This window comes from Tenrec ecaudatus, chromosome 6 (assembly GCF_050624435.1).
Source record: "Tenrec ecaudatus isolate mTenEca1 chromosome 6, mTenEca1.hap1, whole genome shotgun sequence".
NCBI lineage: Eukaryota > Metazoa > Chordata > Mammalia > Afrosoricida > Tenrecidae > Tenrec > Tenrec ecaudatus.
In genome coordinates, this window is record NC_134535.1 from 124,606,413 (window position 1) to 124,678,501 (window position 72,089).

The following is a 72,089-nucleotide window of genomic DNA, read 5'->3' on the forward strand; positions in this document are numbered from 1 at the left end:
ATTATGACCCAGTCAAATTGACACAACTTTAATCATCACAACCAGCCTCACTCTTACTGCACATTCTGGCACTTCTTACTGTCTAAAGCATACCAGTATTCCACAAGAGAGTCAGACGGTATATTTTTCACTGTGCCAAAAATGTGAATTTTGAATGAGATATTTAATAGGTGAGAAGTCAATGCATACCACAGTCCTAAATAGTAGTTCTTCAGTATAAAATTCCATTGACAACAATTTTAACTTTTTGTAGAGCAGTTAATGGTAATAGCATTAATTAAACCTTTATACTAAGCATTTAGTTCAACAATTAAAATGATGTCACATTGTTTTATCTGGCCTTGTGTGGTTGAGTTCACCTTTGACATGTTGTGCACCATTGATAGCGGATTCCTTGTTCCCCATGCTAACAGAAAGATTGACTGTTAAGACCCACCACACGTACTCCATGGGTAAAAGATGTATCAATTTTCAGCCAATAATATTTATAGCCTTATAAACCATAAAAGCAATTCTGCATCACATAGACCTGGTAGGAGTCGAAGCAACCCCCAAGAAATGGGCATGTTTGAGGGGGTTTGTGCATGTATGTGTGTGTGTTTTGCACCACGGATGATTGATATTTCAGGAGACTGAAGTATATTAATCCGTGTTTCTGTATTAAAATCACTTAACAAAATTAACATTACAAGAGTCCTGGAGGGTTGTCAGGTAGTAATAGAGTCTCAATATCAGAGAAATCAGCAAGGTGGTCAGTCTATTCCCGGTGAACAATAGTATTTTACTCAATTCTGGACATTCCACAAAGTTGTCTACCTCCTCCTCTATTTATTAAATGATTGATCAAAAGAGTCTGGAGTGTTAGTTGATTTTTTTGTATGCATAGTTATTATCAATTTGGGTTTTCTTTCATTTTGTTGTGGTAACATATCATTTTAATTGGCAAATAATCATTTTAAGTGTACAATTTGGTGAAATTAATTAGCATGTGTACCGCCATAATTATTATTGATTTACAAATTTTTTCATCACTCTACTCAGAAATTCACCCAATTTTCTCCTGCTCTCATCCTCTGTCAAACACTAATAAACAATGGCCTCAATGCATTTTCCTATTCTAGATAATTCATGAAAACGGGATAGTATATTATTTGAACATTTTTGACCTGTGTGGTAAGCATGATGTTCTCATATTGCTCCTACATGTACCACAATGTCAGTTCATCCCATAACTGAATGATATTCCATTGCATGGATATGCCACATCCTTTTATCTATTGATGGTGGGTGTTTTCACTTGTTGCTATTATGAATAATTATGCAATGTATAGATATCTTTTTAATTCCTTGCTTTGGGTTCTTTTGGGTGCACACATCGGAATGGAACTCCTGGGTCACATGGTAACTCTCTTTGTCGCTTTTTGAAGAACCATCAAACATTTCCACAGAGAACGTGTTCTGTTACATACTCACCAGCAGTGAGCGAAGGTTCCCATCTTTCTTATCCTCACAAAGACCTACTACTTTCCATTATCTAATAATAACCATTCCAGTGGGGGTTGTTTGTTTGCAAGAGGATTAGAAACTCTCAGGATTAATATTAAAAAACACATATATGCTAAGAAAAGTTTCATTCATAGGGCCCAATTTTATGCTGAATAAAGCAATATGTGAGCATACTTTCTTTAAATAATTATAAAAGTAACCTTTTATTTTGTTTTACTGTAGCGGGACCATTGACTTATACTTTAATGATGCATTTTAAGATGCACCTTCTGGATTCTTATCTAGTTGGTTTTAGCCCACTGTGACCCCATGCGTTGTAGCACAGAACTGCTCCACGGCGTCTTCTTGGCTGTATTCCTTTACAGAGCAGATTGTCAGGCCTTTAATCCTTGGCACACTGAGCAGACTTGACCTGTCAAACTTAGGTCGAGTGCAAACCATTTGCACCACCCGAGAACTTTCTTCTAAAATAATGATTTCACAATGTAACAGTAATAAATACTATTATATACGCACACCTGATGCTGAGCATTTATTTTTTGACAATTACATACATAGGAGTTCATGTAATACACCCACATTAATTATACAGATTAAATTATGTTACAAAATAAATACTGAAATAGTCTGTCATTTTCCCCACTGATGGTGAAATTCATTTACTCTCACTTTAAAAATTGTTATTAATGTTTTTAAAAGCAGTAAAATAATTGAATGTGCTTTTCATTATTTTGAAAAGTATTGGTTCAAAGGATGCTCCAGTTATATATTGTTAATCAAAAATGCACACTCTTGTGAGTTGCATTGTGCTCCCTCCAAAAGGTAGGCTTAATTCCTGACTGCCCATACCTGTGAATACGATCATATTAGGAAATAAAGTCCTTGCAGGTTTCATTAATTAAAATGTATTCATGCTGCTTTCAGGTGAGTCTTCAATCCAGTTTGATAGGTGCTCTTGTAAGAAGAGAAGACAACACAAGACAGGTTCACAGGGAAGAAGGTTATGTGTAGACAGAGGCTGAGACTAGGGTGATGCGCCTACAATCTAAGAATACCATGGATTTCCTGAAATCACCGGAAGCAGGAAGAGGCCAGGAAGGATTCTTCCCCAAGACCTCGGAGAACATGGTCACACCAGCATCTGGATGTCAGGCTCTGGACTCCAAAGTCACGAGCGAATAAACCTGTGCTGGTTTAAAGCACCCAGCTATTGGTACTTAGTTATTGCAGCCCTGGGGGGTGGGGGGGGATGGCCGGGGATACTGTTCTTGCCCCTGCATCATTGAGTGCATGCCAACTCCCAGCGACCTGGCAGAACTGCCCTAGAGGGTTTGCAGAGCTGCAGATATTCCACAGAGGCAGACTTCACATCCGTCTCTGACAGAGCAGCTGGGGAGCTCAAACGCCCCACTCGGGGGTTAGCAGCTGAGCTCTTCACCATTGCACACCCGGGGCTTCCTTAGGGAATGATGCATTCATTCCCCCAAACCTAATGACGTTAAAAGTACCGTATTGTTTCTCACAACGCTTTCAACTGACTAGTGCTGTTTGTGATGGTTCATCACATTCATTTCAGAATTTAAATATAAATCCTACATGAATTCTATTACATGCAACTTTGACTTACTGGTGCTGTGAGGAATTTAAAGGAAAGAGGCTCTGAACCACATTCATAAAATGCACTGCAGAGGGAAGGAAGAGGTCCCGCAGTGATTCACCAGTCTCCGTTTCACCCCAGTCCCAGCACAGGCAGTTCTGTGAATCAAAGCCCTTTAAGAAGGTGGTTCTTTCTGCCTGTCTTTCATATCCATCCCCATATTATTGAAATAGCAGTGAGAAATTTTCATTAAACATGAAGTGAAACTCCTCTGACTATTGGTTAAGTTGCTCTCTGAGAGTTAAACTGGTAAATTCTACTTATACTGGGTAAGATTAGAACTCTATAAAAACAATTCATCTTAAAGTACACTTAGGAAAAAGTGGGTGGCAATGGAATGGCTCAGCTGCACCAAGATCAGACATGATCTCAGGGGTCACATAAGGAGCGGCACACGTTATCCGAGGATAGCCATGGAGGGGACCCATTAAAAGTCCTATGACAAGACAATGAATGACAGGCTATCTTGTCAGCATACTTTATATTGTGTTAGAACAAAATGATGGGAAAGAACTTCAGTAAAAGTTCTTTGGTTTACCAAAGCACATCAAGGCCCATTGTGAGAAGGAATCCATGCACCGAAGTGTAAAATTGAACCAAAGAAAATAATTATCAGAATACCGATGAATAAAACTCTATGTATCAAGGCATTAGTCATGACCTCAGTTCATCCTCTAAGTATAAATTTCTCATGTTCAATCTCCAATTCTTTGTCTGCACCCGATGGTAAATGCTAATACTGAATAAAGAATGTTAAGGAGCCCAAATTGTCTACTGGAGCGAAGCTGGAATGTACCTTAAATTGATGGACATAGTATGCCTATTATTTCGTAATATGCTTTCTGGGAGAAACAGAAAGCAATCATTGGGATTCTTTTTCTTTAAACTAGTCCACAAAAATAAATCTAGACATGAAAAAGCATCACATCAACTTATGTTGTCTCTAATTATATCAGTACCTAGTCCCTTAAGAATCACACAGAAATTAGCAAAGAAATCTCATGCTTCCCCCATGTACCCACAAGGGAGAGTCCCTAAAACACAGAAAATGTTTAAAATTGTATAATTAAGAATGAGTGCATGTATGAACTGATCCCATAATACGTGCACTAGGTGACAGCCAACTGACAAATTCCACAGCCATCCCTTACAAAAGGGATGTACAAACATAAACAACAAACCAAATGACCTGCACCATTCACAGTGGGTATCCGTCTAGCCACATGTCCCCGAGAACGTTCCCTTCAGAAGGAGATCTTCTTCATTTCACAAATTGATCTTTGAGGGCTATCACATCGAGCATCATTCCAGCCCCAGCTTCCTCCACGAGAATTTATCATAACACACTGCTCATCTTGGTTACTGGGTTCACCAGGATGCCAGAATCTGGAAGGGAGGAAAGAGATGGTACTACTTGTTCACACTGCATTTGAAAAGGGTTAGAGACTTAGGTAGCTGAGGCTGAACATGTGGAATCCAGGCTGAGTAGATCCAATAATCTGCCCCATTCTCTTTCTGCCCCCTTCTGCAAGGCCCCCCAATTGTAAGCAGCTTCTCCTCCGTCTCTGGAATTCCCCTTAAAAACTTACACCACGCAGAATTCCACTGTGTTAAGAAATCCAGAACACATTAAACACCTTCCCATCAGTCACCCAGAGATTCCCATTTGCTTCTTCATCCTTGATCTGCCCTCAGGGCACAGCCAACCCTGCAGCATTTCCTCAAGTGATGGAAGGGCTTCCTCCAGGTCCCAAGTATCCATAGCGTTTGCTCTTCATACACTGCTTTTGAAGTCTGGAGAACTAGTTAAGAACTCTAGACCTGATACTTACTCCCTGTTATCTTGGCCAAATAATTTAATGTACTTGAGTCTCAAGTCTCCTACGTTTTAAAGAAGATTAGGTAATATCCACATTTACTTGACACATTTGCATGAGGATCAAAGGTGCCAAAGTTATCTATTTAAATGGGAGTTATATTAAGATGATCAGAACTTTGTATTTTGTTGGATGATAAAACTATTAATTATAATCTTAATTTTTGTTTAATTTAGAGATATAAATGTGGTTAAAAGCACAGACTTAAGTGATAAATAAACACGAGGTTTTGTTTTTTTAAGGCTTTTTTTGTTTTGTTTTTGTCGCTGCTGTGTTTTTGTAGCAGAGCTGGAGTGGCCCAGTATGGGGCAGCCTTCAGGATTCTTTATGGAGTGCTGTACTCACGTGGCGCTCTTATTGTACGGTGAGCCATCTACCCATTGCCACTGCTGCTTCCCTTCTGGGTCTGACAGCCCCACATAGTAAGCAGATGATCTTTGCAGGTTTGGGATGATGAAATTCTGAGAGAAGAAAAGAAAGAACCCACAGACTTTAGAGTACTTAGGTTGTACAGAGTATCTTAGGTGTGTAAAGAAAATAAGAGGAACCAGCAAAAGCCAAAGGCCCATCATAATGACTACAGGACTTCTGTGGCTGAGCACGGCAGAACCAAATACATCACTTAAAAAGATCTGACTGTGAGAGAGAGGTCTATCTACGATCATACTGAGTCCTCATCTCCTATCTACTTTCCATGTGTTCTTCTCAAAGAAAGAGTATTCTTCAAAGTTGTGCGTGACAATATTCTAACCGACTCATTCATTTTCCTTTCATAATATCAAAAATCATTTAAGTTCATTTCTCTTCATTGATTGTGATGTTCAAGATTCAACATTATTTCTCCATTCCACTTAATGCCTCCTCATTATTATGCAGTTATTATGATATATTATGCAGTTATTATGCTATACAAAACAATTGCATGGTAAAAGAAAAAAGAAATATCAGGCTGAAATTTTCTCTTCCTTATACTAAGCTCCACTCACTCACTGCCATCGAGTCGATGCTGACTTATACTGATCCGCATGTGGGTTTCCAAGACGGTATCTGTTTACAGGAGTAGAAAGCCCAGTCTTCTCCCGCCAAGCGCCTAGTGGTTTTGAACTGCTAACCAATGTGTAATCATGACACCACCAGGACTCCCCACACTAAGCTCCAGTATAATTTTAATGCTCCAATATTTGGGGAGGAGGCTCTATTAAACCAGAACAGACCTGTCAAATGTAAACATTTAGGAGCCTCTCTTATTTACTTTTCCTAACAGCCTTCTGTCACAGCACCAACATCCTTGAATGATGGAAACCTCTCAGTCAAGAAGTGAACAAGCCCCAGGTAGGGCTCCTGCTTCAGTGTGTATTAGCAAGTACCTGCTCCTCCTTGGTGTTGACCACCAGCAGGTGAGCTCCCATCTCTGAGCAGGTCTTCTGGCTCTTAGTCCAAGTGTTCGATCCAGAAGAGACCCAATAGCAGCTGGTATTAGATGCAAACCAGTTCTCTGGGCAGCAGACCCAGCCTTTCCCTGTAATGGGAAGAGAGATATAGACACTCAAACAAAGTCATTTTTAAAGTGTTAATATTATTAAGTTTGAGCACCAACAGTTTTTTGCACTTGCAAAGATGGAATAGACATACTTTGCCCTATTCTTTTCACAAAGCACAACTACACACCATTGACATGATAGTTAAAATCAGCATAAGAAGACTAAATTATGGTAGGTTTTGGGGGGGTGGGGGACTTTGGACCTCAACGGTTACTTGGTGCTGAGTTCTTGTTTCTTTTCTTTGTCCCTTTATCGACACTTGGAAATGAAGATGTGGTGGCTCAAAAACATCACTGGGGGGGAGTAAAAAATGGAGGAGGAGGCAACAAGAGCATTCTGACTGGAGCCTACGATCCAGGAAAGAGACCGTCGAGCAAGACAGGAAACTCTTAAACAATAACCACTCTACTACCACCAGAACCATAAGAAAAACTGAAAGCTCCATCCCAGCAAAAGATAAATGGTTAGCCTGCGCGTCCACCCTCTGTGCTGCAATGAGGTGTAGTAAGGTGCTGAAATAAGTGGTTCCAACACTCCCATCAGGTGATATTAGAGAAGGTCCAGTATGGAATGGGACTTTTCCCTCACAGTCAGAAAAGAGACCTCCTCAGCCTGCAGGGTCAGAGCTGACCATGTGGACCTCAACAACCACCTTGCAGTAATGAGGCATTTATCCAGCTTCTCGTTGTGTGATGTTGATGAAAGGCTAGTGCAGATAATCAGTTTTATCCTCCGTGATTCATATACATTATGTCTCGTCTCATTCATTGTAACCCCTGTTGTACCATCAGCCAGCCCACTTTCTCCCTTCATTTCCTCTTTTCATTCATCCTATTTGACTCACCCTCTTGACCTTTGGTCTTGAGCAAATACAACCATTTTGATCGCAAGTTATTGACTATTTTAAAGTGGCTCACATCACTACCATTATTATTTCCCTTATAGACTTATTATTTGTCTGAAAACTGCGTCCATTTGAACCCAGGGAGTGAATTCAATTCCAGACCTGAAGGGTGACTAAGGGATTCATTGAATCTCTATCCAGACAGAAAGCTTCATTTGGAGTTCCAACTCTTCCACTTTCTCCAGGAACCTTTAATATGATCCTTTTCAGAGCAGTTGGCAGTGGCAACAACCCCATCTAGTTGTTTTGTTCTTAGGGTCATCAAAACTGATGTATATATGTTCCATTCATCCAATTGACTATTTCCATGTTCCTTCAACTTTTATTCTTCTTCTTTGTCATGCTAGAAAGAGGCCAGTAAAACCCCAATCCCTACTCACCAAATCTGAATGAAGAATATTGTCTCTGTGGACCATGTTATGTCAGTTGACCTTGGTGTCCCCTCAGACGATGGTCCTGAAACCCTCAGAAATCCCACCTCTCTGGGTGCTTTGTCTAAGAAGTGTTCATAACTTCATGCTCCACCACATTCATGGATATATTGGCAACATAGCTAAATAACCAAGTACAAATATCCTTTGCAGACCTGTGTGTGTGTGTGTGTGTGTGTGTGTGTGTGTCCTCACTCTCCCTCCCATACCTATTCAGTCTGCAATAATGCACTCTTTAAGATATAATTTTTAACTTCCGGCAAGATGGCGACAGAGTAACACATACCAGAGGGATTCCACAGAATTCAGCCCAGGAGAGTTGCTCAGAGGGAAATTCACCACTGCTGGAATGCAGGAGGAGCACCATAAAAGTAATAAGGCACAGACTCAAGGGGTTTTGAGGCGCTGGGGGCTTTGGGCTAACCTCAGTGGAGGCCGGTTGGGGCTTGACCTTGGCCCCACCATGGTCTCTGCCAGAGCCCCGGATCATTTGGGGCCTGTAGGGTGGCTTGGTCTCAACCCAGCCACAGTTTGCCGCCACCCACCTCAGGGCAGTGACTGGACTCTTGCAGCTCCTCTCTGTCACCCACCTCGGTCTTAGAGGGCTGCCCAGGGCCTTTTCTCAACACAGCCACAGCTTGCAGCTGCCACCTCAGAGCAGGGACAAAACTCTTGCAGCTCCACTGGTGGGAATCTCAACTCCGCTATATTGTTGCTTTGTTTCCATCTGTTTACTATATCCCCCCTCCCCCGCTCTTACAGGCTAAACAGCTTGCTTTTAAACTTCCCCCCCCCCCAATCTTACTCTCTTTTTTTGGTCTCTCACACACTACTGTGAACCTCCAGACCACTTCCCTTAGCCAAGGGCATTTACACCTGCGCCACACCCAGCTAGGTGAGCTTCACCCTGTGTAGCTAGGCTGAGGCTAGGTAAGGCCCTGGCCTCCACCAAGGGATACTCTGCTCAACATATTACAGATAGAAATTCCTGCCTATGTGCCTTTGGTCCTAAGGTAGCTCGGCCAACACTCCTCAATGTTCCAAGCTGCTGCGGGAACCTCTACTCAACCTTCGCAACACCAAAGCAGACAACCCACCAGCCTTCTGGTGACTCCCCTGAGAGGGAAGCCACAGGAGGATAAAGTGGTAGGTTAATTTTGTAGTGAAATAAGCTATAGACAGTTCAAAGAAGCACTCCTACAAGTCTCCCAGAGAGAGCCAGCGCTCTTCGACTCCCTGGAAAATGGTGCCTGGCTCATCTAAAACAACGCAACACAAACAGCCATCAACCCCAACGACTTCAATGAAAAAAATGGGAGAAACAAAGGCAATGGCAGAAGATGTCCTGAACATAATGACATGCATAGAAGAAGCAGACATTGAGTTGCCACAGAAAGAAATTTTCAGAATGCTCCTTGGAGTCATACAGGTTATGGGGGAAACAATACAGAAAAAGGACAAAATGAGAGACGAGGTAAAGGCCAAAAACCAAAGAGAAATACAGGACTTAGGGAGGAGATAACAAAAACCAGTAGCAGGCTCATGGACCTCAAGAAGTGACTGGAGGAATCAGGTAACCGCATCAGTGACTTGGAGGGTGACCAAGCAGACTTTAACAAACATGAACAAAAATCGAATAAGATCATCAGAGAACCTGAAGAAAACTTAAGAGCTATGTCTGATGCTATGAAGAGTAACAGAATTAGAATTATTGGCTTACCGGAGGAAGACACAACAAAGAAGTCATCTGTAACAATAGTGAGAGAATTCTTGGAGGAAAGCTTCCCCAACTTAATAATGAGAACCAGGCAACCATTCAGGAGACTGAAAGAACACCAGCTAGACTGAATCCCAAGAAGAAACCACCAAGATCCATAATAGTTAAATTATCCAACTTTGAGGAAAAGGAGAAATTCATAAGAGCAGCTAGGGAAAAACAAGCAATCACATATAAAGATCACCAAATAAGAATATGCTCAGACCTATCAGCAGAAACTATGAAGAAGAGGAGAGAGTGGAGTAACATATTCCAAAAATTGAAGGAAAACAGTGCAAACCCAAGTATACTCTACCCAGCCAAATTATCCATCAAGATAGATGGAGAAGAAAGATTCTTCCCAAACAAGGAAAAACTCAAAGAATACGTTAGAATAAACCCAGCACTACAAAAGATCCTTGCCGACCCAGTATGGGCAGAAAAACACTCACCAAGCATAAATAAGAGATCACACCACATAGAACAACCTAACACAGAGAGCAAAAAAGAGAAAACAGAATTCAAGTTAGCATTGACTTAAATATAGAAAGACTTCAAAGGCTGCTGAGGTAAGCTTTTTTTTTTTTTTTTTAAGGCAAAAGTGGCATAGGGGAAAAGCTACGGTATGCAAGCATTCCTGGGGTGAGGACCTGGTAATATGGCAGGACCAGACCAAATACAGGGATATACATGGTAGATAACTAAAAAGGAGGTGGGGAAAGGAAAAAATAAAAATAATTTTTAAAAAGTTTAGCGGGGGCACAGGGCACTAACCCACCCAAGGGGAGGGTATTGTTTGTGTCTCCACAGGGAAAGAGGGACCAGACTTCAACCTGGTGCTCTAAAATGTGAATGCAACATGCCAGTGTGGAGTAGGGAACCAGTGGAGAGGCCTGTGGGGCTGGCCCCAACACCAACTACTAAATGGACACCTGCCCCTTGTCTCAGAAGAATTTATTTCAAAGGATGGCACTGAATCTACAGCCCAGGAAGAGGGCCATATATGTTCAGAGCACATGGGAGCAGAGGAAGGGGGAGGAGGAGAGAATGGAGCACATCATGACCCACCAGGTCAGGAGGTCGATGTTCCCAATTAGAGCTAGCAGTCAACAGAGAGGGCCACATGGGTGGCCCCACTATGAGACATGATGTCCCTTACTGACCCATAGCCCTACAGGGGGCAACACTGGAAGCATAGGATGGGAATTGCACCCGCTCAGATCCCGCCACACTGAGGCAAAACATTAAGGGGGTGCAACAGAACAGCAAGGGAATGGAGAGGCGAGGTCCCCAGGGAATGCTGAAGGTGGACGTTGGAACTAGGGCATGGTGCCCCAACAGACTGGACCGGAAAACACTCCTAAAGGTCAAAAAACAATCCTTGAACTAACTACAAGCTTTTCTTTCTTGGTTTGCTTTTGTCATTGTTTTGTTGTTGTTGTTTTGTTGTATATTGTTACTTGATTTTCTCTGTCTTGTTTTTGTGCATGTTATTATCTCCGCAGGTCTGTCTAAATAAGATAGGTTGGATGAACAATTGGAGGAGAAAATAACGGAACCGATAGTTCCGTGGGGACAAGGGATAGGGGGAGGTGGGAAGAAAATGTAGTAGTGTTAATAAACCCAGGGACAAGGGAGCAGCAAGTGATCCAAATCAGTGATGAGGAGGGTGTGGGAGGCTTGGATGGTCATGATCAAGGTTAATGTAACTAAGAGTAATTGCTGAAATCCTGGTGGGGACTGAGCATGATAGTGAGACAGGAAGGAAGTCAAAGGAAATAGATGGAAAGAGCTGGGAGGCAGAGGGCATTTACAGAGGTCTAGATAGACATGTACATATACAAATATATTTACACATGAGAATGGGGAAATAGATCTATGTGCATATATTTATAGGGTTAGTGTTAAAGTAGCAGCAGGACATTGGACCTCCACTCAAGTACTACCTCAATGCAAGAATACTTTCTTCTATTACATTGGTATTCTATTATGCTCACCTTCCCGATACAACCATTGAAGACAAAGAGGGTAAGCAACAAAATGTGATGAAGAAAGCTGATGGTGCCTGGCAATCAAAAGATATAGCATCTGGGGTCTTAAAGGCTTGAAGGTAAACAAGCGGCCATCTAGCCCAGAAGCAATAAAGCCCACATGGAAGAAGCACACCACCCTGTGTGACCACGAGGTGCTGAAGGGATCAGTTATCAGGCATCAAAGAACAAAAAAACATATGACTGTGTACTCACCTTCCTGATACAACCGCTCAAGATAAATGGGTGCATAAGCAAATGTGGCGAAAAAAGCTGATGGTGCCCGGCTATCAAAAGATATAGCATCTGGGGTCTTAAAGGCTTGAATGTAAACAAGCCGCCATCTAGCTCAGAAGCAACAAAGCCCAAATGGAAGAAGCACACCAGCCTGTGCGATCACAAGGTGCCAAGGGATCAGGTATCAGGTAGCATCAGAACAAAAAATCTTATCATAGTGAATGAGCAGAGTGTGTGGAGTAGAGACCCGAAGCCCATTTGTAGGCCAGTGGACATCCTCTTACAAAAGGATCTTGGGGAGGAGATGAGACAGTCGGGGTGCGATGTAGCAATGATGAAAAATACAACTTTCTTCTAGTTCCTAAATGCTTCCTCCACCCCTCCACCCCACTGTCATGATCTGAATCCTACTTTGCAAGTCTGACTAGACCAGAGGATGTACACTTGTACAGATGGGAACTGGAAACACAGGGAAGCCAGGGCAGATGATCCCCTCAGGACCAGTGGTGTGAGTAGCGATACTGGGAGAGTATAGGGAGGGTGGGTTGGTAAGGGGGAACCGATTTCAAGGATCTACATGTGAACTCCTCCCTGGGGGACATACAACAGAACAGTGGGTGAAAGGAGACGTGGGACAGAGCAAGATATGACAAATAATAATTTATAAATTATCAAGGGTTCATGAGGGAAGGGGGAGTGGGGAGGAAGGGGAAAAATGAGGACCTGATGCTAGGGGCTTGTGTGGAGAACAAATGTTTTGAGAATGATGAGGGCAACGAATGTACAAATGTGCTTTACACAATTGATGTATGTATGGATTGTGATGGGAGTTGTATGAGCCCCTAATAAAATGATCTTAAAAAGATATAATTTCATATTTAGTCTTAAAAAGGTTATGGATAGGTAGGGAGGGAGGAGGGGCACTAATTGCAATGAATGGCACATAACTACACACACCAATCCAGGGGGAAGAACAACAGAAACCAGAGGGGGAGGGAGACAGCAGTCAATGTGCAATTTGAAAATAATTTACAATCTATCAAGGGGCCAAGAGGGTTCAGGGGGTATGGGGAGAAAGGAGGGAAGAAGGGGGAGCCAATCCCAAGGGCTCAATGGAAAGTAAATGTTTAGAAAAGAACAATTGAATATATGTACAAATACTTCAGAAACAATTGATGTATGGATTGTAATGAGAGTTGTAGGAGCCCCCAATAAAATGACTTTTTAAAAATTTATGTAAAATATTGCCCCCAAAAAGTGATTCTGTTTAAAAATGGATGAAATTAAAGTTAATTTGACCAACTTAGTAAAATGCCTATCTTACAATATAGTGAATGATAAGAATTAAATACTAGGAAATTCTAGCCCATAATTTTTATAAGTAAAACTTTTAAGTCACTCTATAAAAAAATAAATGCACCACATACATAGACTATAATAGCCCCAAATTAAGACTAGTGGTTTTATTTCTCTTTAAGTACTTACTGTTTTTGAAGTATCCCATATTTGAATACTTGTATGTTATGCTATATACTTTATAAGTCTGTCACAAAGTATCATTATAATTTCATTTCTCTTTATAAGGTTTAGTATTTTCTCAGATTACTTGGCCAGTCTTTGTACTAGAACTACTATATTTCTTATTTTATAAATATTGACTTATTCTAAAGGGAATTTGAGGTATGATATTTAGTAGCAAAACACTTGTCCCCTATTTAGCCATAGTCATATTACTTGCCGTGGTGTTTCCTTTAATTGCTCATTGGTGATTAGAACAATGAAGTATTTCTCAAAATTAAATACAAAAATCACTTACCATGAAAATCTTAGTTTGGTGAAGAAAAAACTTTGGTCCTTCTACCCTTTATAACTTAGAATTAGAAAAACAAAATACAAGATTACAGCTATAAAGAATGTCAGGATATATTATAGAGAGAAATATTCATTGCTAAAAATCATAATAATACTACCAATAAACTACAATTACTTTGAGAGATCATCAACATTACTTTAAAATAGAAATAATGAGTAATTCCCATCATAAAGCATAAAGACAAATATCTACTGAAATATTATCTTTCCTTCTGAATCTATCTAAAATCAGTAAGTAGCACAGAGAATATAATAAAAAATTCCCATTTTGTTAAAATGCCAAATGATTTTTAAGGGTTTTCCATAAGAACTAAATTTTTTTTCACAGGAATTATGTGAAATAAGATGCTGACCCTCTTGAAGAGATCACTGAAGTTATGAGTGCTGTAGCAAAACGTGGTGAAGAACTAGATGGTGCCCGACTATCAGAAAGATCAACGTTAGCATCCTAAAAGCTTATCTTCAAACAAGCATCTATGTAAGTGAAGCATCAACTAATTTCACATGGAAACGAGCACACCAGCCCTTGTGATCCAAGGATTGTAAATAATAAAACCCAAATCTTATGGAGGGAATAGTATCAGTGTTTAAATTGTGAACATCTGGTTTGCAGAAGGCTATGGATGGCAGTGGATGCTCACAATCCATTTGCACATCCCCATCTGGATTACATCTCGGTGACTCCCCTGTGACCATAGTTGAGGGATGTGAATAGTCTTGTTATCACACAGAAAGCCCTGTAAAGTTAATTATGGCAAATTTAGTTAGGTTCTAATGTAATACCCTATTACTTGCTTTCCCTTTTGATTCATTCATTGATATTTTCTGCTTTTTTTTTTTTTGGCTTTGGTTCTTCTGCTTTCTCTAGTCGTTGTTTTCTTTTTTGGTTTCTGTGCTCTGTGTGATTTTGTATAGTTGTGTTTTGTATGATTTCATATGCAATCCAGGATAGGTAGATCTATAGAGACAGTAACTGGACAGTGGCAGAAATGGAAGGGGAGGATGGGGGGCAACGGGGACCTAACACCAGTGTGTATGAGAAGGAAATGTTCTGAAATTGATTGTGGTCATGATTACACATACCTTCTTTTTTTTTAAATCATTTTATTGGGGGATCATACAACTCATCACAATCCATACATTTTTCCAAGGGGTCAAGAACATATCTTTTTAATATAGTTGAGCACTTAAACTGTATTATATGTGAAGTATATGACAATCAAACTACTTAAAAAAAACAAGAAGAAAGAGGGAGCAAATAACAATGAGTACAAGAAAGAAGAAAATATTCTAAGACTGTGGTGATAATTACACAACTCTTTTTAATATGCGTGCACTCTTGAGTTGTATGAGATGTGAAGTATATGTCAATAAAACTGTTTAAAAGGAAGAAAATTGTGCAAGAGGTGAGACCCTACTACAGTAACTTACCTTGACATAAAGAACTCCATTTTGTTTCAAACTGCCTTTAACCCCTGCTGATAGATAGTCCCACCATCTCCTCTTCCCTCTCCAAACAAGACCTTGAGTCTTGACTCATTTCTCCTCATTGATTGTGATTTTCAAGAGTCAACATTGTTTCTCCATTTCACTTACTGCCTTCTCATTATTACACAGTTAATGCTATATAAAACAATTCTATATTGAAGGAAAAAAACAAATCATGCTGAAAATGCCTCATCCCTACCCTAAGCTCCTATATATTTCAAATGCTCCAGGATTTGGGGGAAGGGGAGAGGTTTTTTAGAAATCAGAACAGAGGTATGTAAAATTTTAGTAAGCTCTCTTATTTACCTTCCTAAAAGCCCTCGGCCACAACACCAACACCCCAGAACAATAAGAACCTCCTCTCAGCCCCAGGCCACACTCCTGCTTCAGGGTCTATTAGCAAATGCCTGCTCCTCCTTGGTGTTGACCACCAGCAGATGAGCTCCCATCTCTGAGCAGGTCTTCTGGTTCTCAGCTCAAGCTTTCCATTCGGAAGAGATAAAGTAACAACTGGCATTAATATTTTCCAGTTCTCTGGGAAGCAGGCCCAGACTTTCTCTGGATTGGAAAATGAGACAAAATTGCTCTTTGAGGAATTAAAAAAAATACCATTTATAAGTAAATATTTGTTTTTTGGAGTCTTTGTTTTACAAAATACTGTCCACAGAGAAAGGAGGCTGCTGGAATATGGGACTAGGCATTTAGCTACTAACCAAGAGGTCACAGGTCCAAACCCACCTGTGTATCTACAGAACAAAGATAAGGCTGTCTGCTCCCATAAGGTCTCTGAAACCGAAAGAGGAAGTTCTAGTCTGTCTCACAGGGTCTCTGTCAGCTGGAATTGTCTCACTGGCAGTGAGTTTGGTTTTTGGAGTTTTCCACCAGAAAGTTAACGTTACTGGGTAAACCTTGGGCTGACTTTAACTATAAGGTTGACAGTTCAAATCTACCAGATAAGGCTATGAGCTTCTGTGAAGATTTGCAGCCTGGGAATCCTCCGTGGGTCACTATATGTCTGAATCTGCTCGGTGGCAGTGGGTTTGGTTTTTCTAGTTTAAACATAGACTTAGAATGTTCCACTTCCAGTTAGCCTGCCTCCACCCTCTGTACTTGAGTAGCCGCAAATCAGGGCATTTCTGAAACCCCTTTTTTCCCTTTTGAAGCTTTCCAACTCCTTCCCTGCCTTTGAGTCTCTGCCAAATCACTAGTGATGGGTAGCTGTCTCCCTGATTGCAACAAATTCTGAGAAAATACCCTTTGCTTGTTTCCATTTCAGTGGCCTTCATGTATTTTCACATGTCTACAATGCCATTAGAATCCCTGGTGGTACACCATTTAAGTACTGGGCTGCTAAATAAAGTTAAGTGGTTTGAACCAACTGAACAACTCCACCAAATAAAATATCTGGTCATCTGCTTCCATAAAGATATACAGCCTAATAAACACATGGGTAAATAGATGAGAGAGATAAAGTTTATTGTGCCAACCTGACTGATAAACACATGTGGGATTAGTTGAAGGGTAGAGAGATAAATAACTCAGTGAGTCTCGCTTTCCTGATTCTCAGGTCTCTTGCTCTCGGATGGTCGAACCAGGGTACAGCTGCCTTAGCCAGTTCCCTGCTTGAGCTGGCAAGTCCCACTTCCTGCAAGACATGCCTGAGGAGAAGGTGTATGGTCTTACCCTGATGCAACCTTGGGCACCACTGAAGTAGCCATGTGGAGACCCCTGCCAGCACTGAGATGCTTACACGTTTACTGATTCTACTTCCTCCTGTAGTCAGCATCATAGTGTGTGTTTTGTGAGATTGAAGAGCATTTTTTGGATTGATGTTAGACATATGGGCTAATATTGGATTTATGGGCTTGGGCAGCACTGGGTTGGGATGCTTTCTTAATGTACACTTACCCTTCATATAAAACTCTCTCATATACATATGAATTTCTGTGGATTTGTTTCTCTAGTTTACCTAGATTAACACAATAGAGTAATTAGTTTTTAAAAGATTTTCAGCCATCCATAAAGAAAACACCATGGGGGAGTTCTGTTCTCTGGTATCTCTATGAATTGAGAATGGAATGGACAACAAACAGAAACAGCACATGGGCTTTTGTAACTATGATTATCATTAGATAAGATATAATAAACACAAGTAAAGAGTTCAGAAAATAGAGGAAAATGATTACTTCACAAGGGACTTAATATAGAAAATCATGTAAATTGTCATGTTACAGTGACTTATGGTTACTCTTATTGGGTGAACAATCCTATATTAGTGTTAAATGCATGTTGGTGGGGATTCATGACCAAGAGGAGGGGAATGTGTGTGCATGTGTGTGTGAGTTTCTCAAATATGATTTTAATTTTGTTGGTGGGTAGAGGGGGTGGGAAAGTTGTTTACACTTGGGGAAAATAATTGATATTACTTTTATGAACACCCAGGGGGAGAATCTGCTTTGTGTTAGTGTGCATTTTAAACCAAATTCCTTTTCAGTCCTTGGTTACCCAGGCCCATACAACATGCTACTTGGACTTCAGATTTTTTTTCTTCTTGAAGTATACAGCACACTGCATAGGCCACATCAGAGAGATCTGAGTCAGAAAAACCACCACATGAACCAGACTTTACTGTGAACACACGTGTTGCAGATGAAAGGAGCTGAGATACAGCTTTGGAGTCACAGCTGAAACGTCCTGGTGAGAGAGGAGGAGGAGGACTGCCCTCCAAGATCATGGATCTGCACGACACTGGGCAAGTCAAGATTAACATACAGTTGTGATTTTCGTATTTTCTTGGGATATAAGGACTTGAATTAGTTGCAGACATAGTTCTCCAAAGGGAATGAGTGTTATTGGAATGTGTGTGCCCTGTGTCTAACCCTCATTGTTTTGTTAAGCAATTCAGTCACTTAAGCTTTTAATGGGTACAAGTGAACATAGGCTCCCCGGTGGTGTAGTGGTTATGCATTGGGATGTAACATGATAGGTTGGCAGTCAAACCCTCCAGTGGCTCCATGGGAGTAAGACTGGGCTTTCTACTCCTGTAAACATTGCATAGGTCTTCATTGTGTTCACTTGTACCTATTAATAAAACATAAGTGACAGAATTCTGGAGAGGACATAGAACAATGGACATCATTACTGATGTCAGATGGATCTTGGCTCAAAGGAGAAAATACCGGAAAGATGTTTACTTGTGTTGTATCGACTCTATGCAAAGGCATTAGGCTGTGGGGACCATAATAAGCTACAGATAATACTGAGAAGAATGGAAATTCCAGAACATTTCAATGTGCTCATGAGGAACTTGTACGTGGATCGAGTTCATGGATCAGTTGTGCAAACAAGGGAATGATGTAAGTCAAGGCTGTATCTTCTCAGCATATGTGTTCAATCTTCATGCTGAACAAGTCCTCAGAGGAACTGGCTTTTATGGAGAAGAATGTGGTATCAGCATTGGAAGAAAGCTTGTTAACAATCTGCATTATGCAGATGACACCATCTTGCTTGCTCAAAATGAGAAGGACTTGAAGCACTTATTGATAAAGATCAAGAACTGCAGTCTTCAGTATGATTTACAACTCAATATCAAGAAGACCCAAATGTTCACAACTAGACAAATAGATAACATCATGATATATGGAGAAAAGGTTGCAGTTGTCAAGATTTGGTCTTGCTTAAATCCACACTCAATGCTCATGGAAGCAGCAGTAAGATACCAAAGACATGTTGCATTGGGTAAGTCTGCTGCACAAGACCTCTTTAAGGTGTAGAAGAACAAGGATGTTACTTTGAGTAATAAGGTGTGTTTGACCCAAATCATGGTATTTTCCATTGCCTTTCATGCATATGAAAGTTGGATATTGAATAAGGAAGATGCAATAACTAATGCATTTGAATTGTGATACTGGAGACGAATATTGAAAGTATCCTGGGCTGCTAGAAAGACAAACCAATCTGTATTGTAAGGCATATGGCCAGAGTGCTCCTTGAAGTCAAGGATGGCAAGACTTCATCTTACCTTTTTGGGACATATTGTCAGGAGAGACAAGTCCCTGGGGGCCATCATGCTTGGTAGAGTGGAGGGGCAGCAAAGGAGAAGGTCCTCCACCAGATGAATTGACACCACAGCTGCAACTATGGGCTCAGGCACAGGAACAATTGTAAGGATGGCACACGACCGTGCAGTGTTTCCTTCTGTTGTGCATTGTGTTGCTGAGGGTGTAGCCGGCTACATGACACCTAGCAACAAGTGAACTTCTCATGTCTTTTACTTTCTCATATATGAATATTCCCCTTATCTCAACAGTATGTTAAATCCTACACCATTGACTAGTTTAATGTTACTATGATTAGAATTACCAATCTCCCCATGGAGGTTACTTCTATTGTTTCTCAATAAGCTACTAATACTGCCACTAAAGAGAAACGGGTATATGTATATAAACCTCAGACATAGGAATGGGTTTTGAGCTCACACTTAACCATAACCTAAGAGCATTCAGTCCTTATGCTGTGACCCTGCTCCATACTGACCTTCATGAAGTGATCATTGAAGATATGGGTGCTATAGCAAAGTGCGGTGAAGAAACAGATGGTGCCCAACAATCAGCAATTTATTTCTATATTTTTAAACAAAATTTTCTCAAGTGTATATTAATATAGTCAACTGAATAGATAAACCTTTCTGCCACAGTGCATCTGATTTGACTGATTTAACAATAAGGATTGACTTTGTCAATTAAGTTGTATTGTATCATTGTTAAGGCAGATATGGGAGGGGAACTAGAGTCTAGTAAGTATGAAAAACAAACCAATCTTTCTTTCCCATGTGCTTCCCTTAAGCCAACAAAAGCCCCAAAGCCTCAGTAACTTCGCTTTCTTGTGGTAGTATTGAAGATTTTGTTGTTTCTTCGTCTCTAATGGGTCTCTCTGTGTGATCAGTTGATAGTGAAGAATCTGGCATTCCCCAGAGATAGATCTAGTCCTTTTGAGAAGTTTCTGAGAGGTCATCTGGTGCCTTGTTTAGGTTGGGGGCTACCTGGACCTTATTTGATGGTGAGGCCAGCCACACCTGAGAGTCCGAGGGTTGGAGGCTATGGTCCACCAGAAAGACCAATCATATGGTTATTATCAGTTGCCTCGTACTGAGATGCTGAGCCCCACCGAGTGGGGAACCCATCCATCAGTAGTCCTACCTAACTGAACTGGTTACGCGTAGTGACCTCAACTCCCGGGGTCCGCAGGTTGCAAAACAGCGCAACCTGCACCTCATGGAGCTCGCAACCTTGTCACATTTTAAAAAGAGATCACCAGGTTTTTCTTCTAAGGAGCCTCTGAGTGGATTAGACCCGCCAACCTTTTGGTGGGTAGTTGAGTGCTTAACTGTTTGCAGCCACCAGGGACTCCTGCATATGTAACGGAGCCCCACTAAAAGCACTGACCACGGAGGCCAGGGTGAACTTCCTTGGTTGGCAAAACTCCCCATGTGTGTCTTCAGTGTGTGTCTCACCAGTGCACCACCTGACCACAGCCTCAGTGGCCTGACTCTTCCCAGAAGAGAAACATGGATCCAATGTTACTCAGACTTTCCCTATTCACAAGCACAATCATTCATTTTACACTTACCTGGAATTAATTGAACAGCATACTAAATTCCAAAAGACCACCTTCACTCTCCCTCTATGTGAAACAGGTGGCTTACTCTAAGCCACTCACTTTTTATTCTGATCTGAAGTCTCTATATAGTTATTACTCCGTAGTTCAGGACTGTGTAGGGAGGAAGGAGTCCTGGTGGTCCAGTGGGTTTGGTATCAGGTCCCTAAACACACAGTTGGCAGTTCAAACCCAACAGCCAGTCAGGTGAGAGAGATCAGGCTGTCTGCACCAGAAAACATTTACGTCTCAGAATTATTCTTAGTTAGGGGGAAAAAAAGTGTTTCTCAGGATTTAGGTTTGAGGAATTATTGGGTGAGGAGAGGGGGCTGGGCTAGGGAAACCTGGAGAGGATTTTAAGAGACAAAATGTAGAGGTTTGTTTAGTACTTTAATTTTGAGATATCTATGGGGTTGTTGGATAAACATTGGGCTGTTAACCAAAAAGTCAATGGTTCAAACCCACCAGTCCCTCCAGAAGAGAAAAATGAGGCTCTACCCCTGCACAGATGTACAGTCTCTGTAACACTAAGGAACAGTTCTACGCTATGTCCTATGCCGAGTCGCTGTGGGTGGAAATAGATTCAATGGCAGTGGATTTTATTTTGGACATCTAACTACACAGTTCAAGAGAGCCATAAAACAAGCCAGCGTGGAGCTCAGAAGTGCAGTTCTGATGATAGTAACGATCAGACTGGGAGCTGGATTATTAGGAAAGGATGATTGTTATTTCAAAGGGGTACCTTGCAGTCCCTTTGTCTCATAGCTGCAGGTCAAATGTTCATGCCCAGGGTGATCAGTCAGCCTCTTGCCACTTTGGTTACTCAGAGAATTATGGATCACTGGAAAAGAGGAAGAAGATTAGTTCTCATTATGTATCTTTTTAGTGTGTCTTCAAAGAACAAACTCTCTGACATGAGTGATTGCTGACCCCGAGTGACCCTCCCCCCCCTTAGGTTTCCCACATTGCAACTGTTCATGGGAACAGACAGCCCACTGTTTTTCCCACAGATCTGCTGGTGGTTTCGAACTGCCCACCATCCAGATCACAGTGCAGTGCAAACCACTATCCCTCCAGGGTTCCTATTTCACTGTGTCCAGGCGGGGCTTTCGTTACTTCTGTCTTTCCCGCCCACCCACTTTACTCAAATTGGCCTCAACCTTACTTCCTGGTCTTTCTATGAAAGCCCTCGAAAAAGTATTTTGTTAATCCTGCCTTTGGAAAGTTTTCCATTAATTTGTAAACGTATTTTGGTCTCCTTCTACTAGGATACCAAATGTGAACTACAGGGACGGAAACCAATGTGCTCTCCCCATGAGAGCCGGGACCTGCCAGAGTTTCTGAGGGCTTCTCCTTCACCTTTTAAAAATTTTAATCATTTTATTGGGGCCTTGACCAACTCATCACAACCCATCCATCCATTGTGTCAAGCACATTTGTGTATTTGCTGCCATCACCATTTTCAAAACATTTTTTTCTACTGGAGCCCTTGGTATCAGTTCTCATTGTTCCCCCTCCCTGCTTCACCCTCCCTCCCGCATGAATCCTTGATAATATATAAAAATTTTTCATGTCTTACATTGACCAATATCTCCCTTGACTCACTTTTCTGTTGTCCGTTCCCCTGGGAAGAAGTTATATGTCAATCATTGTGATCAGTTTCTCCTTTCTTCCCCCACCTTCTCCTTCCCCTTCTAGTATGTCTACTCTCAATATTAGTCCTGAGGGGTGTATCTGTCCTGGATTCCCTGTGTTTCCAGCTCTTATCTGTACCAGTGTACATGCTCTGGTCTAGCCAGATTTGTAAGGTAGAATTGAGGTCATGACAGTGAGGGGAGGAAGCATTAAAGAATTAGAGGAAATTTGTATGTTTCATCGGTGCTTTTTTTTTTAAGTTTTGACATTCTTATTATTTCAGGACTTCTAAGAGCCTTTATTATGCTATCTCTTTTGAATCACCAAGAGAGAAAGGCTCTAGCGTGTAACAAAACTATTTTTCCCATGTATTGCAGCGTATATATTTTGAAAAGGGCACTGACCTTACTAGCATCAAAATGGGTAGGTTCACCAGTTAGGGTCCCAGAAAATAGGTAGCTTCACATCAGAGCATTTAAGAACAGGGAGTAAACGATATACACTCTTCACGGACACCAACAAAGGGTAATAAAGGAACGATTTAATCCTAAAAGATCACAACATTTTTATTTTCTGAAGTTTCCTGACTTCTGGTAATTGTAAATAAATGTATGGGGCAACCTTAAAGATAAATGAGACTTTGCCATTTAGACAGGAGCTTTGAAGGCACTGTCAGCTAACTGTTGGACTGCAACTTTAGGGTTCAAATCCAGCAGCCGCTCCTTGGGAGAAAGATGAAGCTATGTGTTTATGTATAGATCTGCAAAGCCTCAGACTATTATATACGGTCTCTGTGTGTTGGAGTAAGATCAATAGCAGTGGGTTTGGTTTGGGTAGGTAACCACTTGGAGACATTTGAATATCTTTCATTAAACATTTTTTGTTGTTGTTTTTCTCATTGGGAGCAGAGAAAGCAAGATCAGACCTTTCTCTGATTCTCACTTAATTTTCCATGCACATAATTCACCATTCAGGTTAAGAGACTAGGCCCAAACTCCTCTGCCTGCCTCTAAACTTACTACCTGCATGTATTCTTCACTCAGAGATAATTAAATAACTATCCTTAATCCCTCTGCCTTTTGACCCAGATCATAAAACCAACATTTCATTTTAATAATGATTCAATTTTTTGGAGCTATACAAAACCCTGTGATGTATATCTATAACTTGAAAGAAGTTAAAGACTGTATTGCCAACATATTTTTACTTGAGCTGGGACTCATATAAAGTGACTTTCTCACAAATTTCTACTTTTGATTACAAATCAGCAAATACAGTAAGCTATGACAACCAGAAGGGAGAATAGAGAAATCTCTGGGGTCCATCCAAGATATGAAACCAGCCAAAGGAAGCAAGAGTGGTGCAGTTCATTTCCTTTATTCCCCTACTGCATCATTGTTTGAACAATTTTCCTTCTGAAGGGGAGAGCAGCACGTGAAGATTAGGAATCCAGAGAACTGCAATCATAGAGGGGAGGCTTGTTATATCCCCAGTTGTCAGGTCCCATCAAGGTGGTTCTCACTCGTAGCAACTCAGCGTGCAACAGAACAAAATATGGCCGGGTCCTGAGTCATCCTCACAATCTTATTCCCAATAGAGGGCTTTTCAATACAAACGAACAGATTAACTTTGGTGCATCTTTAAGCTCAGTGCTGAGAGATGATAACTACAATTGGGGTACCTATAGAGATGAGATCATGTTCACAATTGAGAAAATACAACCAGGACCAGGAAAAGTAGGGCCACTTATGCAAAATAATAGTGAAAATAATAAAAACTCATAGCACAAGAAGCATGGCACTGCCAGTAAGGGTTGCCATTTTATGGCCGTAAAGAAGAAACTAGGTTTTCTGAGAATCCTTAGAAAATGTCATCAAGAAAAGGAACAAGGGACCAGCTGCACTTCAGCCGAAAACTTACCCCAACAGTTCACAAAGAAACAAGCACTGAGGACTGAGAGGGAAACCACCGCAGTAGACCAGACCTTCACCTGGTACCGCCAGGCTTCTTCCTCTCTGGGCTCTGTAAGGGCAGTGCACAGCGTTACCATCTCCAGTGACTGGGGTCAGGGAGAAGAGATTCCTCGTGGCTTAGAACAGCACGCAGGTCACGCTATGAGCAAAAAGTACAAATGAAAGATTCTGTGGCAACAAGAGACCACAGAAGTTCCCTCTGAACTGATGACCAGCTAGTAACATGACAAATTCAGCCCATGACAAATTCAGGCAAAACTCATCCAGAGTAAACTGTACTTTACATTTTTCTCTTTTTTCTCCTTCAATCTCATCCCCTCTCAGTGATTCCCTGTCTTATTCCAATATCGTTTTGCTTCAATTGTTCACCTTTCTAGATGGTCGGTGGTTATTATTTCAATGATGTCAAGGCTGAATTATCTAATTTTTCCTTTTTTCTTCTTTCCCTGAACCTTGATCCCACACTGATTTCAGGGCTGAGATTGTTATGATTTCTCCATCCTCACGCTAAGGCTGCCCGCTCCTCCCAAAGCCATTCAGTCGCCTCGGTATCTGTTTCCTCGTCTCATGGCACTCCCACCACCTTCTCTACAACCAAGAAGACGAAGAGGGCTCACCTCGACCTTGAGGTTGTCCTCGCATCATTGTGTTTGCACACACCCTGTTGGCTTCCTGCGACCAAGACGTCCCAGCGCTGCTATGTCACAATCTCTGAAGATGAGAGCTTGGGAGCTGGCTTTATTGGAAGAGGCCAAGCACATTGAGCCCCTTGGAGGAGTTCTGATGTACCTCAGAGATGTGACTCAGAAGCATTTTTTTCTGGGAGCTCAAGTTAATAGTTTGAAATATACATTATCTTTAGAAATGAGGAAATGCAAAATTATGGAAATTGAGAAATACAGGGGAAAAAACTCTTCAAAGTAGTAGTTTTATCATTGGTTTCTTACATAAATTCACATATATTTTTCCATTAACTTTGTATGCAAACAGTCTAAAAAATCAGATACTTGATATGTCCCAAGGAAATCAAATAGGTAAACTGTAAATAAACCTAGATCTATTTTTCCTTTTTATCAGATTTTTTGTGATGTTTGTTTTATGAATTTAATCTTCCTGCTGTCCTGTCTAGCCCACTTTACCAATATCCATTCATGTATGTGTGTCCTCTTATGCCAGCTCAACATTTTTTATGAGAGTTTACTACTCGGTTTTTAAACCAGTTGCTGTTGAGTCTAATCCAAGGCATGGTGACCAGTGGCAGCAGTAGGGGAATGGACTAGAAAATGTGACACAACTGGTGTCTTAAAGGCTTGAAGGTGAACAAGTGGCCATCTAACTCAGAAGCAAAAAAGCCCACATGGAAGAAGCACACAAGCCAGTGCGATCACGAGGTGCCAAAGGGACCAGGTATAAGGCATCATGCAAAAAAAAAAAAAGAAGATATATGTGTGTATATGTATATATATGTGTGTGTATGTATATATATATATATACATACATACATACCATATTGAATGAAGGGGGAAGTGCAGAGTGGAGACCCAAGGCCCAAGTGTCGGCCACTGGAGATCCCCTTATAGAGGGGTTTAGGAGAGGAGATGGGTCAATCAGGGTGCGAGGCAGTACCGATGAAGAACAAAGCTTTCCCCCAGATCCTGGATGCTTCCTCCCAACTACCATGATCCGAATTCTACCTTGCAGGGCTGGATAGGGCAGAGGTTGTACACTGGTACATATGAGGGCTGGAGGCACAGGGAATCCAGGGTGGATGATACCTTCAGGACCAAGGGTGTGAGGGGCAATGCTGGGAGAGTGGAGGGTGAGTGGGCTGGAAAGGAGGAACTGATTACAAGGATCCACATGTGACCTCCTCCCTGGGGGAGGGACGGCAGGGGGGCGGGAGGGAGACTCCGGATAGGGCAAGATATGACAAAACAACGATGTATAAATTACCAAGGGTACATGAAGGAGGGGGGAGCGGGGAGGGAGGGGAAAAAAAAGAGAACCTGATGCAAAGGGCTTAAGTGGAGAGCAAATGCTTTGAGAATGATTGGGGCAGGGAATGTATGGATGTGCTTTATACAATTGATGTATGTATATGTATGGATTGTGATAAGAGTTGTATGAGCCCCTAATAAAATGTAAAAAAAGAAAAGAGGAGAGAAAAAAAAGAAAATGATAAGGGCAAAGAATGTACAGATGTGCTTTATACAATTGATGTATTATGGACTGTGATAAGAGTTGTATGAGCCCCTAATAAAATGTTTAAAAAAATAATAAAATCATTTTTAAAATTAAAAAAAAGAAAATGTGATGCAAAATATCTATCTAAAAATTTTGTCTTGCAGCTGAAAAATTTTTTTAATGAAAACATCCCTATTGTGTGTTATAACAAGAACAAAAATATTTGTAAGCCTACTTAACTAGTAACAAAATACCTACAATACTACAACTCTAAGCTAGTTTACTTTTTGAAACTTCTAATGCATTCTGGTCAGAACACATTACTTAGGATGGCCCATCTATCCATAATATTCAGGAGTCCCACAATATAATTAGGTTTGAGCAAGCCAATAGAAAATAGAAGACTTTAACTTGGGGACTGATCTGCTGCTTACCAGAGTGAGCCATGTCTGAAGCAAGAACAGGAAATCCCACACCCACCTAGAAAGAAGAACCATCAGTGAACCACAATCCCCACGGTGCTGAGATGCTAAGAAATTGTATGTCTGAGATGCTAAGAAATTGTATGTCTGAGATGCTGAGGATCAAGAGACTTGTCTGCTGGCATGGAGAAAGGATTACTTCCTTAATGTTTTCTGATCCTAACTCGTAACCTGTTAACTTCCCGAACACACCCGCATGATCAGGAGTAATGTCTGTGAGGCCTGTTGGCCACTGCAACAGATTATTGAACTCAGCAGAAGAGAAAGAGGACACGGCACCTGGAAAGCAGTTTACTCTGGATGAGCTTTACCTGACTTGGTCATGGGCCGCAGTTACTAGCTGGTCATCTGTTCAGAGTGAATTTCTGTGTAGTAATTAGCAAACTTACACCAATAACATTTTTGAGAGTGAAGTGGAAATTCAAGAAAAAAATATTTTGTCTTATTTTTTAAGTCATCTTATTGGGAGATCTTATATTACAACCAGATAATATAACAATGCATAATTCAATTAGATCAAGCATAATTGTTGCTACCATCAGTTTCAACACATTTTCCTTCTTCGTGAACTCTTTGATATCAGATTCCAGTGTGAGGCAGCATTCTCCAGAGAACAAAACTAGGACACTTATGATTATACATTAATATGTAGTATATAATATATTATGTACAGCAAGAAGAAATATAACAGCTAATTGGTCCACACAGCAGGGCTCATAGAGGGCTCAGTTCAACTCACTTTTGTGAAACATTTAATATACTGAAAGTCCTTCAACTCATGTGGGCTGCCTGGTCCAAGGTCAAGGAAGTAGACAGTGGAGTCCTCTCCAGGGCAAGGCAGGCAGAGTTGGCCTGCAGGCAGGAAACAGCAGGGTGGATTAGCAATAGACAGTAGCTCAGGAACTTAGCAAGGCAGGCCTGCATGGGATATCAAAGCAGTCTCAAGAGAGCCTCAAGCTCTAGTGACAGGATCCACAGGTTGGCTTGGCTCGGCTCACAGGGAGTGTAGCATACAGGTTGAGGCAGAGAACTACGTAGAGCAGCAGCACACTGGTCCAATGACAGAGAGCAAGAGAGATGGGAGACAGGCCTTGCAGAGCCATTTATCTCTTTGCCCTCCAAACAAACTGTGGCCTGGTTAATCCCACATGTTCCTGTTGGCATAATTTGGCACAATAAATCCAACTATCATACTCTCCTTTATCCCCTCCCTCCCCCCTACCATCCAGGAACACTATATCATATTATATGCTATTATTAGATATAGTACGGTATCTTACACCATCCAATGTATCCGTTCACCTACAATTCTGTTATTAGTTCCCCTCAAGTGGGGTTATACAGTTATCATTGCTATTGGTTCCCCCCTTCCTACCCTTCCCCCCAACACCTCTCTCCGTACCCTCAAGGAATCATTACTATTATTATTTCTGAAGGGTTTATTGATACTGGATTGTATGCATTGAACAACCTTAATTATACAAATGAGCATACATAGGTCTAAGAAGATTAATGAGGTAAACTATATTAATAAGGGGTAAATTTTTATTTAATCATTTTATTGGGGGCTCATAAAGCTCTTATCACAATATATACAGACATCCATGTGTCAAGCACATTTGCACATTTGTTGCCACCATCATTTTAAAAACATTTTCTTTCTCTTTGAGACCTTGATGTCAGTTCCCCATTTTCCCTCTCCCTCCCCCACACTCGCTTCCTCCCAAACCCTTTATAATTTATAGTTATTTTTTCATGTCTTACACTGACCAATGTCTCCCTTCACACACTTTTCTGTTGTCCATCCCCCAGGGAGGGGGTTATATGCAGATCATTGTGCTAGGTTCTCCCTTTCTTGCTCCACCGTCCCCTTATCCTCCTTGTATTGCTACTCTCATTATTGGTTCTGAAGGGAAGGGGAGGAAATATTAAAGAACTAGGGGATAGTTATGTATTTAATCAGTGCTATACTGCACTTTAGATATATAATCTACTCTGTGTGGCCCTTCTGTGAGGAACTGACTTGCAGGTGGGTTTGGGGTCTCCACTTTGTCTATGCATAAAAGGAGAAAATTTTCAAAAGACATCTGCTCTGTTAATAATGTAGCCAGTAATATTACACTTCAATATAGATATATTTTAAAAGACAGATTTGTTCTCAGTATTCCTAAAATCTAAGAAATGTTGTATTTAAGCAATTTACAGCTATATTACCACATTATCATTCTAGGATTGCTGATAATACGCATTACCAAGGATTCCATATGGTCTGATATGGAAGGAGGCCAGAGGAAATTACTCCGTGAGTCACCACACTGGAGGACACCAACCCAGTGTCACCCTGGCGGTGACCCGTGTGTGTCAGGGTAGAACTGTGCTCCTCGGGCTGTCAATGGCTGCTTCAGGGGCAGTACGTCTCCAGGCCTTTCTTCTAAGGCACTTTGGGGTGGCGTCCTGAGGAGGGAGAGGAAATCCTGAATGTGCAGTCAGTCAGTCGGAAGTGAGAGTGTCTCTGTTTCAGAATGACATGGCAGTGTCTGACCTCACCCGAATTTAGGAGTGGGGAGAAGAATCACAGTCACCAGGGCAACACCGATTCCATGAGATGGAAAGTCAGGGGTATCTCCTCTCCCCAAATTTTCACCTACTCTTAAGACAGCCACCCCTCCCCTGACACTCTGCTTCTCTGCTGGGTTTGACACGTGGTTGCAATAACCACACAGAACTCATAGACCACACTCACAGTTCTGGAGTTTACTATTCAACTAACAGGATCATGATGACGTAGAATGTAGATCTTCAATCAGGAAGCTTCTGGGCCATGTGCACAGGGAGCCCGCTGTCTTGCCGCCCAGTTCCTTGTTTCCTTGGCCCCTCCTCCTGTCCTCTGCTGCTGGGTTTGGGCAAGTTTTACAAAGGTTTTTAACTCTGCCAATAAGTGCCTGAAGGCACCCCACTCCACCAGGAGGCCTCCTTCTCAGCTCCCTTGCCCCATGTGTCAGGAAGGAAGCCCCCTGTGCAGTCTTGCATTGGTCTCCTGGTTGTGCTGCTCCATTTCTCTGTGGTCACTTCTCACTGTTTCATACCTTCTCACTATTACAGCTGTCTCTCTCCTGGGTGTAGTTGGACGTTCCTAGAACAGAGATGTCAGGACGAACGGACACTCTCTGCTGCTGGCGCTTGTTCTTTGTAATAGGTTTCCCCTCTCATCTTCTGGGATTAACTCTCGGCCTAGAGAGGTTTTAAAAGTGACCAATCCCCTCATTAGGGCTCCATACACTGCACCATCATGATCCCATACCACTTCTCTGTCAGTTTGCTGCCTGCTGCTGCGGTGCTAGAAGCGACGCCACTGGGATTTAAAATTAGAGTCACCTGTGATGAGTAGGTTTCCATGGAGTTTTCAGACCAAGAACAAACTAAACAATGGAAAAGATGGCCTGCTTCTGAGGGATTAACCACTTAAAACCTTATGAATAGCAGCGGGACATCATCGGATATGGTGTGGGAAGATGAGCTCCTCAGATTGGAAGGCACTCAGAGTACAACTGGGGCAGAGTGGCCTTGTCGATGCAGAGTCAACCTTAATGCCGTGGATGGAGTGGAAAGCTGTGGGGACCTTCATTTGCTGTAGACATGAGAAAAAATAGCTAAAACATTCATTGATAATCAGAACATGGGGTGAATGAAGAATGAAAGTAGGAAAAGTTGATGTCGTCAATCATAAAATGGAATACGTAGCAATTGATATTCTAGGCATTAGTCAGTTGAAATGAACTGATGTTGCTGAAACAGTTGCTTTTTTACAATGCCATTAATAACAAATTCAAGAAGAATGATATCATATTCATCATCAAAAAGAATTTTTCAAATTCTCTCGAGGATAGGAAATTTCCTATATGCCTCTAAGAAAATCCAGTTAATACAATTATGATTCCAATGTGTGTGCCAGCCCCTAAAGTCAGTGATAAATAAATTGAATAATTCTATTATTCCGCCTCATTTTCAGTTTTTTGAAAAGGCCCCTGAAACAATAGACAACAGCAGCTTTGGGCATTTTCGGCAGCAATCATTAGAAGAGCTGGTCACAACCCTTGCGAAGGCACTGAGTTTGCTTCTATGTGGAGGCCGTCCAGCCTAGTGAGGCAACCTCCCAGAAACACTACCCTTTGGTCTAAGTCATCTTTCCTTTTGACTCCCTGAGCTTGTCAAGCACTGTTATAATACATCCTTTATAAGAGTGGTTCTGCTTTTCTGTGTGGACTGAGAAACTTTTCATTCTCTTAGGATCCAGACTTCAGGGTCGTGGATCACTGTGCCATTTGCTCTAAATCATTGCTTCTCAACCTTCCTAATGCCGTGACCCTTTCATCGAGTTCCTCATGTTCCGGTGACCCCCAACCATAAAATTATTTTCCTTGGTACTTCTTAACTGTAGTTTTGCTTCTGTTATGAATTGGGTGACCCCTGTTGAGATAGTTAAAGTATATTGTGCCAACCTGGCCAATAAACACATATGGGGTTAATTGAAGGGCAGAGAGATAAATGTCTCGGTGAGTCTCAACTTTCTAGTTCTCGTGTCTCTTGCTTTGTTATTGTCGGACCAGGATGTAGCTACCTTAGTCAGTTCCCTGCTTCAGCCGGCAAGGCTCACTTCCTGCAACATTTCCCCGAGGAGATAAAGCCCTGGGTGCTGGAACAGCCATGTGAAGACACCTGCCAGCGCTGAGGTGCTTACACATTTACTGATTCAGCTTTCCTCCTGCAGTAGGCGTCATGGTGTGTGCTTTGTGAGATGGAGGAGGACTTTGTGGATTGGTGTTGGACATACGGGTTAATGTTGGACTTGCGGGCTTGAACAGCACTGGTTTGGGATTTTTTTTTAAAAAAAGATTTTATTAGGGGCTCATACAACTCTTATCACAGTCCGTACATATACATACATCAATTGTATAAAGCACACCCATACATTCCCTGCCCCAATCATTCTCAAAGCATTCGCTCTCCACTTAAGCCCTTTGCATCAGGTCCTCTTTTTTTTCCCCTCCCTTCCCGCTCCCCCCTCCCAATGTGCCCTTGGTAATTTATACATCGTTATTTTGTCATGTCTTGCCCTATCTGGAGTCTCCCTCTCCCCCCCCCTTCTCTGCCGTCCCTCTCCCAATGAGGAGGTCACACGTGGACCCCTGTAATCACTTCCCCCTTTCCAACCCACTCACCCTCCATTCTCCCAGCATCGCCCCTCACACCCCTGGTCCTGAAGGTATCATCCACCCTGTATTCCCTGTGCCTCCAGCCCCCATATGCACCAGTGTACAACCTCTGCCCTATCTAGCCCTGCAAGGTGGAATTCGGATCATGGTAGTTGGGGGGAGGAAGCATCCAGGACCCGGGGGAAAGCTGTGTTCTTCATCGGTACTACCTCGCACCCTCATTGACCCATCTCCTCTCCTAAACCCCTCTATGAGGGGATCTCCATTGGCCGACACTTGGGCCTTGGGTCTCCACTCTGCACTTGCCCCTTCATTCAAGGTTTGGGATGTTTTATTGATGTTCACTTACCCTTTATATAAAACTCTCTCTTATACATATGAGTTTCTGTGAATTTCTTTCTCTAATGTACCCAGACTAACACACCTGTGAAAGAGTCATTCGACCCCCAAAGGGGTCGCGACCCACAGATTGAGAACCGCTGCTCTAAATGTTCTCTGAACCTTAATCATTTAAAGAACTATTTTTCTTATCACTTTCAAGCCAACACTATTCTGAGAAGCAGTGTAGTTAAGATTGCTTTGGCCTAGGCATTGGAGAAGTCCAAGGACCTTCAGGAGACCACAGAGCCCTGGTCTTGTAGTGGGTGGGTTATGTGTTGGACTGCAACCACAAGGTCAGCTATTGGAAACCACCGGGGACTCTGTGAGAGAAAAAGGCCTATGCTCCAGAAAGAGTTAAAGTCCCTGCAGCTTGGGCAGCAGGCAGAGAGGCAGTGCCCTAGCAACCCAGGTTTGAGAAGACTCTGAATGCCTTGAGATCCATAGGCATCAAGCAAATGCCCCCCTTCCTCCCCTCAGCTAGGATGTCCAAAAGGGGCAGAGAAGGAGGACCCCATGAGAAGCTCACTCAGTTTTGAACTTTATATAAAAGAGCAATTGTATATTAGAAAACATCCCGGGCAGCGTCCCGGCTCAGAGCCGGGGGGCAGGCGGCGGGGACGCGGGCCGACTAGCGAATGCCGTGGCCCTGGCGCAGCGCCCCCCGCGGGCCTCGGTGCATCCTCCCGGCGCGCCCATGAATTCCGGGTCGCCGGCCGCCGCGCAGTACCGGAGCAGGAGCCCAGAGGACGCGCGCCACCCCAAGGGCCGCAGACCGCGGGGCCCCGCACCCGCGGACCCTAACGGCCTGGGGCCCTCGGGGGCCAGCGCCCCCACGCTCGGGCCGCTCAGGACAGCCCCGTGGGAGCCAGATGAGGTGGACAAGTTCAAGGCGAAGTTCCTGACGGCCTGGAACAACGTCAAGTAAGGCTGGGCCTTCAAAAGCCGGACAAGCTTCAGCAAGCTGTCCAGCATCTACCTCTGTGGCCACCGCTATTGCTTCGAGGGTGAGGGGGACATCCAGCGTTTCCAGAGGGACTTCGTGTCCCGCCAGTGGCTCACTTACCGCCGGGACTTCCCGCCATTCGCTGGGGGTTGCCTGACCTCAGACTGCCGCTGGGGCTGCATGCTGCGCAGTGGGCAGATGCTGTTGGCCCAGGGCCTGCTGCTGCATTTCCTGCCCCGAGACTGGACCTGGGCTAAGGGCCTGGGTCTAGAGCCTCTGGAGCTGTCAGACTCGGCCTCTCCCTGCCGGCACCAGGGCCCTGCCCGCTGGGCAGCCCCACGCCGGGCCCAGGGCACCCTAGAACTGGAGCAGGAGCACCGGCACCGTCAAATTGTGTCCTGGTTTGCCGACCACCCGGGAGCGCCCTTTGGTCTGCACTGGCTGGTGGAGCTGGGGCAGAGTTCAGGCAAGAAGGCGGGTGACTGCTGGTATGGGCCGTCGATGGTCGCCCACATCCTCAGGAAAGCGGTAGAGAGCTGTCTAGAGGCCCCCCACCTGGCGGTGTATGTGTCTCAGGACTGCACAGTGTACAAGGGGGACGTGGCACGCCTGGTCGCCGGGCCCGACCCCACAGCTGAGTGGAAGTCTGTGGTCATCCTGGTGCCCGTGCGGCTGGGTGGCGAGACTCTCAACCCCGTGTATGTGCCCTGCGTGAAGGAATTACTGCGGTCGGAGCTGTGCCTGGGAATCATGGGGGGCAAGCCAAGACACTCCCTGTACTTCATCGGCTACCAGGAGGACTTCCTACTTTACCTGGACCCTCACTACTGCCAGCCCAGTGTGGACCTCAGGCATGCCGACTTCCCCCTGGAGTCCTTCCACTGCACCTCACCTCACAAGATGGCCTTCGCCAAGATGGACCCAAGCTGTACCGTGGGGTTTTATGCTGGAGACAGGAAGGAGTTTGAGAGGGTCTGCTCAGAGCTGACCAGGGTCCTCAGCTCCTCCTCGGCTACAGAGAGATACCCCACGTTCACCCTAGCCGAGGGCCATGCTCAGGACCACAGCCTGGACGACCTTTGCCCCCACCCACCTCCACGGCTCCCTTGCTCAGGGCGCCTCAAGGCCAAACGGCCCAGCTCCGAGGACTTTGTGTTTTTATAAAGGGAGGGAAAGGGGGAGAAGACCGACACTTACTTTTTTATTTATTTCACACTGGGTGTGGGGGCTTGAGCTCTGGTTGGAGGGGGTGGGATGAGACCAGTCCAGGAAATGGTTGGGCTGGGGCTGTTCAGTCAAGGGGACTGAGCCCACAGGCCCGCCCACCCCCACCTGTGCCAGCCCGCCTCCGGGGAGCAGGGAGGCTCCTGGACACCCACTCAGGGCCTGACTCAAGGTACTATAGTTTACACTGGACCGTCTGCACCCCTCATGGCCTGAAGCCCCCATCCTAAATGAGGTCATCAAGCTGCGGCCTGATTGACAAGGTAAACTCCACCCCATTCACTCTTAATATCCCGATGTTGACACCACATTATGTAGCTACCACAAGTAGCTAAGAACTAAAGTTTTACCTGCACAAAATGGAAAAACCTAAACTGAGGACAATGCAGTCTCTGATGAAGAAGGGGAAAAAGCTGCCAAGTTTGATTCTGTTTTCCTACCATATCTTATTAGTGGGCCTTGTTATCTCCATTCTTGTACAATACAGAGGAATGTGTATGTATGTATATGCATGTATGTGTGTATATGTATGTATATATGTGTGTATATATAATTTTATTGGGGAATTTTACAGCTCATAACAATCCATACATCAATTGTATCAAACATATTTGTACATATGTTGCCATCATCAGTTAAAAACATTTCTTTTCGGCTTGAGCCCTTGATACCAGTTCCTTTTCTTCCCTCCCTCCCTCATGAACCCTTGATAAATTATAAGTTATTATTATTTTCATATCTTATATCATCTGCTGTTTCCCTTCACCCACGTTTCTGTTGCTCATCCCTGGGTGGGGGGGAAGGGTTAATATGTCAATCATTGCAACTGGTTTCCTGTTTCCCACCCCTCTCCCCCCACCTTCCCCCTACCCTCATGGTATTGCCATTCCCTTTTCTGTTCCTGAGGGTTTTCTATCCTGGATTCCATCTCAAGAGCTCTTATCTGTACCAGTGTACATGCCCTGGTCTAACCAGATGTAATGGAGGACTGGGGTCATATTAGTGGGGGTGGTGGTAGAGGGAACAGCTTTAAAGAACTAGAGCAGTGGTTCTCAACCTGGGGGTTATGACCCCTTTAGGGTCAAACGGTCCTTTCATAGATTTTGCCTGATTCATAACAGGAGCAAAATTTCAGTTATGAAATAGCAAAGAAAACAATTTTATAGTTGGGGGTCACTATAACATGAGGAACTGTATTAAAGATAATAGCATTAGGGAGCTTGAGAAACACTGAACCAGAGGAATGTTATATGGTTTGTTGGTACTCTACTACACCCTAACTGACTCGTTCCTTCCTTGTGACCCTTCTGTCAGTGGATGTGCAATTGTCTATAGATGGGTGGGTTAGTCTGGGTAGATTACAGAAACAAATACACAGAAACTCATACACATATGAGAGTTTTATATAAAGGGTAAGTGTACATTAAGAAAACATCCTAACCCAATGCTGTCCAAGCCCATATGTCCAACATTAGCCCACGTGTCTGACTCCTATCTATAAATCCTCTTCAATCTCACAAAACACACGCACTAATGCTGACTGCAGGAGGAAAGCCGAATCAGTGAGTGTGTAAGCATCTCAGCACTGGCAAGGGTCGCCACATGGCTGCTCCAGCACCCAGGGCTGCATCGGGGTAGGTCCATGTGGCTTCTCCTCAGGGATATCTCTCAGAAAGTGAGCCGTGCCAGCTGAAGCAGGAAACTGGCTAAGGCAACTTCACCCTGGTCGGACCATCAGAGAACAAGAGACCCGAGAACTAGAAAGGCAAGGCTCACTGAGCCATTTATGTCTCCACCCTTCAATGAAACCCACATGTGTTTAATCAGCCAGATTGGCACAATAAACCTTAACTATCTCTATGGGCTTTGGTTCTTCACCCCAACCCGCATTGTTTACATTGATATAATTGTTTGTTTGGGGTCTTCTGATGCCTGATACCTGATCCTGTTTACACCTCGTGATTACACAGGCTAGTGTGCTTCTTCCATGTGGGCTTTGTTGCTTCCCTGCTAGATGGCCGCTTGTTTAACTTCAAGTCTTTAAGACCACAGATGCAATATCTTTTAGCAGCTGAGTACGATCATCTTTCTTTACCACATTTGCTTATGCAACCATTTCAACTTTAGCGATCATGTTGGGAAGGTGAGCATCAAAGAATGTCAGATCATTAGAACAAAGTATTCTGGTGTTGAGGAAGTACTTGAGTAGAGACCCAATGTCTGGTGAGGTGCTAAGCTCTGCCCACCGATTCCGAAGTCTATTTTCAGGACTCCAGAGGAATATTTTTATCAACTATTTAGTAAATGTACATTTTTGAGTAGTTCTAGAAATGTTTTTAAGAAGGAAGAACTGGATTGCACAAGAAGGGAGATAAGGAGCAGATGGTACTAACCCTACCAATGGTCTTAGTCTCGCGGCATGTTTCAGTAAAGGCAAATGGCCCATGAAAACATCCTCTCTCAGTGTAAGTATTCTCTGAGGGCCAGTCCTGCCAGCAGATCCAGAATAGAATGGGAGGGGCAGAGGTTAGGAGGAAGAGAGTGAGTCTGGGTGTCCCACTGAAAGGGACTTCTGTTAGGGCAGGTAGTCTAGAGAAACAAAACCAGTGACATATATATGCAAGTGCTTTATATAAAGAAGTGGTTATATATCAAGAAAGCAGCTCAGTCAGTACAATTCAAGTTCATAAAACTGATGTAAGTTCTAAACGTCTCTTCAGACTGATATAGCTCACACGGACAGGTGAAGGGGCAAATAGGGAAATCTCAGGCCATGAGTGCAGAGTCACATGGACACAATGTCAGTGGAAACATGGCAGGGTGCAGACAGCTCTCAGAGTCTGCTGGCTCACATGGCACCACCCTTGGAGGCAGTCCCAGAGTCCCAGTGAAGTATTAGCAAGGAGGAAAGGTGATGTGGTAGAGAGAAGGCTTCTGTTTTTCTTATTCCTACACAAAACTCTATGACATCAAGGTGGTATCATCAGGCTGTCACTTGATCAATAGGTCTGACTCCACCTCTAGACAGGAGGATCTAGTTGATATAATTCCTAAGTACCATGGGACTTCACAAGGACTACAACTGAGTGGGTGTCCAGCTTCCATGGACACGAATAGGGAGGTTCTTCCATGACTGCCACCTGTGGGACCATAAAACAGACTCTGAAGTGTTACTAACCCATGTGGACTTTTATCCCTGGGGATATTTGGTCTTGATTGGCAGATGTCTCTCCAGATTGGGAACGGCTTTATGAGGGACTTGAGGAATTGTGTAGCTGTGAGCCTAAGTGTCCTCCATGGACTTATCTTTAGATTTCTTCAGCTTATCCATGGCATTGGCAGAGACCTTCCTTAAAGGGTCTTTGGCCTTATTGATGCTCTGCTTACTCATGGTATTGGAAGGGACCTTCCTTAAAGAGTCCTTGGCATTACTGGTTCTCTGCTTACCCATGGCATTGGCAGGGACTTTCCTTAAAGAGTCTTTGGCCTTATTGGTGCTCTGCTTGTCCAGTTTCACCAGTATTTCCCTGTGCTCCTTGGTTTCTTTGGGAATAGGCACCCAAATTAATGCCCTTTCCACTTCTGAGTTCAGATTCATTCTACTTTATCTTATAGCCTTGATACCTGCTCCTGGGCACTCTGGGATGTTGGTTATGTTCACCAGATGTAGTGATTTCATGGAGACCTGCCTAATATGGTTTAAATAAAGTTTTGAGCTGCTAGTTGCAAGGCTGGCAGATCATAATCACCAGCTACATTATATGAGAAAGATGTCTTATAACTCTGATAAAGAGGGTCAGTCTCTGAAAGCCACCTGGGTACTTCTATCCTGACCAATATTTTGCTATGAGTAAGAATTGACCCCAGGTCAGTGAGTTTGGTGTTGGTTTAGTGAATGCAAAAGAAATTTTGACTGTTTTTATAATATATCTTTTTGCTCTTATATATTTTCTGGTTTTATAATCATCTTTTTAAGTCAATCTGTGCATAAAATTTGCATGTTATCTACTATAAACAATAAGTATTATTGTAAATAATCCTTAACAGAAGCTATTTTGGAGATAGATAGTTTTAATGATGTTACAGTTTTCCCACAATGTTAATATTATTTCATTAGGAAAGTAGCTTAAATATGCAAATATTTGAGGTGAGTGACTATTAATCCAAGGAGTCCTGGTTGCATAGTGATTACCCCTTGTCTGAAATCTGCAAAAGCAGTAGCTGAAAACTACCAGCAGCACCAATCGCAATGAATGTCACATAACCACACACCTGCATCCAGGGGGAAGAACAACAGAAACCAGAGGGGAAGCCAGATTGCGGTCAGTGTAAGTTTTGAAAATAATTAACAATCTGCAATCTATCAAGGGGCCATAAGGGTTGGGAGGTGGAGGAAGGAGGGAAAAAATGTGAGCTGTACCAAGGGCTCAATTGAAAGTAAACGTCTAGAAAAGAGCAATGGAATATATATATATATATATATATATATATATATATATATATATATATATATATATCAGATACAATTGATGTATGGATTGTAAAAAGGGTTGTAAGAGCTTCCAATAAAATGATTATCAAAAAGGAAAGAAAATCATCAAAAAGGGAAACAAAGCAAAACAAAAATCTGACCAGCAGAGGAACTTCCGGGAAGGTGGCAACTGAGTAACACATATTAGAAAGACTCGGCAGAAATCAGCCCAGGTGCGTTACTAAGAGGGAAATTCAACACTGCTGGATCACAGGAGGATCATTATAAAGATAAGTAGGCCCAAATCCACAAGGTTTTCAGGGTCTGGGGGTTTGGGGCTTACCACAGTGGAGGCCAGCTAGGTTTTCACCTTAGTCCTGCCACTATCTTGGCCAGAGGGGGGACCATTTGGAGCCGGCACAGGGGCTTTATCTAAAAACAGCCACAGCTTGCCGCCCCCTCCCCAACTCCCCCCCCCCCAAGCAGGGATTAAACCCTTGCAACCTCATGGACAGGGATTTAGGCTCAGCTATATTGTTACCTTGTTTTCCTCTCTTCTCTATCCCCCACAGTCTCAGTGGGTTTATTGTTTAAAATTTTTTCCTCCTTCGTCTCTTCCCTGTTCTCGCACATGCCACTACCGACCTCCAGACCACTCCCCTTAGTCTAGGCCATTTATGCCTGCCCCAAACCCAGTTAGGTGAGCTCCACCCTGTGCAGCATAGCCAAGGTTAGGCAAAGCCCACCCACCCTCAACCAAGGCATATTCCAGCCAACTTCTTACCGAGAAATTCCTACTTGTGTGGCTCAGGGAGTTCCTATTTTTTCCTCTGGGGGCCCACATCACTGAGAGAACTTCCTCCTGCCTACCTTAATGCCTCACGTGGCCTAAGGAAGCTCAACACTCTCCAACATTCAAAGCTGCTTTAGGAACTTTGGCCCAATCTCTGCAGTGATCTACCTTACCAGGGCAATTCTGCCCACCATTTGCGGTGTTCTACAACAGAGCAGACAACCACCACCAATCTGAGGCACTCCCCTGAGAATGAAGCCACAGGATAAAGTGGTAGGCTAATTCCATAGTGAAATTAGCTATAGGCAGTGTGAAGAAGCATTCTTACAAGTCTCCCAGAGAGAGCCAGTACTCTTCGACTCCCTGGAAAATGTCAACTGGCTCCTCTAAAACAATGCAACACAAACAGCAATCAGTCCCAATAACCTCAAAGAAAAAACGAGAGAAACAAAAGGCAATGGCAGAAGATGTCCTGAACCTAACATTGTGAACAGAAGAAGCAGACAGATATCTGCCACAGAAAGAAATTTTCAGAATGCTGCTTGAAGTTATATAGGATATGAGGGAAACAATACATAAAAAGGATGAAATGATAGAGGAGATAAAGTCCATACACCAAAGGGAAATACAAGAGCTTATGGAGTAGATGACAGAAACCAGTAGCAGACTCATAGACCTCAAGAATCAACTGTAGGAAGCAGAGAACCACACCAGTGACTTTGAGGACAGCCAAGCAGACTTTAACAAATGTGAACAAAAATCTAATACCATTATCAGAGAAGCTGAAAAAACCTAAGAGCTGTGTCTGATGCTATGAAGAGGAACAATATCAGAATGATTGGATGACCGGAGAAAGACACAACAAAGAAGTCATCGGCAACAATAGTGACAGAATTCTCTGAGGAAAACTTCCCCAGATTAAAGAATGAAAATCAGGCAAACATTCAGGAGGAAAAAGGAACACCAAGATTGAACCCCAAGAAGAGGTAATCAAGGCACAAAATAATTAAGCTATCCAACTTTGAGGAAAAAGAGAAAATCATGAGAGCAGTTAGGGGAAAAAAAACAGTCACATATAAAGGTTCCTAAATAAGAATATGCTTAGACCTATCAGCAGAAACTGTGAAAAGGATAGAGTGGAGTACCATATTCCAAAAATTGAAGGAAAATAACAAAACCCAAGAGTACTCTACCCAGTCAAATTATCAATCAAGATAGATGGAGAAGTAAGAGTCTTTCCAGACAAGGAAAAACTCAAAGAATACGTTAAAAGAAACCCAGCCCTAAAAAAGATCCCTGCGGACCCAGTAGAGGCAGAACAACAACACTCACCAAGCATAAATAAGAGACCGCCATATAGAACAAGCTCACCCAGAGGGCAACAAAGAGAAAACAGACCCCAAGATAGAGTTGGCTTAAAGGTGGAAAGAAATCAAGAATTATACACACACACACACACACACACACACACAAAACACACTAACAAGAAAGGAAGGTAGGAAAACATCCAACACAAAAGGTATAAAAATGACATCACAGAATCTGCAGATGGAGATAATATTCCTGAGTATCAATGGACTGAACTCGGGCATTAATAGACTGAGGCTAGCAGACTGGCTTAGAAAACACAACCCATCAATCTGCTGTCTACAGGAGACAGGTCTCAAGGCTACAGACAGAAATAGACTGAGAATCAAAGGCTGGGGAAAGGTATACCAAGATTACAGCAATTCAAAAAAAGCAGGGGTTTCAATCCTAATGTCAGATAAAATCGACCTCAGTGTGCAAACTATAAAAAGAGATAAGGAGGACACTACATAATGCTCAAGGGAACGGTAGACAGAGAACCACCTAGCATTGTAAACATATATTCCCTGAATGAGAGACCCACTGAATGTGCCAACCAAATACTCCAAAAGATGAAAAAAGAAATCACAACCTCAACAATTATTCCGTGTGACTTCAATACACTTCTCTCTGAGAAAGATAGATCATGGGGAAAGAAACTCAACAAGGAGGCTAAAGATGTAAACACTACAATTAGATAATTTGACCTGATGGATATTACAGAACTTTTCATCCAAATACAAAACATTTCATATTCTTTTCAATCCCACATGGCACGTATTTGAAGATAGACCACATGTTGGGGTATAAGATGAATATACACATATTTAAGCACATTGATATCATGCAGACCTCTCTCTCTGACCATTGTACCATAAGGCAGGAAATCAACAAAATGAAGACAAAGAAACCAAGAGCAAACAATTTGAAGATGAATAACTCTTTATTGCAAAAAGAGTGCGTACTGGCACAGATCAGGGATGAAATTAGGAAATTTCTAAAAACCAATGAGAATTAAAACACAACATACCAAGACTTATGGGACACAGCAAAGGCAGTTATCAGAGGAAGTTTCACAACAATACATGTACACCTGAAAAAAAGAGAGACTCGTGATTGATATGCTGGCACAAAATTTACAACAACTAGAGCAGAGTCAGCGGGAAAATCCTACTAACAGAAAAAGAAAAAAATAATAAAAAACAGGTCTGAGATTCAGGTGAGGGAAAATAAGAAAACTTTGGAAAAAATTAATGCTGCTAAAAGTTGGTTCTTTGAAAAGAATCAACAGACCGCTGAAAAACCTAACCAAAGAAAGGAAGGAACAAATTTCAATAGCAAGAATAAGGGATGAAAGAGGGGACATTACAAGAGACCCTAATGAAATCAAAAGGATAATTACACAGTACTACGGAGGATTGTAATCCAATGAATTCAACAATTTGGAAGACATGGCCAAATTCTTGGAAGAACAATACCTCCTTAGACTATCCCCGGTGAATGTCAAGAATCTAAACAGACTGATAGCAATAGAAGAAATAGACAAGGTTCTCAAGGGAATACCAATAAAAATGCCCCAGACCAGATGGCTTCACAGGGGAATTCTACCAAGCATTCAGGGAAGAACTGAGACTGATCCTCCACAAACTCTTCCAGCACATAGAAAAAGAAGGCAAACTCCCGAACTCCTTCTATGAAGCTAGTATAACTCTGATACAAAAGCTGGGAAAGGATCGCACAAGAATTGAGAACTACAGACCAATATCCATAAGAACACTGATGCAAAAATCCATAACAAAACACTAGCCAATAGAATAAAAAAGTAACTAAAACAAATAATTGACCAAGTGGGATTCATACCAGGGATGCAGGGTTGGTTCAACATATGAAAGACCATTAGTATCATTTGCCACATTGACATGAAAAGCTATAAGAACCACATGATAATATTGAGAGATGCAGAAAAAGCATTTGACAACATCAAAGACCAATTCCTGTTTAAGACACTCAAGAAGATAGGAATGGAAGGGATATTCCTCAAGAAAATACAAACTATATATGAAAAACCAACAGTCAACGTGGTAGTCAGTGGAGAAAGGATGAATACAATCCCACTGAAAAAGGGGACCAAACAAGATGTACCTTGTCCCCACTCTTATGTAACATCGTACTGGAGGTTTTAGCTAACAGCATAAGGCAAAGAAAAGATATCAAAGGTGTTCATCTGGGGAAGGAAGAGGTGAAACTGTCGTTATTTGCAGATATGACTATATATGGCAAATCTCAAAAGTTCCACAAGGGGAGTACTGAAAGCAATAGAGGAGTTTGGCAGAGTGGCAATAGCTACAATACCCAAGCATAAATTGAAATATCTAGGGATATCCCTGTGTAAAAGAACAAAAGATCTATATGAGGAAAACTACAGAACACTATTACAAGAAACCAAGAGTGACCTCAACAAATGGAAGAATATCCCATGATCATGGATTGGGAGACTCAATATAGTAAAGATGTCATACTGCCCAAGTTATATACTGCCCACATTATATAGTGCCTGCTATAGTTTATTGGGCCAGCCTGGCCAATAAACACAAGTAGGATTAACTGAAGGGCAGAGGGATAAATGGCTCGGTGAGCCTCACCTTGGTTGTTCTGTGTCTCAGTTTAAAGGGGTACACTACCTGTGGGATGCCTAGCCTGTGGACTGTGTCGCTGTAAGTTGAGGTCCCTTTAAGCCCACACGATTGGAATGTTCATCTGTGGAGCTGGGGACTAACAGTTGATGACAGTTGGGGACCGGCCTTGCTGTTTGCTGCTGGGGTATATATAGCTCAGCTCTCTCTACAGAAGGGAACTGGCAACTGGCAGCTCTCAAAACTTGAAGGACTGCTAGTGTCTCACTGCTTTACAATTTAACTATTAATTTCTTATATTATCTATCTGTATATTATTTAACGGTTTATTTCTTGAATTATATATCTATTTTTATAAATATATTTATATATAATTACTAGCAATCTGGTTTGTCTCTCTAGAGAACCCTGTCCAATACACTGCCTAAGGTACTAGATAAGTTTAATGCAATCCCAATACAGTTACCCTCATCTTTCTTCAAAGAAATGGGAAAACTGATCACCAACTTCATATCAAAAGGGAAGAAGCCCCCAATTAGCAGAGTACTCCTCAAGAAGAAGGACACAGTGGGAGGGCATGCTTTACCTGACTTTAACACATATAATATAGTCACAGCTGTCAAAACAATATGGTATTGGTATAATGACAGACATTCAGGCCAATGGAAAAGAACTGAAAACCCAGAAATAAAAACATCAGCATACAGACAACTGATCTTTGGTAAGGGTAAAAAAAATCCAATGGGAAGCAGATGCCCTCTTCAACAAATGGTGCTGGAAAAAGTGGATATCTACCTGCAGAAAAATGACGCAAGCCCCTTGTCTCACTCCATGCACAAGAATAAACTCAAGGTAGATCACAGACCTCGATGTAAAATGAGGGAATTGAGACCAACCTGTGAACTTTGGCACAGGGAATATATAGGCTATCAGAAATAGGGAAGGACACAAATGCAGAGGAGGCACAACTTGACAAATGGGATATACTGAAGATAAAACACCTGTGTACATCGAAAGAACTCATCAAGAGAGTAACAAGAGAGACCACGGACTGGAAAACATCTTTAGCATTGACACATCGGACAAAATCCTTATTACCAAAATCTACAATACTCTGCTAGCATCCAAAAAGAAAAAAAACTGATTGCCCACTGAGGAGGTGTGCAAAGGACCTGAACAGAAGTTTCATGAAGTCTGAAATCTGAATGGCCAATAAACATATGAGAAAGTGTTCCTGGCCTTTACCCATAAGAGAAATGCAAATTAAAACAACAATGAGATACCACCTAATACCCTCAGAGATAGCCCAATTCAAAAAATCAGAAAGCAGCAAGTGTTGGAGGGATTGTGGGGAGACAGGAACTCTCATCCATTGCTGGCGGACCTGTAAGTATGTACTGCCACTATGGAAACCGATCTGACAATATGTAAAACATGGAAATCAAGCTACCATACAACCCAGCAATCCCCCTACTGGGCCTATACCCAGAAGAGGCAAGAAACAAACCCCTGCCGGACATCTGTGCTCCAATGTTCATTGCAGCACAGTTCACAATTGCAAGGAGTTAGAAACAACCCAAATTTCCATCAACTGACGATTGGATTAAAAACTGTGGTATATACATACAATGGAGCACCATGCATCGCTAAAAAGCAGTGATGAACGCATGAAGCACATCACTGTATGGGAAGAACTGGAAGAAATTATGGTAAGCGAAGTAAGCCAAGCCCAAAAGGACAAATACAACACGAGTCCACTGAGGTAAGCTTAAAATAAAAAATACAAAGGGGAAAAAAGTACTGTATACAAACATTCCTGTGGTGAAGTCTAGGTAGTATGGTAGGGGCCAGATAAAACCCAGGGATACATATGGTAGCAACTTAAAAGGAGGGAGAAAAAGCAAACAAACTAAAAGGAATGGGTAGCAGGGAACAGGGGACTAACCCATCCAAGGGGATGGTATTATTTATATCTCCACAGGGAAAGAGGGACCAGATTTCAACCCAGTGCTCCAAGATGTGCATGCAACATACTGGCATGAAGCAGGGAACCAGTGGAGAGGTCCAAGGGGCGGCCCCAATCCCAATTACGTGGATAGCCTCCCCTCCCCACAGAAGAATTTACTTCAGATGGGAGCGCTGAAGCTTCAGCTCAGGGAGACAGACATGTATGATCAGAGCACACGGGAGAAAATGAGGGGAATAGAGAGAGAGTGGAGCACATCCAGGCCTACCAAGCCTTGAAGATGGTATCCACACTCAGAGCAGCCAGTGCACATGTGGCCGGCCCCACTATGAGACACGACATCCCTCACTGACCCACAACCCTAGAGACACAGTGTGGGAATTGTGCCTAATCTGACCACACCACACCAAGGCAAACCACTAAGGGCATGCAACAGGACAGCAAAGGGAGCAAAGCAAGGAAGTCCCAAAGGAATATTAAAAATAGACTTTGGGAGCAGGGTGTGGCACCCCATCCGACTCCACTGGAAAACACTCCTAAAGGTCAACAGACCTTGAACTATTTACAGGATTTTCTTTTTCTTGTCATTGGTTTGTTGTTTTGTTGCTTTGTTTTGCTCTGTCTTGTTTTTGTGCATATTATTATCTCTGAAGGTCTATCTAGATAAGATAAGCTGGATAAACAATCTGAAGGCGAAAACAATGGGAAGGCAGTTCTGGGGGACATGGGAGCGGGGGGCGGAGGGGGGGAAGGAAGTGGTGTTAACAAACCCAGGGACAAGGGAACAAGTGATCCAAAAATCTGTGGCAAGGAGGGTGTAAGAGTCCTGGTAGTGCTTGATCAAAGGCAATGTAACTGAGAGGAATTACTGAAACCCAAATGAAGGCTGAACATGATAGTGGGACAAGAGGAACGTAAAAGGAAATAGAAGAAAAGGCTAGGAGGCAAACGGCATTTATAGAGGTCTAAATACAAGCATGTACATAAGTAAATATATTTATATATGACGATGGGGAAATAGATCTATGTGCATATATTTATAGGTTTAGTATTAAGGTAGTAGATGGACATTGGGCCTCCACTCAAGTACTCCCTCAATGCAAGAACACTTTGTTCTATTAAACTGGTATTCCATGATGCTCACCTTCCCTACATGATCACTGAAGACAAAGTGAGTGTATAAGAAAATATGGTAAAAAAAAAAAGCTAATTGTATCCAGCTTTCAAAAGATATAGCATCTGGGGGCTTAAAGTCTTGAAGATGAACAAGTGACATCTAGCTGAGAAGCAACAAAACCCACATGGATGAAGCCCACCAGCCTGTGTGATCATGAGGTGTCGATGGGATCAGGCTTCAGGCATCAAAGAACAAAAAATCAAATCATTGTGAATGAGGGGGAGTGGGGACCCAAGACTCATCTGTAGGTAACTGGACATCCAGTTACAGAAGGGTCGCGGAGAGGAGACGAGCCAGTCAAGATGTAGTGTTGCAATGATGAAGCATACAACTTTCCTGCTGTTCTTAAATGCTTCCTTCCCCCCACTATCATGATCCCAATTCTACCTTACAAATCTGGCTAGACCAGAGGAGGTACACTGGTACGCATAGGAACTGGAAACACAAGGAATCCAGGACAGATGGACCACTGAAGACCAGTGCTAAGAGTGGTGATACTGGGAGGGTGGAAGGAAGGTGGAGTACAAAGGAAGAGCCAATTACAAGGATCTAAATATAGCCTCCTTTCTGGGGGACAGACAACAGAAAAGTGGGTGAAGGGAGACGTCAGACAGTGTAAGACATAACAAAATAATAATAATTTATAAATTATCAAGGGTTCATGAGGGATGGGAAGCGGGGAGGGAGGGGGAAAGTGAGGAGCTCAAGTAGAAAGCAAATGCTCTGCGAATGATGAGGGCAACAAATGTATAGATGTGCTTGACACAATAGATGTATGTATGGATTGTGGTAAGAGTTGTATGAGCCTCTAGCTCAGAAGCAATAAAGCCCACATAGAAGAAGCACACCAGACTGTGCGATCACGAGGAGCCAAGGGACCAGGTATAAGGCATCATGCAAATATATATATATATATATATATATATATATATATATATATATACACCATAGTGAATGAAGGGGAAAGTGCATAGTGGAGACCCAAGGCCCATGTGTCGGCCACTGTAGATCCCCTCATAGAGGGGTTTAGGAGAAGAGATGGGTCAATCAGGGTGTGATGTAGTACCGATAAAGAACACAGCTTTCCCCCAGACCCTGGATGCTTCCTCCCGCCAACTACCATGATCCAAATTCTACCTTGCAGGACTGGATAGGGCAGAGGTTGTACACTGGTGCATATGGGGGCTGGAGGCACAGGGAATCCAGGGTGGATGATACCTTCAGGACCAAGGGTGTGAGGGGCGATGCTGGGAGAGTGGAGGGTGAGTGGTTTGGAAAGGGGGAACTGATTACAAGGATCCACATGTGACCTCCTCCCTGGGAGATGGACTGCAGAGAAGGGGGGGAAGGGAGACTCTGGATAGGGCAAGATATGACAAAATAATAATCTATAAATTATCAAGGGCTCATGAGGGAGCGGGGAGCAGGGAGGGAGGGGGAAAAAAGGACCTGATGCAGAGGGCTTAAATGGAGAGCAAATGCTTTGAAAATGACTAGAGCAAAGAATGTACAGATGTGCTTTATACAATTGATGTATGTATATGTATGGGTTGTGATAACAGTTGTATGAGCCCCTAATAAATGTAAAAAAAAAAAGAATTGTATGAGCCCTCAATAAAATGATTTTAAAAAAACAAAACAAAATACAAAAGCCTTAGTATAACACAAAGCTGAAAACATTAGGATGATTTTCAATATGAATATTTATGACAGGAATTACCAGTAGTAAATTATTTTTAATTGTTTATTTATTTTGTTCTTGAAAACTCAGATAGCAAAGCACCCACCAATTGAAGAGTTTTTTATATATAATTTCGGATACCTTTTTTGTTTTCCAGGATTTTCTGGGTGAAGTTTTGATCAAGAAATCAGTATTAACTTTCTGTGATAGGCTTCATGTCACATTGGGTAGTCCAGGATTCTCAGTAGTTTGAGAGTTGAAGTCTCCTGATGAGATTATCTAATATAATGTGATCAACTCCATGATGGGAAGTGCTCTGAGCAGTCAAAAGGCTGTGAAAAGGTTGATATAATTCAACTTTTAATTCAGGTCACAGACCTAATGTTTCTCAGGGACGTTTTGTAGTTTTTGTTAGGCAGTAATTTCTGACCTATAGCAACCCAATGCATAACTGAACAAAACAATGCCCCACCTTGCATCATCCTCAAAATTATTACTGCACTCCATCCCCCTGTTGCAGCCATTGTGTCAATCCATCTCGTTGAGGGCAGTCCGCTTTTTGGAAGGCCCCTCTATTACCAAATTTTATTTCCCAGTGATGGTCTCTCCTTACAACAGATCCAAAGTATGTAAGACAAAATATACACCCTGAACTTGCATTTGAGCAATTGATAGTCTGTTTCACAGATAGCCCCTGGCCTGGTTTTAGGAGTTGGTATTAAGCTTCTCCATCATTTTGTCCCACAGATTAACTTAATTTGATTTTTGTGTGTTCTATCTGGTGAAGTACATGTGTGTAGTCACCTTTTCTGTTATTGAAAAAAGACATTTATCATGAAAAGTCATTGGCCTTGCCAAAGTTCTATTGTAGGATCTACAGCTTTCTTTCTATGACCAAGGCCATAGTTTTCAAATACTACTCCTTCCTCTTTCTTTCCAACTTCACATTCCAATTTCCAATAATTATCAATGCATCTTGATTGCCCATTTTGTCAATTTTCAACTGAAGACACTGGTAAAATTCTTCAATTTCTTCAACATTACTTTTAGTGGTTGGTGCATAAATTGGAATAATAGTTGTACTGACTGAATTTTTTGTATGTGGATAGTTTCATCTTATCACAGACAGCATTGTCCTTTAAGATAGGTCTTGAAATGTCCTTTTTGACCATGAATGCAACACCATTCCTTCCTCTTGATTGTGTCATTTACAGCATAGTAAGACATATGATATTTTTTATTAAACTGGCTAATGCCTAAAATATCCATCTGTAAGTGTTCTATTTCATTTTTGACAACCTCCAATCTGTCTAGATTCATACTTTGCACATTCTAAGTTTTGATCATTAGCAGATTTTTGCAGCTGTTGTTTCTTCTTAACTTGAGTAATGCCCTTTGAGCAAAAAAAGATCCCGAAAGTTCCACTCCCACAGGTTTTACCTGACCTATGTTACCATGGTGACTCTACTTAAAGAATCAGTTCCACCCCAGTCATGCTGAGTTCCCTCTGACCAGAGAGGCCCATCCTCTGGCGATAGGTTCTGCTGTCATTCATTTGATCTTCAGTATTTGACAATGTTTCAAAGCCAGGCATAAGGTTTTTAGAGACTCCTTCCTCCAAAGTGGAGAGCCGCCGAGTCCTTCTTTTTTTTTTTAATTAATAAATCGTTTTATTGGGGCTCATACAAGTCTTAACACAATCCATACATACATCAATTGAGCAAAGCACCCCTATACATTCATTTTCCTCATCATTCTCAAAATTCGCCCTCCACTTGGGTTCCTGGAATCAGCTCTTTGTTACTAGCCTGGAAGCTCCGCTGAAACCTGTTCCCTTTGGGTGACCCTGCTGGCATTTGAAATATCAGTGACATAATTTCCAGCATCACAGAAACACAAGCCACCACAGTGCGACAAACCGGCAGACAGGTTGTGGCTCTTTCATGAAGTAACCACATAAGACAGACTAGAACTACCCTCTTGGGTTTACTGGGTTTTATGAGATTTCTCCTGCAGGTTCCCTGGTAAATCTTAACACAGGTCCTTGGGCTTAGCAGCTCAATACATGCCAACACTATGCCAACAGAGCTCTTTTCTGCATTGGAAGTAGATTTTAAAATGAGAAACAAAACAAAATAAAATAACATTAAATTATACATGTTATTAAAAAATAAAATCCAATAAAGAATATTTTGTACCTCTTCCCAATACAGGTAAAGGCTGGGGTTGCTTCCCAGGGAATTGGTTAGTATCTGATGCCAAACTCTACAACTCATTGACATTGAGTCCATTCTGACTCATAAGGATCCTCAAAGATCAAGTAGTATCATTCATGTGAGTTTCTAAGATTGTGGCTGTTTGCAGGAGTAGAAAGCTTTGTCTTTCTCCTGAGGAGTAACTGATGATTTCGAACTCTTGACCTTGTCATTAGCTTCCCAACCCATAACAATCACAGCACTATCACTGTTGGTGTCAGATGGGTCTTTTGTTCTTTCTTTTAAAAAAAATTTTATTGGGGACTCATATAACTCTTATCACAATCCATACCTATATCCATTGTATAAAGCACATTCGTACATTCATTGCCATCATCATTCTCAAAACATTTGCTTTCTATTTCAGCCCTTGGTCTCAGCTCCTCAGTTTTCCCCTTCTTCTCTCATCCTCCCTCCCTCATGAACCCTTGATAATATAATTTGTTTTTCATGTCTTACACTGAGATATCTCCCTTCACCCAATTTTCTGTGGTCCATCCCCCAGGGAGGGGGTTATAGGTAGATCATTGTGATCAGTTCCTCCTTTCTACCCCCACCTTTCCCTTACTCTCCTGGTATTGCTACATTCCTTATTGGTTCTGAGGGATTTATCTATCCTGGATTCCCTGTGTTTCCAGCTCTTATCTTTACCAATGTACATCCGCTGGTCTAGCCAGATTTGTAAGATAGAATTGGGATCATGATAGTGGAGGGAGGAAACATTAAAGAACTTAAAGAAAGTTGTATGTTTCATCATTGCTATACTGCACCCTAACTGACTTGTCTCCTCCCTGTGACCCTTATGTAAGGGGATGTCCAGTTGCCTACAGATGGGCTTTGGGTCTCCATTCAGATGAATCTTTCTTAGAACAGAAGGAAGAAGTCCAAGATTTACAAAAAGCATTAACCCCAAACAGGGCTCTACGAAAGGTTTCAACAAGCCAATGAAGTACTAGAAGCACTCACTCATCTATGCCAGGAAATGCGGAAGACAGCTAGGTACTTGGCCAACTGACTGAAGAAATTCATATTTGTATCCACTCCAAAATAAAAGATCACTCAAATTATAGAACAATATCATTGGTTTCACATGCAAGTAAAATTTTATTGAAGATTATACAATAACAGTTGCATTAGTACATTGACAAGGAGCTCCAAGGAGTTCAGGATAGATGTCAGATGGGTCTTAGCTGAAAGCAGAGTATCAGAAATATGTTTACTTTTCTTTAACTGATTATGCAAAGGCCTTCAACTGTGTGACTCAACCAACTATGGATAACCTTGCGAAGAACGGGAATTCCAGAACACTTCATTGTGCTCAGACTGAAATGGTGCAGGGATCAAGAGGTAGTTGTGGGAAGAGAACAAGGGGATACTACATGGACTGAAATCCAGAACAGTGTTGTTGGCTCTCCATACTTATCCAATCTGTATGTTGAGCAAATCATCAGAGAAGTTAGCTTATAAGAAGAAGAATATGGTGTCAGGTTTGGAGGAAGGCTTGAAAATAACCTGCCATATGCAGAGGACCTAATTGTGTTTACGGAAAGCAAAGAGAGCAGGAAGAACTTGCTGTTGAAGATCAAGGATTGTCGTTTTCTATATGGGTTACTACTCAATGTAAAGAAGGCCAAAGTCTTCACAACTGGACCAATAATGATCATGATGATAAGTGGAGAAAAGGGTGAAGTTCTCAAAGATGTCTTGCTTTGATCCACAATCAATGCTCATGGAAGCAGCAGTCAAGAGATCAACAGGGAAGTTGCACTGGGATCTGCTGCAGAAGACCTCTTTAGAGTATAGATCTGCTGCAGACGACCTCTTTAGAGTATAGATATGCTGCAGAAGACCTCTTTAGAGCATTGAAAAGCAAAGATGTTGCTTTGAACCAAGGGGCACCTCACTCAAGCCATGCTATTTTCCATTGCCTCATAAACATGTGAATATTGGACACTGAATACAGAAGACTCAATCTATTTGAATTATGGTGCTTGATAAGGTTGAAAATCCCATGAGCTGCCAAAAATGACAAACAAATCTGTCTTGGATTACAAGTACAGACAGAGTACTTCTTGGAGGCAAGGATGGTGAGAGTTGTCTCCTGTATTTTGGAAATGTTGGCATGAGAGACCAGTCCCAGGTCAAGGTCGTAACACTTAGTAAAGCCAAAGGCAGTGAAAAAGAAGCCTTTTGACAAGATGGATTGACACAGCGGCCGCAATGGGCTCACACATAAGAACAATGGTGAAGATGGCTCAAGGCCGATGGTGCTTAGTTCAGTTGTTCATTGAGTCCTTGTGAGTCAGAACTGACTTGATGGCTCCGACAGACCAACCACAGTAACAAGAGCACTTTCTTGCTTGCTTTTTCCACTTCCGGCCCCGTAAGAACTTTCCACCCTTCTTTTGCAAAGTATCTTCTAAGGTTACATTTTTGTTTCTCCCACGAAGATTTATTTTTGAAAAACCTCACACCTCCATAGAAATTGAAAGAGGAGACCACAAAGATCCGTATATTCTCCAGCAGTCCTCCCCAATTGTGAACATTTTGTTGCTCCGTAGTTTCTTGAAGTCAGTGTTCCTCTCCCTGCTTCCTTCCTCTGTCATCGTGTCAACGCCCTCCTGACTCTCTCCCTATCCTCGGGGGTGGACATGCCTTCTGTGATGATTTGCTGGCTTTCTGTCAGCCGTCAGGGTGGGTTTCCTCTGCCTCCTTTGGCATGCTCTTCCTCAGGGACAATTCTGCTCCCGCTACTGACTCTGCCTGCTCTGTTGCCTCTTTCGCTTTCTTCCCGTCTTTTGTGAGCTTTGTGGGGGAGGGCCTTTCTGCCTGTACAATCTCAGCTGCCATTTTCTCCACAGCCTCTTCTACCTGCAAACCGTTCCAGTTCATTGTCAAAGGGCTGTGCTTCCCAGGAATTTTCCTCTTCTTTTCCTCCTGTTGAAGTTTAGCTTCCAGACTTCGCTGATGCACCTGGACCTGTCATCTGAGGTCCAGCATTCCAACCGGCTTGCTCTCACTGATGAGGCTCTGGTTTCTCTGGAAATGGAGCCACTAACAGATCCCATCCCAGAAGATGAGAAACAAAAATAAATGTTGCCTTGTTTTGTGTGTTTTAAATATATATTTTTAACTTACTTACAAAAACAAAGAGGAAGGAAATACAGTGAGACAATATGGATTCACTGATAGAAAAGAAGCTGGGATCACACGCTACAATGTTGCAAAGCCAACAGCTTGTTCATAGCAAATACCTTTTCCAACAACACAAAAGGCGACAATACACATGGACTCCTCCAGATGGGATACACAGAATACTGTATTTACTAATAGCATCTATTTCTCACTATGAAATGGTTCTTTAAAGTTGTGCATGAGTCACTGTTCCGGTCTCGCCACCAGGGAGTACGCTGCTCAGCCGCGTGAGTTCACTACTCTGCCGCTGCTGCCATGGCTCGTGGTCCCAAAAAGCACCTGAAGCGCGTAGCTGCTCCAAAGCATTGGATGCTGGACAAACTCACTGGTGTGTTTGCTCCTCGTCCATCCACTGGTCCCCACAAGCTGAGAGAATGTCTCCCACTGATCATTTTCTTAAGAAATAGACTTAAGTATGCTCTGACTGGAGATGAAGTTAAAAAAATTTGCATGCAGCGCTTCATTAAAATTGATGCCAAAGTCTGAACTGATATAACCTACCCTGCTGGTTTTATGGATGTCATCGCCATTGACAAGACTGGAGAGAATTTCCGTCTGATCTATGACACCAAGGGTCGCTTTGCTGTTCATCGTATTACACCTGAGGAGGCGAAGTACAAGTTGTGCAAAGTAAGGAAGATCTTTGTGGGCACAAAAGGAATCCCTCACCTGGTGACTCACGATGCTCGCACCATCCGCTATCCTGATCCTCTCATCAAGGTGAATGACACCGTTCAGATTGATTTGGAGACCGGAAAGATTACTGATTTCATCAAGTTCAACACAGGCAACATGTGTATGGTGACCGGAGGTGCTAACCTGGGAAGAATTGGCGTGATCACTAATAGAGAGAAACACCCTGGCTCTTTCGATGTCGTTCATGTGAAAGATGCCAATGGCAATAGCTTTGCCACCCGGCTTTCCAACATTTTCGTTATTGGAAAAGGCAACAAACTGTGGATTTCTCTTCCCCGAGGAAAAGGTATCCGCCTCACCATTGCTGAAGAGAGAGACAAGAGACTGGCTGCCAAACAGAGCAGTGAGTGAAATGATCTCTAGGCGGAGTGAATGAAGAGATCTCTACAATAACAAAGTTTTTTTTTCCCCCTGTTTAAAAAAATTTTTAGCATAATTTTAAGAAGTAATTACTTCTGACTGAGCTATTTGATTGTATGGTATGCGAATTATATGCCAATAAAACTTAGAAAAATTTTAAAAATAAAATGCTCAGAAAAAAAAGTTGTGCATGAGTCAGTGTTCTCCAATTTAAATCATTTTTCGTTCATAACATCAGAGATGCTTGAACTTCACTTCTCACTGTTGATTGTGATTAAGACTCAGCTTTACTTCTGGATGCTACCTAACAGCCCTTTTGTTGTGTGATTAACGATGTATAAAATATTTACATATTGAAAGGACAGATGAAATTTTCTCATCATTTTACTCAAATCTCACATGTTATATTTTAAATACTCCTATTTCTTTAAGGGGAAGTTTTATTAGAGCAGAGGAATAAAACTATTGATTAAAATATTTTTTCTCACATACAAAAATGTGTATGTGAGAGGAAACTCGCTATCCTTGCCGGTAAGGAGCTGGCTGGTTGTACTTCATCCAAGACAGACTTGTGTGTCCTTTTGGCAGTCCGTGGTCCTTTCAATATTCTTCACCAACACCATGGTACAAATGCATTGTTTTCCTTCAATCTCTCTTAATTAATGTTCAACTTTTATATGTACACGACACATTTGAAAATGCCATGGCTTGGTATAGGCTCACCGTTGTCCTCAAAGTAATATTTTTGCTTTTCAACACTTTTAGATAGGTCTTGGGCAGCAGATTTACCCTGTGTAATAAGTCATTTGATCTACTGACTGCTGCTTCCATGAGCATTGATCGTAGATTTCAAACAAGAAAAAATCCTTGACAACTTCGATCTGTTCTCCATTTATCATGGTGTTTCCTTTCAGTCCAGTTGGGAAGGTTCTGACTTTCTTTATTGATTTGTGATTCATACTGAAGTCTGCAATCCTTGATCTTCATCAGCAATTGCTTCAGGTCCTCCTCGCTTTCAGCGAGCAAGGTTATGTTATCAACATATATGTCAGAGGAAACCAGTCTCCAACAACCGAAGGGCCAGTAGGCACAATTGTACGGAGGTAATATATAATGAGTAAAGTCAGAGAGGATAGGAAAGATGGGAGAGAGAACACAAGAAAGGAGACAGACACATGTATGGGAGCATGCTCACCTCAGCCCCTCTTGATGGTTCACGTGAAATTGGGAGAAGCGAGCGAAGCTTTACTTACTTGGGACATTTATAGGTAGCCTAAGACAAGCATATTCAGTAGTTACATGCATCACAAGGTGGGTGGTGTCTACATCACGGTCCCTGAGCTCATAGGGAGGAAACCTAATGCCTGCAGTGGGGAAAGGTATGAGGGGGTGACACTGCAGGAAGGGAGATCAAAAGGATGTCTGCATCTACAGGGGGATATACTTAACCTTGTGCTCACTTTAAGGTAGGATTGCTGTTTGAGGGAGAATCTGTGGGAACATTTAAAGCAGGATAACATACTTGGACTTTACCCCTAGCTTACCAAAGTGGAGGCTTTCCTACCGTGGAACACCAGCTTTCCAGATTCCCTCTAAGATAGGGAATATAGTCCTCATCCCATTGCCCTCAGTGTCAGTTTCCCACATATCCACTTTCTGTATTATGTTTAAAATTTAAGAGTCATAGAAGCTACATGGTTTCTTTTCATATCTCTTAGCTTCCTACAGAAGCAGCATGAGACTGAGTATCAAAATTATGACAATGAACAGCACAGTCAGACTTGAACTTAAATGATGAGAAATACTTTGAATCCAAGCATGTGGATCTGGCCCCTCTATACCATCCACCAATTTTCCCTTCACCTTAGAGCTAGGGTATGCTTTAAGCCTATCTTTGAATGTATAGAAAATATCATTTTTCAACTGACTAACATCAAATTACATACTCCCCTTTAACCTTTGCAAATGTTTTCTAATCAAATCCCAATCATGCAATGTCTCATTATATGAGTAAAGAGTTACACATCAATCAGTTATATTCCAATCACATTTTAGCATTAATTGGTGTTGCAAGTCCACAATTTCCTCTCCCAACCATTGGACAGTTTGTTGCAGCTCCACTACTCCCCCCACCCCACTAATTCATTGCTCACTTTAGCCTGAGTGGCCCAGAGTTGCTTAAGAGTTGGCTTGCCACTTCTACATGAAATGTTCAGTTTTGATGGACTCCTGCAGTGCTCCCCCAGTGACCGCAGCCGTGGTGGCAATTGCTATAAATCTGATTATGGTCGCAATCACTATTCCCACAAATTGGCGTGGTCTTTTTAGCATCACTAACACCACCTGCAACATGGAGTACGATTCTGGACTGCTCTCCCATCTCCCTTCATCTCCACTGGAACCCACACCCCCATTCAACTCTTCAGGATGAGGGTGCTGCCTTCAGAAAGGTTTACAAGCAGAATGTTATTAGTGCAAGTGAACAACTTGCAATTATGGCGAGTGGCATTGCAAGCAGTTTCATTTATAGTGATGTTTCCAACAGCAAGCACATAAGGCAGCTTTATACCCAAGACTAATGTATCGAGTCTCATTTTTGTAAAAATCATAAGTATAGCCAGATTAACTGGTGCCGGCAAAGTTTCCTGTATAACCATTAAAGGTTTAGTGGAAAGAGGTACTTTCCATAGGTCCCACTGTTCAGGTCCTGTCTCAGGTTTCAGTAACTTGGGGTGAGGAGGTGCAAGGCTCCCTCATGCCAGACCATTAGCTGTGACCTGGTAGTGGTAATGCCATTAGGGGTCTTGTGCCACTTGCAAACACTGACATAATCACATGATGTGATGTTGGATTCCTCTAATCAATTTGTTAAAAATTTTCCATGGGGCCCCAATCAACAAGTTATGGTGTCATTTCTTAACACCTTTCTGTGGGGCCCCTGACACGTGAGTCATCTGAGTCTACTGGCTTCTAGATGCCAGTAATTCATAATCATACAGGTTTCCATGTCTCCTCTCCACTCCATCGTAGTGGAATTTTCATTTCTTTGCAAATGCTTCACCTATTAACAGATAGAAGCCATGGCTAATTTCATTAAAGAACAGCCAGTTACTCCAGGCCTGAGAATGAATAGCTAAACAGCTGCGCTGGCGCCCACACATAAAGACAAAATTTCAAAACCGAAAATGAAATCAAAACTTTCCCCAAGGTCCTGGTGTCCACACGGAGTCAGTTACAAATATGGCAGGGTCAGTTTGGGCCCACTGTGCAATCTCTAGCAGAGAAGGATAGTGACATAAGCCCAGTCAATGTTTAGCACCCTTATCCGAGCCCACTGATAGGACAGCAATCATCGCTCAAGGCATTCTTTCAGGGGTGATCAGTTTGCCAGCATTTGCTGGCATTACTTGTGCCTGCTGGTTCAGTGCTTTTATCTGTCCCCAGTTGAGGGGATGAGTTGTTGAGTATCTTACTTACGGAGAGGGCTGTCATTTCCTTGACTGGATCTGAGTCAGGGTCAGAGTGACTATGTGGGTTCTTCCATTTCTTTGGCCCTCTCAATCCCTGGTCCGACTCATCTAAGGGGAACCCATCTATTTTCTCCTGCAAAAACATAAGTGAATGCCCTTCCTACGGCTGATTAGCAGACCAGGATCTCAAATGTGATTGTCATCCTCCTCCGGTTTCTCAGGATCGCTTTTTCTCTAGAAGTGAAAAATGTGTTCATCTGCCCTAATTTTGTTAGAAACTTTCAGTAAGGAGAAAAAGGTTTTAATTAAAAAGACTAAATGAAGTTTGTCATATATAGAATTTCTCTTCATCTCCCCCCTTTTGTTTTAACAATGGGGATTTTAAGACACTTCATTGTTCTGTAAATTTCAGCTCCTTGCTCTCAGAGAGTCAAGAAAGTTCTTTCACTGTCCAGGGAGCTTACAAAAAACTGACATCAGATGGAATTGCTGACTTTTCTTAACACACTCAGGATAATTTGAAAGACTGGGGAAAAAATCTTAATAAATTTGTTCAGCTGTTTTTGAACTAACTTGTAAAACAGACCATTTCCCAATAAGTTTACAAGTATGATTACAGGTTTAATTAAGTCATATAGGCCTTTTATGCTCTAGGATTTTACAATTTTGTAATATTCTTGTTTGGTCCTGGTTCAGACCATGCAGGCTAGACTTTGCAGTCCCTGCCTCCAGCATTCCAAGGAGCTCATCTCTCCAGGCAGGGTTCACCCCCCCACCCCACCGCCTCTCAAGGCCAGAGCTGGACTGTGCAGCCTCCTCCCCCACATTCAAAGAAGCTGGTCTGTAAAGGGCTCAGACTCTGGCAGCTGCACCAGGAAGCCTCCCTTCTCCTTATGTGCTCACTTTGAGACAGCATAGCTGTTGGGTGAGAATGTGTGGGAATGATATTTAAAGCAGGATAATATACTTGGACTTGAACTTACCTAAGTGGAGGCTTTCTTATCTTGGAATACTATAAGGTCTCTCTTTCTGGGACTAGATTTCAGCCTTAGTCCTTGGCTCCACGCGAGAAAGATTTCACGCTGAAGCCGGGCTCGTGATCCAAGTGAATTTAATGAAAGTTCAAAGCAGCATCAGGTTATACGCGGCACCCATTAGGATTCCTTTGACCATGCGGCCTGGCAGAGACTGCCCCAGGTCACGCAAGGATCTATCTCCTCCCTCGAAGACGACCAGACCGCCCAAGCAAGCCAAGACTCCTCTCCCTTTCAGTCCCTGCCTTTTCAAGGGTTCCCGGAGGAGGCGTGGTGAACGACCCCAGGTCGATCCCATTGGCTGAATTGCAGTCACCTGGCCCAGGTGAGCTGCTCCAGGTGTAATGCCCATCTGACAGCTTTGTCCTATGCTGACTCTCCTGGGCATGCATAAATGGACTTCCCAATTCCCTAGGCTAAGCTACCTAACAATGCCAGCTTTCCAGATTCCCTCTTTTACAAGTTAGGAAATATAGTGAGAGGATGCAATGCTGATGGACATCTTCCTTGATTTTAAACCATGCAGTATTCCCTTGTCCTTTTTGCAAAGCTGCCTCTTGATCCATGGATGGCTCCACAAGAGCACAAAATTTAATAGATTTTTTTAAAAAGTACTTTATTATTTCTCATCAATTATTTAGTACTCAGCTGTTTCTTTACTTAAATCTCATTCTTAATACAAAAATTCTGCCTAAAACCTGTTACACACAATTTTGAATTACCGTATATACTCATGTATAAGCCGAGTTTTCAGCACAAAAAATGTGCTGAAAAACTGGAGTTCGGCTTATACACGGGTCATGGTACCTCAGCGAGGTGTAACATCTCGCTGGGGCCCCACGAGGTAACGGGACAAGCGCCCGTTATTGCGCGGGTGATTGCCATTTCTCCGCTGTTCATTCAAAGTCCCTCTGACACTGCAGGGCTTTGAATGTTTGTTTATTCACATCTAACCAATCAGCGCTGGCCTATGATGTGGACGGCTCCAATTTGCAGAAGCACCGGTAGTGATTCACTTACGCAGGAAGCTGAACTGGTAAGGATGTGTCTGTGGCTGCCCTACCTTTCTCCCCTCTGGTCTCTGTGTTAATTCACATCCTGCATCCCCTGCCTGCACAGACTCGTCCCCCCTCTTCACGGCTAACATGTCACCGGGCGGGGGGGGGGGGGGGAGGACATTACCATGAAAGTTCTTTTTCAAAGTCTTGTTTTTTTTTATCCTATCAGAAATGGATACTCTTGAACCAAAACAAAAATGCCAGTCATATGAGGCTGGTTTCAAAATGAAGGTTGTGTCAAGAACAGAAGAGAGCAATAACAATATTGCAAGTAGGGAATTCTGTGTTGATGAAAATCAAGTGAGGGAGTGGCGGAAAATGAAGTCTGACTTTGAACAGATTCCAAAAGCTAAAAAAACTCGTCATGGTTTAATATCTTTTTATGGGGCTCTAGAGAGTGAATTGCATAAATGGGTTATGGAGTGTCATCACAGTGGTTACTGCATAACACGCATGGGAATCCGCATACATGCTCTACAAATGGCTAAGGAAGACAAATATAAAGCACCAGACATCGAAAAGTTTGCTGTGTCAGCAATATAGTGTACCCACTTCATGAATAGGTTTGGCCTATGTTTGAGACAAAGAACAAAGATTTCCCCAAAATTGCCACAAGACCTTGAAGAAAAAATTATGTCATTCCAGTCATTTATTATAAAACAAAGAAGGATTTATAATTGTGACCTGGTGGATATTGGGAATATGGATGAAACTGCCATGACTTTTGATCTTCCAAGCAACAGAACTGTGGCAAGTTTAGGAGAAAAAAAAAACATTTTTCTCAAAACCACAGGAAATTAAAAAAAAAACACTTTACAGTTGTTCTATCATGTTTGGCTAATGGAACAAAGCTGCGTCCTGTCATTATTTTTAAAAGAAATACCTTGCCTTAAAAGGTCAATTTCCCACCAAGAATTAATATTTGTGCACATGGTAAAGGCTGGGTGGATGAGGACGGAACAAAAAAATGGCTGGAAGAAATTTGGAACTGATGACCAGAAGCATCCTTAAAGAAAAAGCCATCATTACTTGGTTGGGATATGTTCAGAGCCCACCTATCTAATGACATAAAAAATGGGCAAAATCAGGAGCAGGGAGGGAGGCGGAGGGAAAAAAAAGGAAAATGAGCTGATTCCAGGAACCCAGGTGGAAGGCAAAATTTCAGAATAACGAGGGCAACGAATGTATAGGGTGCTTTACTCAATTGATGTATGCATGGATTGTGATAAGAGTTGTATGAGCCCCTAAAGAATGATTAAAAAATTAAAAATTGGCAAAATCTAGTAAAGTTACTTTAGCTGTTATTCCAGGTGGGCTTACATCTGTACTGCAGCCTTTGGATGTATCTTTGAATAAGTCTTTTAAAGACCGTGTGCAAAGGATGTGACATGAATAGATGTCATCTGGTCAAGCCCAACTGACAAAAGGAGGAAATCTCATGAAGCCTGACATAGAGTGAATAGAAAAGTGGGTTCGAGATGCATGGGAAGACATTCCAGAAGACATGGTGCTATGTGCCTCCCAGAAATGTAGTATTAGTAATGCTATGGATGGCAGTGAAGACTACACTTTGTATAAAAATGACAGCAATGATGGTGATGACAGAGATCTCAGTGAGGACAGCGTCTTTGATGACCTCATACCAGCTGAAGCTCTGCATTGGGATACGGATGATGATGAGGAATCCAGTTTTGAAGGATGTTAACTCTTTGCATTTTAGCTTGGTTGCTGATATAGCTCATGGAATAGTACTCTTAAGGTATCATTGTTGATACCTTATAGTTTTTGTTGAACCTATTTTCCACTTACTGTGCTGGTTTACTAATGTTAAATGACTGGTCCTTGTATTTAAAATAAATATTTAAATACATTACCCCACTGATGTCTCAATTTTTAGTAATTTTATTTTCATTTGTTTTGATTATTGAAACTCACCAATAGCTTCTGCATTTTCCACCTTAGGCTTATACTCGAGTCAATCAGTTTTTTTTGGTTTCCCAGGTAATAATTAGGTGCCTCGGCTTATACTCGTGCCGGCTTATATTCAAGTATATGTGGTAATCGTATTATGAAGAAATTAAAGGAAAGAGGCTCTGATGCACATTCGTTAAATGCAGTACTGATCAATGTCACCAGCCTCCATTTCACCCCAGTCCAAACACAGATTCAGTTCTGCCATTCAAAGGCACTAGGAACATGGCTCTTTTCCTCCCTCTTTCATACCCACCCACACATTATTGAAATAATAGTGAGAAAAGTTCATATGAAATAAAGTGAATCTCCCCCAGGATTTTTGTGTAAGTTGATCTCTGAGAATTGAAGTGGTAAGTTCTACTTGTAATGGATAAGATTTGAACTCTATAAAAATAACCCATCTTACAGTACACAGAAAAAAAAAAGTGAATCACAATGGAATGACTCAGCTGCATCAGTTTCCGGGCATAATCTCAGGAGGTCATATTAGGAACCTGTATATGGATATGCAAGTTTAGCCATGAAGTTTATCATACTCAATTAAAATTTCTATTACTAAGACAATGAATTATATATAGGCTTTCTTTCCTATAAATATGTTGTGGAAGAAAGAAGTGATGTGGAAGAACTTTAGTAACATTTCTTTGGTTTTCAACAGCAAATCAAGACCCATTGTGAGTAGGAGTCCATGCACAGATCTACAAAGTTGAACCAAAAATATAATATTCAGAGATCCTGAAAAGCATATTTCAATAAGTCAGGTTATTAGGAGTGACCTCTCATTGAAATCTCTAATTCTAAATTTCTGCTGTTCAAGTTCCCATTCCTTTGTCTGTGCCTGCTGTGAAATGCTGACACTGAAGAGGGAATGCTAAGGAGCCCAGAGAGTCTACTAGCCCAAAGCTGGAATGTATCTTAAATGGATGGGCATTTTATGCCTCCTGTGACATAACATGCTTTTTGTTACAAGTCATAAATCTGTTTGGGGGAAACAAAAAGTAATAGTTGGGGTTCTTGTTTTGTTTTGTTGTTTTTCAACACTCCCCAAAAGAGAAGTCCAGCCAGGTAGAGGGATTAGATCAAATTATGTCAGTCGCTCATTAGAAAAGTAAGTAATTAATTCCTAAAGACTGAGACAGAAATTAGGAAGGAAATCTCATGCCGCCTCATATATCCACAAAGGGTTCCTAGCACAGCCTCTGAAACATGGAAAATGCTAAAAATCATACATTTTATGGGTGAATGAATGTGTGAACTGATGAGTGGCATAGGTGACAGCCAACTGACAAACTCTATGGACATTCACACAAACTCTATGGACATCCCTTACAAAAGATGTACAACCATAAACAAAAAGAACAAATAGGCTGCTCCTTTCACGGTGGGTGTCAGTCTAACCGCGTGTCTCTGGAGAATGCACCACTCATAAGTAGATCTTCTTCATCTCACAAATTGAGCACTTAGTCTTGGCACACTGGGAGTCATTCCAGGCCCACTTTCTACCACGGGCATATATGACAACACAGCGCTCATCAAGATTATTGGGTTCACCAGCATGCCAGAACCTGAAAGGAAGAAAACAGATGGGGCTGCTTCTCCAAACTGTGCCTTGAGAAGCGTTAGAGACTGAGGGAGCTGAGGCTGAGCACGTGGAATCCCGGTCGTCAATCATTCCTCCCCCGTCCTGATTGTGCAAAGCCCCATGTCTCAGCAGCTTCTTCTCCACCCCTGAACTTTCCCTCGAAAACTGACAACCCAGCCTTCTCCCATGTTTAGAATCTCAGGACTCATTGAAACGCAGTGCCCCGCAAGGTGCTGATTTACTCCTTCATCCTTGGCCTGTTCCAATGGAACTGCCCATCCTACCTAGAGCACTTCCATGAGTGGTGAAAAGATTTCCTGCAGGTCCCAAGTATGATACTGTGTGTTCTTTGGGCATTGATTTTGAAGTCTGCAGAACTAGCTAAGATCTCTAGATCTGACTCTTACTCCCTGTTATCTTGGGTAAGGAATTAAATGTACCTGAGTCTCAGGTTTCCTATCTAGAAAAGGGGGATTAGGGTAACTTCCACATATACTTGACACATATGACATGAGGATCAAAGGTAGTAAAATTATCTAAAATGAATTAAATTTTGTTTAAAACCATATCAATGGGAATCACATTAAGATCATAATTTTGCTTTCTGATAAAGATTAAATCTTATACATTAGGATCTTAAATGATATTTTTGTTTTATTTAGAGATACCCTTTAAAAGATTAATTTAGGTTGTATTGGTGTTTTTTTTTTTGGTCTTTACTGTATTTTAGAGGCTAGGAGTTGGGATGGTCCAGTATGGGGCAGCCTTCAGGATTCTTTATGAAGTTCTGTACTCACGTGACATTCTGGTTGTATGGTGAGCCATCTACCCATTGCCACTGGCGCTTCCCTTCTGGGTCTGACAGCCCCACATAGTAAGCAGAATTTTCCTTCACGTGCTTGTATATGAAATCCTGAGAGAAGAAAAGAAAGAACCCACAGACTTTAGAGAACTTAGGTTGTACAGAGTTTCTTAGGGATATAAAGAAAAGAAGACTCACTGCCATGGAGTCATTGCTGATGTACTGCAATGCCCTGTGGGTTTCCCAGACAGTAACTGTTTACAGAAGAAAGCCCAGTTTTTCTCCTGCAGAGCTCATGGTGGTTTTGAACAGCTGACCTCTCAGATCGCAGCCCAATGCATAACTACCATCTCACCAGGATTCCTAAAGAAAAGAAGAGGAACCAGAAAAAGCCAACGGCCCCTGGCCATGCTTACAGGAATTCTGTGGCAGAGCATGACAGAACCAAATACATCACTTAAGAAGATCTGACTGTGAGAGAGAGGGCTGTCTACGATCATACTGAGTCCTCATCTCCTATCCATTTTCCATGTGTTCTTCTCGAAGCAATAGTGCTGTTAAAAGTTGTGCATGAGTCATTGTTCTCACCAATTCATTAAATTTTCTATCATAACATCAGAGATGTTTTAACATCGTTTTTCTTTATTGATTGTGATTTTTCAAGATTCAACATTATTTCTCCATTCCATTTAATAGCTCCTCTTGATTATGCAATCAATGATATGTAAACAGTTTCAAGTTGAAAGCAAAAACTAATTTCAGGCTGATTCATCTTTACAATAATGTTACACATATTTTAAATGCTTCAATATCTTTGGAGGTCAGTTTTATTAAAACAGGTCAGAGGTGTCTAATGTAAAAGTTTAGGAGCCTCTCTTATTTATTTTCCTAAAAGCCCTCTGACACAACACCAACAGCCCAGAACATAAAAACATCCTCTCAACCAAGAGAGATGTACAAACCCCAGGCAGGGCATCTGCTTCATAGTGTATTAGCAAGTACCTGCTCCTCCTTGGTGTTGACCACCAGCAGGTGAGATCCCATCGCTGAACAGTTCTCCTTGCTCTCATTCCAAGTTCTCAATTTTGAAGAGATAAGGTAGCAGCTGCCATTAGATACTAACCACTTCTCTGGGCAGCAGGTCCAGCCTTTTCCTGTATTGATAGAAGAGACAAAACAGCCATTTTAGGAAATAGATCTATGTGTATGTATTTATAGGTTTAGTATTAAGATTGCAGATGGACATTGGGCTGCCACTCAAGTACTCCCACAATGCAAGAATAGTTTTTTCAATTAAACTGGCATTGCATGATGCTCACTTTTCCAACAAAATTGCTGAAGACAAAGCAGGTGCTTAAGCAAATGCTGTGAAGAAAGCTGATGGTGCCTGCCTATCAAAAGACATAGCATTTAGGGTCTTAAAGGCTTGAAGGTAAACAAGTGGCCATCTAGCTCAGAAGCAACCAAGCCCACATGGGAAACACACACCACCCTGTGTGATCATGAGGTGTTGAAGGGATCAGGTATCAGGCATCAAAGAACAAAAAATCATATGATTGAGAATGAGGGGCAGTGCAGAATGGGGACCCAAAGCCCGTCTGTAGACAACTGGACATCCCCTTATAGAAGGGTCACAGGGAATCCAGGACCAGTGATGAGAGTGGCGATACCAGGAGGGTAGAGGTAAGGTGGGGTAGAAAGGGGGAACCGATTACAAGGATCTACATATAGCCCCTTCCCTAGGTAATGGACAACAGAAAACTGGGTGAAGGGAAACTTCCGACAGCATAAGACATGACAAAATAATAATAATTCATAAGTAATCAAGGGTTCATGAGGGAGGGGGTAATGGGAATGGTAGGAAAATTAATGAGGAGCTGATAGCAAAGGCTCAAGTAGAAAATAAATGTTTTGAAGATGATAGCCACAAATGTACAAATGTGCTTGACAAAATGGATGGATGTATGGATTGTGATAATAATTGTATGAGCCCCAATAAAATGATTTTTAAATAGCCCTTTTAGAAATTAAAAAAAAGAATTCATAAACAAATACTTGTCTTTGTTTTAAAATGTACTTTGAAGCACAAAGTAGTCCTGGTAGTATTGGGCTATGCATTTTACTGCTAACCACAATGTCATGGGTTCAAACCCACTACTCTATCTGTAGGAGGAAGATAAGCTGTCTGCTCCCATGAAGTCTCAGAGACCCAAAGGGGTAGTTTTAATCTGTCTGCAGGGTCTCAGTGAGCCAGAGTCGACTCAATCTCAGTGAGTTTCGTTTTCTGACCAGAAAATTAATGCTGTTCGGTAACACAGTTATGCGCCTCAGGAGAAAGACAAGGTTGTCTGCTCCTGTGAAGACATGCAACCTTGGAAAGCCTGAAGAGGGCCACTTGAGGTCTGAATCTACTCGATGGCAGTGGGTTTGGATTTTCTGGTTTAACCATTGACATAGACTATCCCACTTCCAGTTAGCCTGCCCCAAGCTTCACTAGGCCAAGAGCCTCAAATCACGGCATTTCAGAAACCCCCCTTTTTTCCAGTATGAAGCTTTCCAACTTTCCCTGCCTTTGAGTCACTGCCAAATCACAGCGATAGGTAGGTGTCTCCCGGGTGGCAGCAAACTCTGAAGATATACCCTTTGCTTGTTTTCATTTTGGTGGCCTCATGTATTTGCACAGGTCTATGCTGCCATTTAGAATCCCTGGTGGCACACCGTTTAAGTACTAGGATCCTACATAAAAGGTAAGTGTTTTGTCTCACTGAACATTTCCACCAAATGAAATACCTGTGGTCAACTACCATAAAGATTAATAAATAAATGAATTAATAGATTAATGTGTAAAAGATTTATAGCCTTCCAAAAAATAACCTGATGGGCCAGTTCTACTCTGTCCTCCATGGTAACTATAAATTGAACACTGACTGAAGAGCACACAAAAACAACATACTGAGGCAGGGGGAGACATCAGACAGTGTAATATAAGACAAAATAATAATAATATATGAATGATGAAGGGTTCATGGGGTGGGGGAGAGTGGGGAGAGAGGGAGAAAATGAGCAGCAGATATTAAGGGCTCAAGTAGAAGGCAAATGTTTTGAGAATGATGATGGCAACAAATGTACATATGTTCCTGACCCAATGGCTATATGTATGGATTGTGATAAGAATTGTGCAAGCCCCCAGTAAAATGATTTTTTAAAAAACATACTGTCATTTGTAACTAGGATGAGTGGTTTAGAAAATTATTTTCTATTTCCAATCCTTCCTATTATAAACTAAGTTGTACCTGATTAGTCTTGTTAGACCTGTGTATGTTCATTTAGTATAATTAAGAATGTTTGATGCATGAAATCCATGATAGATAACCCTGCAGAAAGAGTAATGGGAGTAATGATTCCCAGAGAGTACTGGAAGAGAGAGTGGGGAGAAGCGGGGGAAGGAACTAGATATCAATAATGACTATATAATCCCACTTGAAGGGAATGAATAACAGAATTGTAGGTAAATGTTTACACTGGATAGTGAATGTAGAGAAATATATATTTATAATGACAAGGGTTTCTGAAGGTTATGGTGGGGGAGGGAATAGATAAAGGGGAGCTGATATCAAAGAGTCCAAGAAGAAAGAAAATGTTTTGAAAATGATGGTGGCAGCAATTGTACAATGATGCTTGATCTAATTGAATTATGGATTGTTATATTTGTAAGTACTCCCAATAAAATGATTTTAAAATGAAAAGATATAACAAACACAGTGAGTTAAGAGTTTGGGGCAGGGGGCGGGGGAGATGATTACCTCACAGGAAGCCTTGATAGAGAAAGGATTTAAAGATGTCCTCTTATAGTGCCCTGAGGCCATCCTTGTGGGGTAGAAAGTCCTATATTGGTGTTAACTATATCTTGGTGGACATTCATGACCCAGGGAAAAAGAGGATGTGCTGGTCTCAAAGATGATCTAACTTCTGATGGTTGGTAGAGGGAATGGGAGGGTGGTTTGCCCATGGCAAAAGCACTTAACCTTGCTTTCATGAACACCCAAGGGGGACCATCTTCCCTGTTCTACCATGCATTTCTTTTCTTTATGAATATACATATAATAATTTATTTTCTATAATTTATAAATTATTAGCTACATTTGGTATTCTTTTGTTTTAACATTTTATTAGGGGCTCATACAACTCTTATCACAATCCATACATATACATACATCAATTGTATAAAGCACATCTGTACATTCTTTGACCTAATCATTTTCAAAGCATATGCTCTCCACTTAAGCCCTTTGCATCAGGTCCTTTCCCCCCCCTCCCTCTCTACTCCCCGCTCCCTCATGAGCCCTTGATAATTTATAGATTGTTATTTTGTCATATCTTGCCCTATCTGGAGTCTCCATTCACCCCCTTCTCTGTTGTCCGTCTCCCAGGGAGGAGGTCACATGTAGATCCTTGTAATCGGTTCCCACTTTCCAACCCACTCACCCTCTACTCTCCCAGTATTGCCCCTCACACACCCCTGGTCCTGAAGGTATCATCCACCATGGATTCCCTGTGCCTCCAGCTCCCATATGCACCAGTGTACAACCTCTGCTCTATCCAGACTTGCAAGGTAGAATTCAGATCATGGTAGTTGGGGGGAGGAAGCATCCAGGATCTGGGAGAAAGCTGTATTCTTCATTGGTGCTACTTCGCACCCTGACTGACTCATCTCCTCCCCTAGACCCCTCTGTGAGGGGATCTCCAGTGGCCAACAAATGGGCTTTGGGTCTCCACTCTGCACGTCCCCCTTCATTCACTATGGTATATAAATATTATTTGGATGATGCCTTATACCTGGTCCAAAGGGGAGTGGGGGCATGGGGCACTAACCCACCCAAGGGGAGGGTATTGTTTACATCTACCATGCATTTCTAACCAAGTTTCCTTTTAGTCCCTGGTGACCCAGGCCCTGTACTCTAGGCTACGTGGCTTTACACATTGTCTTCTTGAGGTGTTCAGCATCCTTCACAGGCCACGTCAGAAGGATCTGACTTAGCAAAACCACCAAGTGAGCCAGACTTTCCCTTAAACATGCCTGTTTCAGAAGAAAGAACAGATTGACTTCTTTGCACTTAAAGCCCTAACACCCTAGGGAGAGAAGACAGGATAAGCACCCCAAGGTTGTGGATTGGAAATCATTGAACTTCCATTCAAACCACTTGCTTCTGGGGGTGCTCAACAATAGGCAACTCAGGATTACTATATGTCTGCCAGTTTAGCATTTTCTTAGCTTTTAAACGCATGTCTTAATTCTGCAGACATAATTCTCCCATAGAGAATGGGTGTTGCTGTATGTTGTGCCCTGTGTCTAACCCTCAATATCTGCTTAAACAAGATTCAGTCATTTAAGTTTTGTGATAGGTATAAGTGAACGTCTTATATATTTCACTCTAAAAAGCTTCCCCATAAGTGAATACCCCCCCCCTCCTTACCCCAATTGTATGGTAAATCCTATACCACTGACTAGTTCAATGATACTATGGGAAGAATTACCAAAGGTCTCCCGGAAGACCTTTGAAAGGTCTCAAAAAGCTGATGATGCTGCCACTAAAGTGAAACAGGAAAAGGTTCTGAGCTCACACTTACCCATAAACCCAAAGGGAAGAACAATCCGTTCTTAGGATGAGGCCCTGCTACATACATGACGTGATCACCGGAGATATGGGTGTCTATCGCACAGTGTGTTGAAGAAAGTGATGATGCCTGGCTAACACAGGTTTATTTCTAAGTTTTGTAAAATATATTTTCCAAAATGTACATTAATATGGTCGTGTGAATAGACAAGTCTCTCTGACTAGTATGTCTGATTTGACTCGTTGTTTTGACATAGGGTTTGACTTTGTCAATTCCGTGATATTGTAGTTTGAAAGCCAACATGCAACAGGCACTAGAGTCTTGTAAAATTAGAGAACAATGAAACCCCTCCTTCCTGTTCTTGCCTTACACCATCAAAAACCCAAAGGCCCCAGGAAATTTTTGTTTCTTGTGGTAGTATTGTAGACTTTCCTTGTGGCTTCTGATGGGCACAAAGGGTGTTGCTATTAGATACCTGGTATTATAATTACTTGCGCAGGTATGCGCCTGTGTGAGTGTGTGTGCATATGCATTGCGAATTCTGGTGTAAAAATATTTATGTCTATAAAACATGGATTAATATGCCCTTGTTCTTCTTTTTGTGCATTCAGATTAGTTCAACTTAAGCTCAGCTACAAGTTATTAGACTGCGTTAAGGCCTCAGACGGCCTAGTTGGATCACAGCATTCTTCAAAGTAAAAAGTGCCAAATTTATGGCACCACAATTGCATGAGAGCATGGCCTGGTTAGTTATTAGTCCATTGAGAAATATTATTTAGGGGATGAGTGGGTTATTTTAGGTGAGATGGTCCTGAAGGAAGAACCAGATGTCTGGGAAAGTCAGGGTAGCTACTTCCATCTGTTATGGGGCCAAAGTGAGAAGGGGTATAACTCATGCATGCGGGTTGCTGGTGTCTCCAAGCTTGGTGAGAAGTGTAAGATAATAGAGTGATATGCTTGGTGAAAAAGAGGAAGTGGGGGATTTGCTAC

At 42.2% G+C, this 72,089-nt stretch overlaps 2 protein-coding genes and 1 pseudogene across 2 annotated transcripts; 2 read left to right on the top strand and 1 right to left on the bottom strand.

Annotated features, from left to right (window-relative positions):
• Positions 1-4,407: 4,407 nt before the first annotated feature.
• LOC142451647 (C-type lectin domain family 4 member C-like) lies at positions 4,408-27,552 on the bottom strand. The gene is made up of 4 exons (XM_075553364.1): positions 27,540-27,552; positions 6,408-6,559; positions 5,386-5,501; positions 4,408-4,549 (listed from the first exon to the last, which is right to left on the bottom strand). Exons 1-4 carry the CDS (start codon positions 27,550-27,552, stop codon positions 4,408-4,410), a joined length of 423 nt encoding a protein of 140 aa, XP_075409479.1.
• Positions 27,553-33,516: 5,964 nt separating this feature from the next.
• On the top strand, positions 33,517-34,929 carry LOC142451202 (cysteine protease ATG4D-like). The gene is given in 1 exon segment (XM_075553113.1): positions 33,517-34,929. A coding segment is annotated over 1 exon segment (1,413 nt).
• A 19,802-nt stretch (positions 34,930-54,731) lies between these two features.
• LOC142451203 (small ribosomal subunit protein eS4, X isoform-like) lies at positions 54,732-55,571 on the top strand (annotated as a pseudogene).
• Positions 55,572-72,089: the final 16,518 nt, after the last annotated feature.

What these genes read in the sequence shown, in the direction of transcription:
- LOC142451647 (XM_075553364.1), bottom strand. An exon ending in TCAACACCAAGGAGGAGCAG is followed by an intron (nt 5,502 to 6,407) that starts GTACTTGCTAAT and finishes TTCTTCTCTCAG; the next exon opens with AATTTCATCATCCCAAACCT. An exon ending in CCGTACAATAAGAGCGCCAC is followed by an intron (nt 4,550 to 5,385) that starts GTGAGTACAGCA and finishes CCTCCCTTCCAG; the next exon opens with ATTCTGGCATCCTGGTGAAC.